Genomic DNA, 60,948 nt, shown 5'->3' on the forward strand with positions numbered 1-60,948 from the left:
CTGGTTCACACAGCGGCTTGGCTGAGCAAGTCAGAGGAATAAACAAATCAAAACAAAAAAAGCAGGTTAAACCTTTATTCCTTTGTTCAATTGCATCGGATAGAAGAAAGCCGCACATTTGCTGCACTTGAATTGTGCAAGTTAATTGAGGGAGGCATGTTATCAGTTATGTGAAGTTTTAAATCAACATTGCAATCCTTCATGGCCTCTGTGAAAGGAGGCTGATCAGTGTCCTTAGTTTACAACCCCCCTGTGCTTAGTTCTTATAGCAAACTGTCAATCATCTTGCTCAAGACTTCATCAGGATAATAGTTGTCTTTCTTGGATAATCAATGGAGTTCAAACCTGAAGGACAGCTACACCTTAAATTTTAGATAAGAGGAAGGAATACACTGAAAAATAAAATCAATTTTGTTTCAATTACAGACACGTTTGCATTATCCTAATTTCAGTCTATGTATTTTGTTTTTAAATCAAATATTACTTAAGGCGTTATTTATTTTGCTCACTTTAGGTACATTTTTCTTTTTGTACTAAAATTATTCTCAATTTTTTAGATAAATAATATTTAAAATCCGTAAATAATCTTCTAGCGGATCAAGATCATTTTATTTGAAATTATGATTATTTAACTTTTTTCCTTCAAATTTTTAACACTACTTTTTGAAGTGTAGGCCTGAGTTCTATCGCAAATCAATTCATTCTTATTTCATTGGCAGAAGATTAAGCTTTTATTCAGTATATTTTTTCATATTTTAATATTGTTACGAGAATAAAATTATATCCAAAATTTGTTTTTGTTTGTTCACTATCCAAATTGACAGTCAATCATTTTTAAAAGGTTGTTAAAAGAAAAATCATCTGCTGAATCTGTCAACATTAAATAAAGTGTCTTTCGTGTAAAAAAAAATACCTCTCAAAATCATCTATTAGGAACCATTAGTACTTTTTTCATGCTCCTGAATAAGATTTTTTTTTCACATGACAGAAACCATATTTAACATTTTTTTTCTTTAAATGAAATAGATAAAATTAAACTTTGAGTACAACTATCATCTGTTATGTAAGATTATGTGGATTAATGTTGCAATTATTTAGAGAGATTGTTCTAAGAATATTAGAAGAAAATACTTAAAATGATCTAAATCACCTCCCACCTGCCGGTTGTGATGATGTTGATTATTTTAGGTATGATAAGATATAGTATCTTAAAATTAGAAAAACAACAATTAAAACAAGCAAGATTTTCTGCAGTTGGGGCAAGATTCTTTTTTTTTTTAAATCTGAAATGTATTACAGGGCTGTTTGTGTGCGGGCATTGCAAATAGAAGTTTACCTTTTGTGGGTTAGGGATATATATTGTTGGCATTTCAAAACCACATTTGTTAAGACCTGGCCGTCGGCAGAGTTCCTGGACAATCTGCATCATCACTCGCTGCAACAATAAAAAATGAGCATAAGTGAGCCATGTTAAGTTGATTTTTTAAGCAATCAGATATTATCGTCAACTCGAGTACCTGTCGATCTGTTTCCCTGCCGGCTTCATCAGCTTTGCTGAGATAAAAAAACAGCTTGTCGCCGCATTTCTCACTTAGCTTTTCCACAATATTCAGTGTGCGCTTGCACAGGGCCTGACCCATCGGGTCAAAGAAAACAAATATCAGATCCGACTGTTCACCTATACGGAAATATCAAAGGGAAACAATGTTACCCCAATCCTAAACAAATGGTGGTTCCATGGAGCTGTGTAAAGATAAAGTGAAACCTAAATCTCTATTCTGAGTATAAATAGCAAGTAATTCCCAACAAATATTCAACAGTTGTTTCTCTAAAGAGCAGACACTCATCATCTCAGGGGAATCTATAACTTTATGGTCCAATATTCTGGTACATAGAAAAGTCATTGAGCCATTTATGGAAAGATTTACAAAATGACTTTAAAAATGCCCCTTTTTTAAATCTTTTTTTTTTTTTTTAAATCATATACCAATTGCATTTTCCATATACTTAATAAGAATATATCAAGAGTTTCTTTGGATATTACTGTAAATGTTATAGGAGGCCCTAGCAAAGTTTGAAATCTAATTTTCCTCTGTGGGGTAAGGTGCTCTTTTCTTGTTTCAATTTTGAATATGTCCTCCTGCAAGAAATGCAATGGAATTGGGTAGGCACTTAAAAGCTTCGGCTTACTCTCTATTGGCACATGTTTATGTATTGTTTCATTGATTTGTACAGCAGGTTTGTGTGCAAAATGTTTCTTTTCCTTTTGTTATCGAATTATTTAGTGTTTTTTTAGCGCTGTGCCCAAAATAGCCATAAACAAACAAACAGAGTTACCCAACCACGTGATGGCGCTGTTGACATTAAAAGGGTAAATCATGTCGCCGTCCACCAAACCAGGAGTGTCCAGAAAGGTCACAAGGCTGAACTTCTTCTGCTTGGATGTGGAGATCTCTGCATACAAGTAGTCCATAACCCCTGGAATATATATATGATATAAAATGTTCAATTACCATTCTAAATACATATTTTTAGAAGACAATTTCCGTGTGCTTTGTACTTGAACTTGCTCAAAGGTTTAACACATTCTGCAACAAAAATTTACAAAGTCATTTTTTTGGCCATATATTCACCCTGTGGAGAACTCTGTTGTCATGGTTACACACAACAGCTCTTCAACTGGCAGCTTTAGCATAGGGCGTGGTACATAAAGCTAGCCAGTGAAGAACGACTGTGAGGCAACGCAATGAGATTTCAACCCACCCATCAGAACAGGACCACCATTGAGATGGACCCACAACACACACACGACTCTATTGACACTTCAATTTGACACAAACACACACAAACTGGGAGAAGCAGGTGCTAGGAGGCTACACAAATTACATCCTTGAGCTGCCAGGGGCACATTAGCAATTTCTCTGCATTGATCACATCAGTATGGCCGCCGTATCAATACGTTAATCAATTAACACAAAAGCGAATTTGCTTATTCTGCATGCATAATATCGGTACGTGACATGGCACATTGCTAATTATGTTAGGTCTCCAACGAACATCATGTGAAGATCACTTGACAAATTTAAAAGAGCAAGATCATCCCACTATAGCAGGGCTCAGGAACCTTTTGGGCTCGCAGAGCCATGAATTCATTTACCTTCAGCTATGTGACGTGGTCTAAGGTTCTAACCTTGAGAATCCAGTGTCCATTATTAGTCTTCCGTTCCGTTTTACAGATGAGAATCCAATAACACTCATCTAAAAAGTCCACACGAGCCTTGTTGATCATTCACCATTTTTCAGAACTTGTTCAAACTATACACTTGAAAAAGTATCCAGAAAGTGCTAAAAGGTGGATGTCAGTCTCGCATTCATATTTTGATCCAACTGATTAGCTAAAAACACGAATATAATCCTGATAACATTTTTTCTTACTAGCCTTAAAGGTCGTGCTAGTGATAGAAATGCAGTACTACATTCCCGCCCTAAAGGGGTTAAAATTGTGAATTTTATCTCAGAACCACATGTACATAAAAAGAACCCCGCCTGAGTGACTAGCCATACATTCCTTACCCTCCTCTACAGTATCCGTTTAATTCAAACAGAAACAAGCACAGCATCAGCAATAGCTCCTCCTTTTATGAAGATCTGAAAGTGATGAAGTTCCACCGCAGATCCTGCAAAAATGCTAAGAAACTTCTTGGATGACAGGTGCAGCAAGACACTTTACCCAATAATAATGAAATCAATTCCTGTACTTGACGAAACATGATTTCGAAGAATACGGTATCTCTGATAAAATAACCAGCAGCTTCTCCCATGAGAAGCTGTACTGCATTTTTGATGAGTCATCCTCTGTTGCTCTGCAACATATGCCCGCTATAGGGTGTTTCCGAGCGACACCAGTAAAAAAGGCGTGCTTGTATTCCACAGGAAATCTGTCGGCGTGGCCAAGTTCCGAATCAGGGAGCGGTGCTGTGCCTTCTCTGAGGCTCGGGCATTTCTCAGACGCTCGTCAAGACTGTCCCCACTGCCTTCCTTTCTCCAGCACCCAGTGAAGCTTCAATCCCACCGCAGGGACATTCATCACTTCCCCCACCTTCCTTTAACCTCCACACCCATGCATGCCAACTACGTCACTCCCTGACACGATCGCCTCTTCGGCTCTGGACAACGATTGTTTTCATTTATTTACAATTGAACCAGTTTTGTTAACCACCTGTAAATTCTATTTAGTATATGAGAACACTCGAAAAAAGCTTACCTTTGAACTCAAGGAGTGGTCGAAAATGGGGGTAGAGATGTAATGTTGCATTCCCCTGTGATTAAAAAAGTCAGTGAGTAAAAAACAAAGACGGATTTGATCTTCTAGTAGTTTTCTGAGCAGTTGGCTTTCTCTGCTGTAAGTGCCCGCACTGCTAATTATTCGTTTTAATGTAAACCGCAGTAGGAGAATGTGTGCAGAGAGGGAAGGTGCTTGCTTAGTAAATAGGCTGTTCTAAGACTGCTAGAAATGTGCCTAAAAGATAAGCAATTAGTCCCATTGTCAAGATCACTTCTTTTCTTTACATCCCTTTATTCAAAAAAATTAAAAAACAAATCAAGCGTTGCTTAAAGCAGGGATGTCAAACTCAGTTTGGCTTGGGGACTGAATCCAGACTGTTATCAGGGGGGCAGTATCAGTGAAAGAATGTAAACTCCCAAATTTTAACTTTGTATTTCAATATTATGTTTTATCATTCAGCCTACATTAGTAACCTTTGCTGCATATTATAATCACAGATGACAAGGATTCTTTTAACACATTTGTTCACAAACAACAAGGAAAAAAATATTTTAATATTTGTCATTGAATGTGTTAATTGGTTTATTTTAACCGTTGAGTGAACGTAGTTTTACACCTAAAGCAAACCCTCATGCTATACAATATGCAAACTCAACACTGCTCTCCATTGGCCAGTGAGAGTATTTGGTTTGCATTTATTTATAAAATTATAGCTTTTAATAGAAATGACCAAGTGAATAGCTTAATATATTGACCTGCTCAGAAATTTATGGGTGGCCAAATTAAATCATCAAACAGGCTGGCCCGCATGTTTGACATGCCTGGTTTGAAGGAATCATACAAAATTTGTATCTCTACGATTTTTGTAAGACAATTCCAGATTGGCTACTTCAGTGATAAAACAACTGTATAGCACCTAAAATATCTAATGGTGGACTTCAATGTTTGATCTGATTTATTATGCAGTTAGCATGTTTGAGTAGATTTAAGTTGTGTTGTTTGTTATACAAGCATAGCTTGGCTTCATGGAGGTAAAACTAAATATTACAGTGAATATTTTGACAAGTACATACCAGACATGGAAATAATTCAAATAAGAATTGGAATGATGAGGCAACAAAAAATAAAAAATAAATCAGCAAAAATGACCAAAGACAGGGATTAACAGTGTGGTTGTGCACTTAGAACATGAACGTTGGTGTTTGTCATTGACTAAAGTCCATTGTCAGTATATTAATTCAATCATCCTCAAATCTATTTATTCTGACTTCACAATATTTCGTATCAAATTAATATATAATGTTTACTAAGGATTATTTTGGATTTTAAGAAAAATAATACTTGAATAAAAGTACATTTGTTTTTACATAAATAAGTAAGATTAGCAAATGTACTTTTGGTTTAATTAAATAAAATAAATTAATTGTGCATTTTTTTCAATTCTATAAATGTTAAGAAATGTTCTAAAATAGAATGGTAAATGGTCTGCATTTATATAGCGCTTTTCAAGTCAATGAAGACCTCCCAAAGCACTTTACAATGTGCTTCACACTTACCCATTCACTTACACACCAATAGGGAGTCAACCATGCAAGGCGCCTACCTGCTTATTGGGGGAATTAGGGATACTAAGTTTTAAATATTGTATTTTGTTTTGTGAAAAAAATTGAAATATTGTAAAATAATAATTTTAATTACACTAGAAAAATCTTTTCTTAATCAAATTTGAAAATATAATAAAATAGTAAAGTAACAATGTATATTAAGGGAAAATATGCGTGTACAGTGGTGGTTAGCGCATGTGCGGCACAGTTCAAGTCATAGGAACCTCCTGCGTGGGTTCAAATCCAGCTCCAGACTTCCTGTGCGGAGTTTGTATGTTCTCCTCGTGCTTGCGTGGGTTTACTCCGGGCACTCCGGTTTCCTCCCAAATTCCAAAAACATGCATTTCAGGTGAATTGGCCGGTCCAAATTGTCCCTAGGTGTGAATGGGCGAGTGAGTTGTCTGTGCCCGTGTGCCCTGCGATTGGCTGGCAACCATTTCAGGGTGTCCCCTGCCCACTGCCCGATGATTGCTGGGATGGGCTCCAGCACCCCCGCGACCCTACTGAGGATAAGCGGTGTAGCTAATGAGATGAGATGTGTGTACAATGTCAGTGATTTTGATTGGTAACAGGGGTGTGGGGTCTCTTAACCACTAGGGTCTTAGGGGGAGCGTTACCTGTGGTGTGTCTTGGGCAAGTACAGCCTGATGGTGCCTATCCCTCCAGGCCAACAATTGTTTAACCTCGGTCTCGAACCCGGGACCTTTTTAGAGCTAATTTCCTAAAGCTAATATAACATAAAATTTTTGCTCTATAATACCTTCATCATACAAAAATACAATCAGTCAATCATCTGAATTGTTCATATTTTTTGTATTTTTGGTCAAGTTCGAATGACCATTGAAAACAAACATTATTTTTCAGACAAATTCTCATTTAGGGAATTCTCGTCATGTTTCTAATACAGGCAAATAAAAGATTGCTTCATCAGCAATCACAAACAAATGTCACAAAAACAAGCTGGATAGAAGAATTTCTTTATGCCATCTGTGGCACTTCTTACCGTCAATGATTCTCTCTTACGCCCACTTGTGACAAACGTGAAGCCCTGCGTTTCGATGGCAACGCCAGTTTTTTGGATGTGCTCTTCTATATACCTGAAAATATGGTTAATAGTTATGAATATTCACTGTTTTATTGATTTTAACAATGCTTTTTATACGTGGCAGACTAAACAAAACACAGTATTTAATATGAGGAATGGGGGAGAGCCAATACTACATTTTGCATCAGTACTTGCAATGCCATTTAACCACTAACTCATTTCATCAACATTATAAAAGGATTCTTATCGCCTTGGCCGCCACCTCTTTAATCATTTGCCCTTTAGTAGGGGAAATGGGTCCCTTAATATAAGAACCTGAGTTTCTTCTCAGGGCCATCACCACCCTAAAAAAGAGCTTGAAACTGAGAAATATACATCTTTCCAGTTGCAATGAAAACTAGGTACTCATCATAGCGAATTTGTGACTTATTTTGGAATTGTTGTTGCTGCTAAATGTTTTGCACAATTTTTATTGCACTATTGTTATGATGCACTATTGCTCTTTTATCTTCTGTTTCTCTTTGAAGCCTTTATTACATGTTTATATTTTCTATGCTGGAGTGACATGTCTAATCTCCTTGCAAACAATGTTCACTGCGTTGTTATCAATGACAATAAAGACAATTCAATTCCATACCAGTTAATGAAGGAGCTTTTTCCTGCAGAGTGGTTCCCCATGATCATTATGATGATCTTCTTTCTGGGGGGCAAGAGACGCACTCCAAGGCTGCTGGCTATTTGGACCAGACCTGCAAGTTCATTATACAAAATAAGTTTGAGTCAAAAGACAATCGAATTCAACTCAATTTTTTTACTGCAGTGGTGGTATTTTAGTCTCGATATAGTTCGGTAGAGGAGCTGTACTGAACTTTTTACTCGCCGCTCCGTCTCCTGGCTTGTCATTGTTGGAACGTTAAACTTGAATAAACTCTCCTTTATAGAATCTTTTCTAAGGTTTGGGTTGGTGTTTGGACTTTACTTTAGGCAAGCTTTTCTTAATTTCACAAAATGACACATAAAGAAAAAAAAAAACCCTGCGGGAGCAAGCATGGCGTTCCTCTCCAGCACTCCCCATGCACCTAACATATATGTTCTGCTCCGAACAGCTTTGCTAAAAGTAAGATAAAAGCAGATGTGGGATACAAAGCATATTTTTCTCGTCACTTTTAACAGCAATTAAGCATATTCACAATTTCGTTATATCTAACAATATGACGTTTGAACAATTTTTTTCCGACATTATTAACAGCAATTAAACACATTTGGCATTGTTAACACATACATAATAGAGAAAATATTTGACTTTCAACTATTTTAAGGACACCTTAAACGGCGGACACTACCTTTAAAAAGCAACGCCACAAACGCGTTTATTTTCTGTATATGCACTCTGACGCTAAAAGAATGGCTTAGCATATGCGTTTTTAATGCCGTTGGTCAATATATTTTAAAGGGGTTATTGTAAAGACCTCACCGTATTCGCAGGAGTCAAAGTGCAAAACGTGTGACAGACACTTGACATTAAACTACCAGCCGTGAGTGTCCAATGACAACTTTCACATGCTAGTACGAATGGAATGGGGAACATGTCTCTTTATTCTTCGTATAAGCAGAATAAACTGTCAAATTAGGCAGCGGGAAGTTTGAGCAGATGTGTTATATCGTTTAATAAACAGCGACCTGTTTCTATTTATTGCACAAAGTTAGCTGAAAAATCAAGCTCGGCCATTTTAATCATTTACCGTTTTCGCTGTCGACATACAAGTTGTGACATTCTTTCAGTATCCTCTCACTCGGTGAAGTGATAGCGGGCTCTAAAGGGTTGGCCACCGAGCGGGGCTTTCTAGCCGCCATAACGAGCCGTTTCACGGCCAAGCAGCTTGTTAATGCGGGACTCCGCCCACCACTGACAGGGGAATAATTTGGGTGTTGCACCACCACAAGCTGATTTCGCTCAAGAAAGCACGCCTTCTGCGGTTTTATATTGGCATTACATTTGCAAGGCAAAATGAAATTACAGTGCCTGCAATGTTCTAATTGTTTGATTTTTTTTTGTCACAAAATCTTAATGTTAACAAAAATTATGAAATTACAGCGTGTACATCAGGAATGTCCAAAGTGGTGCCCGCGGGCACCAGGGTGCCCCTGAAGGACAGCTGAGTTGGCCGTGGAAGTGTTCTGAAAACTGCCCACCAGTGCTGGGTCATTGTGATTTTCAAATAAACTTATTTTTTTAGTGATTGACTCAGTCCATTTAACCCTACTTTAATCTATAACCTGGTGGTAACATGTTAACAACATAGTAAAAACATATAGGTTGTTATTTAAGAAATGCATACCCAACTGGATGCCCTTTGCGCTAATCTGTAACAAAAAGTAGCTCTCGGCTTGAAAAAGGTTGGCGATCCCAGGTGTAAATTATCACATAAAATAAGTGAACTTTTTTTGAGGTGTGACAGTAGGATGCTTGCAGTATTTCTGTAGTAGTATTCTGCATTATAGTATTACTGTGGAAGTATTTCCGTAGAATTTTATTTTTCTTCTCAGAATTATAGTGAAGTTATATAATAAGTCTCTGTGTTTCTGCACTAAACTATATATTAAGTTTAGTCGTACATCTTTGGATTTTTGTACTATTTCAGTAGTAGGATTCTGTATTATAGTATTACTGTAGTAGAATTTTAATAGGATTTCCTTCTTCTCAGAATTAAATAAAGTATTATATTAGGTCCCTGATTTTATACAATAACATTTATATTCGCGTTTTGTAGTACATTGTTAGTATTTTTGCAATGTTTCTTAGTAGTATTTTGTATTATAGTATTTTGGCAATATTTCCTCTCTCTCTCTCTCTCTCTCTTTATATGCATATATATATATATATATATATATATATATATATATATGTGTGTGTGTGTGTGTGTGTGTGTCCAAACTGGACTAATTTTCAATTTTCTTCTCATTTTTTCCCCATCCTTTCAAAGCCTCCTCAAGGAAAGCCTCATGTTATATAATAATAATAATAATAATTTCCTTGTATTGTCATTCTGTGTAACAATGTACACAGAACGAAATGTCGATTGCACCTGACCCGTTGTAGCGAGCCGATGGAGCCACAGCCAACAGAGGGCGCCGCCGACCACTTTTTAAGTCTTAGGAATGACTCGGCCGGGGCGCGAACCACCGACCTCCCAGTCTCAAAGCGGGCGCCTTACCATCTAGGCTACTGAGCTAGTATATAGAATAAATACAACATTTTCGACCTATGAGGTTTTATTAAAAAAAAAACACGTATTTATATCATAGTTTATGTATTTTTGCATATTATTCAAACCATTTTTATTTTTTAAATGACTTAGGGATTTTCTTTACCATGAGGAGTTGCCAAGTGATACACACTGTCACTTTAAAATCCATGAGGAAGTAGGAAAATAACTTTGCCTAAAAAAAACCCACAACCTTAAACTACACTAAGACAACTAGTACAAAGTGTTTTCTGTACAAGCACATTCATTTCCAGAATATGTAACTCATGTCTACACAAAAGCCAGTATCGAAATCTAAAACTAAATTTCAGATTTGCTGGGTAAATGTGCTACTTCAATATTCAAAATTCCTTTTTATATCACTATGGAAAACAGGAAACCGTTATGACCATGTTAATAGACCAAAATTATTGTTAAAAAAAAACACATTAACATTGGAAGCAGCTTAATGGGGGATGGTTGTCACATGCACACATTCTATTGAAATTTGTTGAAACGTCTTGTGATTCTTAGTTCTTGTCTTCCTGCAATGTTTCTTGACAGTTGTGAGCTTTTGTTTGATTTCACAGTGCTGGCAATGCTGTCTTTCATCACGAGTTTTTCAGTTTGGTCTACTGATCGGCCTCAAGGTCTGTTAAACAATTATGGTTGGAGGATGGACCCATGTGGAGGAGGTAGGAACTGAAGGGAGTGGTGCTCAAAACAAGAACGGTACTTATTGACAAAACCAGGACCAAAGTACCAAACCAACAAGTGGGAACAAAGTGGCTAACAAAATGCCGGAACAAAAAAAAAACAAATTTGAAGAATTCAAGGAGAAAAGTGACCAAAAAAAAAACCAAACAAAACAAACCTGGCATGGTGGTAAAAGAGAAAAAGAGACAAGACAAAGAGACAAATGAAAATGAAAACCAGGATGACAACGGCAAAATAAATGAAAATGGTGTCCAAACAGTCGTTTACAACGGGCTAGGATGATCAGGAACAGGTTTTTTGGAGATTTGATACACCTGTGCCGAGGTCTGAATCTGAGGCCCTCTGGTGGAAAGGGACTTACTAGATCCAACAGAAACAACACAGTCTTGTATTGTTTTGGATTGATTTGGTGATTTAAAAGGAAATTATTGAATCCCATACATTTAGTTACACGATAACTGTTTGTCTCAATTACCTTACAAAATTATTTGTCTGTTAGATAAAGAATAACAAACCCATCAAACTATAAATCTTTTTTTTTTATCCCATTAACTGAAGTGATGACATCAGTTTCTCCTTCGTTTCACAGAGCATCACTCATTCAGTGCCAAAGAAGTATTTTCACGTCATTTGTTTTTTCAAACAGTCAACAAAAAAATTAAATGCTTGGAGGGACAATATCTTCCACCAAGATAAGAAATAAGTAAATAAGCAAAATAATATAAAATTGCTGAGGGGAAAACTTCTTTTTAAGTAAAGATTCATATATTTGAGTAAAAAATATCTTTAAAAAAAACAAAAAAAAAGCTTCATTTTTTTGACAATGAAGCAAGATTTTCTTCCTTAAAAGACTATGTCACAAACCAGAAACGGAGACAGGACCCAGTTGCGTTCGTTTACTCCGTTTTTATTGATAGAGGGAGAGCAGGGCTTGCTTCCACGATCCCGTGATCGTCGGTCACGGGTAACAGATCGCTTGGAACGCGGAAGTGGCACTTCCGTGTTGAGCGAGGATGATCGTAGATTTGCAGGAAGACTAGTCGTTAGCCGGGACGGAAGAGCAAGGGCGGTATCGACTTCGGAAACGAGGTCGGCAACAGATGTCAGGCAGGTAGCGGGGCAAAACAGGTGGGATGTCGGGATGGCTGAACAGGGCAGAATCAGGTCTAGAATCAGGTCCAGAATGGGGTTCGGCAACGGGTCAGGCAACGGGTGTCAGGCAACGGGTATCAGGCAGAGGAATACAGGGCAGGAAAAATGTCGGACGGAATGCCTTTGCCTAGCTGGGACCATAGGGTCGCAACGATCTGACGGAGTCCTCTTGAAAGCCGGGGGTTTGAAAAGAGTCTCTTAGCCAATCGGCTCTCAGGGCTGTTGGCGCCAATTGGCAGTCACAGGTGCCTTGAATCGGCAATCATGACAATAAATTAGCTATAGATTTAAGTAAAAATTTAATAAAATTAGAAAAAAAAACTAAAATAAGTGACATTTTGTGATGATGGGGTTAGCTGATAATATTTTTTGTGATTACAGTATACTTTTGTTTTGAATTTCAGTAAAATGATTGTAAAATTTGAATAAAATAATAAGAATTCTTTTCTTGCAATGTGAGTGTAATCGAACAAGGAAAAAAACAAAATAGATGATATTTCCTTATAACGGGGTAGATTATTATTTTTTTGTAATGAGGGAATAATTCAGCTATATATTCAAATATCATAAATATCATATAATCTCATCTCATCTTATCTCATTAGCTGCACCGCTTATCCTCAGTAGGGTCGCGGGGGTGCAGGAGCCCATCCTAGCAATCATCGGGCAGTGGGCAGGGGACACCCTGAACTGGTTGCCAGCCAATCGCAGGGCACACAGGGACAGACAACTCACTCGCTCATTCACACCTAGGGACAATTTGGACCGGCCAATTCACCTGAAATGCATGTCTTTGGAATGTGGGAGGAAACCGGAGTGCCTGGAGGAAACCCATGCAAGCACGGGGAGAACATACAAACTCCGCACAGGAAGTCCGGTAGCTCAATTTGAACCCACACAGGAGGTTCCCAAGACCTTAGAACTGTGCCTGCACACGCGCTAACCACTGCGCCGCCGTGCTGCCCATATCATATAATCATGGAGGAATAAAATAAGTGACCTTTTCTGGGAGTAAGACTTTATTTTGAAAATGACGTGAAAATACGTCTATGGCACTGAATGAGTCAATGCGTTTGATGAGGCTTAAGGTTTCCTTCAATATTTTTCAAGAGTTCACATGAGTTCATCTCGTGACGCCCTTTACCAACCCCCATTTAAAATCCCGTGCAGAGCTGGGTGTAACCTCCCTAAGGATTATGGGGATTATTGGGAAACCGGACTGCCTTGCAAAATGTTGTTAATGTGGCCCAGATGATATTTATGGATTTCATCTGTGCTGAAGACAGTTTGCGTAATTTACATTTCTTATCAAACTTCACTTTTGTATTTGTCTTTTAGTCATGTTTTTATTTTACAACTTAGTTTTGTAAATGTTAAGTGCACTGATAACTGACCATTATTTGTTTGTTATCAGACTGTTCCCCATGAATTGTCCTTGTGATTTGAATTGAATCAAATTGAATTGTCTTACTGTCACTTATTTCAACGTTGTGAAGCATAGTCAAGTCAAGTCATGTTCATTTATATAGCCCTTAATCACAAGAAGTCTCAAAGGGCTGTATAGACTACAGACAACTAGTACACCATCCCCTAATCTAAAACCTACACAAAGGCAAAGAAAAACTCAAAAACCTCAATGTGAGGAAATGAGGGGCTGCAACATGAGAACACTCTCGAATCTGCGGATTTCTTCTTGGCTCTTGGGATTACTTGTAGAATGCAACAAGATTAAACATGGCATTTATGGGTAAACATGAAATAAAGGGAAAAACTGAAAAACAACACAGCCAAGATAAACAGGCAAAAAATATTTGCATCATAGTGCTTAGAGATCTAGGTTAGGATGATAGTGCGTTGAAATAGAGCAGTGCATCAGAACAATAGTTCAATGAAAATAAGTGCAATAAACCTTTGCAGCAACAACATCCCCCAAAAGGTTACAAGGTATATATTTTTCATAGTATTGTGCAATTAAATTTAGCAGCAAAAAAGGGAAAAGAAAAAAAAAGACACAAGATATGTGTTTTTACAATTTTGGGCTCTTGTTTAGGGTGGTGATGGCCCTAGGGAAGAAGCTGTCCACCTATGAAGTCCCCCTCTTCCTTTTTTGTAGATTCCTTGTCTTAAAATACATGAACTGAGCATGGAATACTATTTTTTGAGTAAAGATGTTAAATGTTTTCAACAGTTGATTAATATGTCCCTGAATTGTAATTTTATATTTTTGCATCTGGGTCACAAGCCTCCTTGCCAAAAATCACGAGTCTCAACCCTAAGAATGCATCTTGAGGGGATACAGAACCACTCCCCCCTTTCACTGGCAAATCATATGCTACACCTTGCGGCAGAATTCCGTTATGCAACCTTTGGGTCTAAAGAATAACATTCATTATCCATCTTCAATTCAAACATAATTTCAGCTTTGGTGCTTCTGTCATGGAGCTTCGTGAGGGACCACCTGTTGAATCAATGAAAAGGGTAAGTCAAAATTTTCAAAGAGTAGAACCAGTTAAGTTTATCATATGTCAGACATACATTTTTGTTTTGATGAAATGCTTTGGGTTTCTATATGTAGCCCTTCATTTCATTGCATTATTGTTACGATGCACTATTTTTCATTCTCAAAATGTGTACTGTTATGATAACTCAGGCTAGTCTCTACTACAACGTTCTATATAGGTTTTTCTTCCTTTCATCCTGAGTAGTCTTTGATATATTTTTCTTTTTAAAGTTTTTATAACGTGCTTACCCTGGAGTGCCATGTCCAATCTTGTTGAATTAAATGTTTCAAAATGTTGACAACAATAAAGACAATTCAATTCAACATTAGAATTTGAATTGTCTTTATTGTAACAGTTGAACATTGTCATTCATTTAAGCAGTATCTTCAAATCAAATAAAAATCAGTTTGTATAGCAGTTTTCAGACGTCAGCTGGAATTCATTTGACTGAATGTAAAATCCAGATATTACAACAAAACATATCAACGATAGCACACACGTCCAAAAGACTGTGTCTACATTTACAAATCATGGAATGGAATGTATAGTGTATAAATATGTACTGTACAGATATATCAGCCACACTGCAGCTGGGTGTGTTGCCCATCCATGGCGCAGTTCTGAGGTCATGGTTTCAAATCCAGCTATCAGCTTTCCTTTGCGGAGTTCACATGTTCTCTCTGTGCTTGCGTGGGTTTCCCCCTGGCACTTTGGTTTACTCCCACATTCCAAAAACATGCATGTTGGGTTAATTGGCCGGTCCAAATTGTCCCTAGGTGCGAATGAGCGAGTGAGTTTTCTGTCTCTGGTTGGCAACCAGTTCAGGGTGTCCCCTGCCCACTACCCGAAGACAGCTCGGATGGGCTCCCACACCCCCGCGACCATACTGAGGGTAAGCGGTGCAGATGATGGATGGATGAAATATGTACAGTATATCCATTTGAAGTCAATGAACAATAAATTTAATCAATGTCAGATAAACCTTTTGTAAAATGTCAAGTAAGGTCATATTTATTTGTGACGCCCTTAATCACAAGGCGTCTCAAAGGGCTGCACAGGCTATTGCAAACCACAGGCTATTATTACACCATCCCCTGATCTAAAACCTACATGAGGGCAAGTAAAAACTCAAAACCTAAACATGAGGACAATGAAGATACCTTGAGAAGGGAGCGCACATGAGGTCATCCCCTTTCCAGGGTGACCAGGCTGATTTTGATGTTGCAATACCTAAAAGTATTTGAGATAAAGCAAGTACCGGTACTTTTAAACAGTGTTGTTACCAAAATCCTCGCAAGTCAAAAATCAACTATTTAGACCAGGGGTCGGCAACCTATGACACCCGTGCCAGCAGTGGCACGCGAGGGGTTAACCAGTGGCACGCGACCGAACAGCAAAGTAATAATGATTTTTTTTTTAACGCATTTACCTGAAATTTAGACATTTTCAGTTGCGCACCGTGTTATTTAGAAGCTTTACTTGAAAAGCGCTATATAAATGCAGACCATTTACCATTTACCATTTACGTTAGCGCCCCTCCGTGTGTCAGCGCGTGTTTGCACGGCGCCACGCAAAGGAGAGCTCCGTGTCTTAACCCAGCCAACAAAACACGTGCACGAAATGAATGAATCGTGACGGCTCTTCGAGCAATAACATCTCATTCTTTCCAGCCAGCGTGGACAGAGTACTGGAGCTTTGTGCAAAAAATGACCGTGCTGTCTTGTGCATTATGCCTCGAGAGCGTTGTACCTCGTGCGTGTTAAACGTCATTTCGAGACGAAACATGAACATGAATTCAAGGTGGAGACATTAAAACGCGCAGTGTCCAGGTAGCAAACAAACACAGACCCTAAAAACCTTTGTTGCTGCTAAAAACACCACCACTGAAGCTATCTAACAAATTGCTCACTGAATAGCAAAGCACGGAAAACCCTTGACTGATGGCGAATATTTTAAAGAAGCGTGTGTGTGCGTGCGTGCGCGCGCATGTGCGCGCGCGTGCCTTCTGCATTGCTGCTGTTATTTCAAGTTTTGATATTTTCTGCAACAAGATATCATTGATGAATGGTATAGTAGCTGACCATATTACTTGTTTTCTGATTGTAGTTTATAGTTGATGAAGAATGGTTGATTCTGGTTAATTCTTGTGGTAAAAAGTTGAAGTCAGAATGGCTACATACCTTTCCACATGTTGTTCACATTCATATTTTAGTTAATTGATGAACAAGAATAGTGGAAGATAAATAGGTCAGTTATACCAATGTTTTTCAACCAGTGTGCCGGGGCACACTATTGTGCCGTGAGACCTTGTCTAGTGTGCCGCTGGAATTTTTTCTTTCCAAAAAATCAGGCCATCATTCAGTATTTTTGCACTCTTCAGACGAGGAATTGTAATAGCCATCCATATCAGTAGGTGGCAGTAGATTTTTATATACTTTTTATGTACTTGTTATCTGCTCTTGAGGTAGCACAGTACATTTAATGACTTAATTTGTTTTAAAAAGCGGTTTAAGATTGCACTGTAAAAAACAAAAACATAAAGAACATCATTCTTTTTTTATTTTAAGTATTATTTTCTTCTTTTTATGTACTAATTATGTGCTAATGAGGTAGTACAGTAAAATATTTGACAAAACTTAATTTTCAAACATTTCAAACACATCGACGGACGGTGTGCCACGGAACTTTTTTATAAATAAAAGTGAACCGTGGTTCAAAAAGGCTTGAAAAACACTGAGTTATACGATTAAAATATCTATCCATGTTGTATATTTGGACTGGTGTAAAATGACAGCTCTGTTGGATATTAAAAAAATGTTGTGCCAGTCATTAATCTTGGTGTGGCACACTGATTTACAAGGAAATTTGAAAGTGGCACTCCGCACCGAAAAGGTTGCTGACCCCTGATTTAGACATTAGTTGAATTTCAGGCAGTGGGCAGGGGACACTTTGGACTGGTTGCTAGCCATTCGCAAGGCACACAGATATAGAGACAATTTAGACGAGACAAAATAAATGAATCTTTCACTTTCCCGTGCATGTTTTTGGGATACAAGAGAAAATTAGAGTGCTCGAAACGAAATCCACCTGAGCACGGGGAGAACATACTACTGTAATTCCTTACAGAGAGCTAGTAGCTGGAATTGAACACAGAATCTCTAAACTGTGAAGCAGATGTGCTAACCAGCCAATCCACCATCCTGCAACTATTTACACATATCTTTTTAAATATAATTTAAGTCATGCTATTTGTATGGAGAAAAATCTGGAATGTGTTAGGCCAACATTTATTTTAAGTGGTAAAATGACGAATGATTTAAAATGACTTACCAATTGGTATTGTTGGTGGGAAGTAATCTAAAACTAATTTTTTTTTCAAAATATTTACTTTAATTAGGCAACAATCATTAACATATATCAGAAATATGATTCCAGAGTATAATTTGTCTGGTTCTCATATAGTTGTGGGCTTCAGTGTAAAACATTTGAAGGTACACAATATGTTTTCTTTCCCTTCTTTGTAAAGATCTGATGACATGCTTGTAGGCCTACTGTGCTTTTTTACTATTATTTTTTTAAACTCGAGAATATTTCAGTTTTGTTTTTTTTACGTAAAAAAAATGGACATCCTGGGTAGTCTTTGATATATTTTTCTTTTTAAAGTTTGGACGTTTATACTCACAGCTACTATCATCAGTTTCAAACTCATGCAGGATGCTCGGCAATCCACGCTCCACCCTCCCTCAGAAAATTAAGATGTCCATTCATCATCATTTGCTTGAGCCTATCCTAGCTATCTTCGGGCAGTGGGCAGGGGACACCCTGAACTGGTTGCCAGCCAGTCGCAGGGCACACAGGGACAGACAATTCGCTCGCTCATTCACACCTAGGGACAATTTGGACCGGCCAATTCACCTGACATGCATATTTTTGGAATGTGGGAGGAAACCGGAGTGCCCGGAGGAAACCCACGCAAGCACAAGGAGAACATGCAAACTCCACACAGGAGGTTGTATCTCATGACCTCAGAAATGTGTCGCACACACGCTAACCAGTGCTCCGCCGTGCTGCCCCAAAAGCAAGATGTATTCAACCAAAAAAACTCTTAATGAAAGTGTGAGTCTAAACATTAAGGCACGGTAACAATTAAAAAGTCAGTGTTCCTTGTACTCTTCTGGCCATTGGTTTCATCGCAAAATGTTGTTTACATGATTGTTTGAGAGTATTGAAAGATGAGGCTTGATTGTAATATCAGCAACTAATCTTTCTTGAAGAACATTGCTATACCTTTGAAAAGGTCTGCAAACATTGTCATTTGGACCTACTGAGATTAATTTCAAAATGGTATTCGAAAAACGTTTTTTTTGCGTAATGAGTGTGTGCAAGGTTGTAAGTTTAGCGTGGCCAAATGAGTATTTGTATCATTCCCTCATACAAATTGTAGGAGTAGCTAAATGATATTTAATAACAAGTCATTTTAAATAAGCCCTGAAAATCTGTTTGTTTTTCAATCGTGTTTTCCCAGACTCCGACCAGATAATCTATACAAATCTGATGTAGGATTTCAGATTTAATTTCCTTGAAAATTGTTACATTTTATTTGTCACCTATGGCGGTCACAAACAACAAATTCAAAGATCAATTATATTGGCCGTAACCACTAGGGTAGTAGGGGCACTATTTTCTGTGTTTTGTCTTGGGCAAGTATCGCATCGTGGTGCCCATTCCTCTCCAGGCCAAAATATGTTATTCCATATTTGATTGAATGCGAAACATTCAAATGAAATTTATAATTGTCTAATCTAAATTTAACATTAGTAATCACTTATCACTTATTCTTGAAGATAACATTTCCTGTCTTACAGTCAGAAGGGAGAAATATACAGTTTAGAGCAAACACTGGTACATTTAATGGGGTACTCAATGCTTAACTTCCAGATTTTTGAAATGCCTTTAAATGAGAAAAATTGCTTGTAAATGATTACTATTTAAAGTTATTCACAAGCAGTTTCCAATGGCTTGTAAATTTTGAAAAACCTTTGAACTAATGCAGTTAAACATACAGCCCGCGGGCTGGACCCAGCCCTTTGGATGATTTCATTCGGCCCACCACAAATTTCTTAGTATGTCAGAAGCGAGTCTGCTTGACATTTCCATCAAAAGTTATTATTTTCAACATAATTCTAACCAATGGGCAGCACAGCGGCGCAGTGGTTAGCGCGTGTGCGGCACAGTTCTTAGGTCGTGGGAACCTCCTGCCTGGGTTCAAATCCAGCTACCGGCCTTACTGTGCGGAGTTTGTATGTTCTCCCCGTGCTTGCGTGGGTTTCCTCCGGGCACTCCGGTTTCCTCCCACATTCCAAAGACATGCATTTCAGGTGAATCGGCCGGTCCAAATTGTCCCTAGGTGTGACTGAGCGAGTGAGTTGTCTGTCCCCGTGTGCCCTGCGATTGGCTGGCAACCAGTTCAGGGTGTCCCCTGCCTACTGCCCGGAGATGGCTGGGATGGGCTCCAGCCCCCCGCGACCCTAATAAGGATAAGCGGTACAGCTGATGAGATGAGATGAGATGAGATCCAAACCATATGCTTCCTCTGGCCACAAGAGGACCATAAAGGGTATACTCTCAGTTTTAGTAGGCTCGGCCCTTGTTATTTTGCATTTCTTTCTTATTCATATCAAACCAGTACGGCAATTAAGGCAAAAATCATATATTTTTTTAATCGCTCCCCACTTGAGTTTGGTGAGTGTATTGAGTTGTAAAACTGCATTACCTCAACTGTTAAAATAAACCAGTTAACGCAATCAATGTCAAACATGAAAATCATTTTTATCCATTGTTTGTGAATAAACATGTTACTCTTAGAAAATATATTTCTCATCCATGATTATATAGTATGCAGGGTAGGGTCCTAAAGTAGGCTGAATGATAAAGCATCATACTGAAAAACTATGGTAAGTTGATATTTTTACTGATCCGACCCTGCTTGAGAACAGAAAGTTTGGATCCGGCCAAACTAAATTTGACATCCCTGACCTAATAACCGTTACAAATTGAAATTCTGAAATTATTTTCTTCTAAATGTATACATCATTCTTGGCATTCAAGAATGGTCTTATGACAAGCCAATTGGGTCGGCTGGAGTAACAACTGAGGAATTTTTCTGAAAATGTGACTCCCATCAAGTGCAAACGTAAATCCAAAGAAATTTGAAGAGGCTTTTTTTGGAGGGAAATGCTGCTTTCTTGGTTCATTGGGGTATCACTGTAAATATCACTTTGAATTTATGGTTTATGGGAGTTACATATACAAAAAAAAAGCTTGTATGTTAAAACAACTTCTCCCTCTCTTTCAGAATTTGCAATAGTGCAGACTGCTGTGAGGCAAATACAAAAAAATGCTTGTTGCACTGTAAAATCAATCATTTTTGTGCTGAGTGAATTACTAATTAAGCACGGATTTTCGAGGAAATACACTTGGGATGGCCTCATGCGAGAAGATAAGTCAATTGTTCACACACTACAGTCGCATTAGGCACAAGATCACTATGTTGTTGCAGGATATAAGCAGCCTCTTGCAACAGTCGACCTCTACTTGAGGAGTACCTCACACAACAGACACTTTGGATATTCCTACTGGCACAAAGCAGCAGCGCACGCAAACATGTCAAAAGAAAATTGGGAAAATAACTATGAATATACCCCTTTGTTAATTAAAGAGCATGAAGAAACAAAGCCCGCATTGAAGGTATGTGAACTATTTTGTTAAGTTGTGTCAGAATGACATATTTTCTTTGTGCATTTCTGCTTTTGTGCAGATCCCAAATAAAAGGCTTCTCCTGGCTACATTCGCTGCTTGTATCGGAGGGACCTTCCAGTATGGATATAATGTCTCAGTGATTAATGCGCCAACCAAGGTAATTCAGTTTGTTTATTTCTTTTTCTTTTTTTTTTCAATACTGAACTTGTAGTGTGGAGCTGCAGATATTGAGGAGAACATATAGTAAAATAAAAACAGAACTATTTGTCGATTTGACCCTAAGCTGTCCTTTCAGTTACTCGCTAAGAATATTACTGGAACAGCTTTTTTCCATCTTTACATCATTGCAAAAATTCACTTATGAAGGATAGTGACCTCAGGAAGCTGTTAAGTGGACATTCTTTCATTATCTCTATTTCATGTTGATGATATCTGGGTATTGTCTGCACAGCCCTTTGAGACACCTTGTGATTAAGGGCTATACTAATAAACACAAGTTGACTTGACTTAACTAGGAATGTGTTAAAACTAGATGATTCATATTTCAAACAGAGCAAGACAATTGAAAACGTTTTGTTTTTCACATTTTAGCATATTTTAGTTTCATTCATTGAGAATTACAGTAAATGAGAAAAAAGTGAAATAATTAAGAAAATACTTTCATGGGCTTTTTTGGTTTAAAACAGGAGATTTAGTTTCATTTGGGAAAAAAAATTAAATTTTGTCATTACTAATTACTAACTTATATTTTTTCTTATTTCTTTTTATGCACTTTTTTTCTTTTTTTTTTACTATGTAGTTCTACTTTATTGACACAATATTTTTGTGATTTCTTGAACTGGACATTTGATGGTGCTTTTTGTGATGTGGATTATGATTTTCCTTAATTTTCTTATTTTTTTCTTTTTTTTACTCATTTGCAGTGTGCATGATACGAAAAACACACTGAGGTTAATCATGTCCACCTCGCTCCCCGGTTTTTATATACTGCAGGAGTCACCCAAAACATATATATATATATATATATATATATATATATATATATATATATATATATATATATATATTTTTTTTTTTTTTTTTTTAACTCTTTTGTCCCTTCTCATGTTTATAGTATATACAAAGTTTCATCAACCAAACATGGACAGAACGTTACCAAAGCAACATTGGATCTGGTGTTCTCACTTTAATGTGGTCTACTATTGTGTCTATATTTACCCTTGGAGGACTAATAGGAGTGTCACTCGGAGGAACACTGTCTATGAAGCTCGGAAGGTATGTTGTTGTTTTTTGTTGCTGTTGTAGTTTCTTTAACATTAAATAATGAAACACGTGTGCTTAATACAGTAACTCTGTGAAACCAACAACATTATAGCAGGGTTTATGGTGCTTTGTAAGCCTGGCAGGCAAACGGGCTTTTCTCAATCAACAGTAGGCTGAAAGCCGACCGCTTTCTGAACTCTATTCCTTCATTGCTATCTGTATAATAAAGTGCGTTTCCACTCAAAATAGTGATTTTAACATTTGTTGATTGTGTGTGTGTGTCACTGGCGGGCTGTGCATTTCACACCTCAGCCTTCAGTAGTGCTACTTTTTGAGTAAGCCAACTTCCCATAACTATAAAACATTTACTGCAGATAAAGATGCAACATATATAAAAAACATTAATAATAACCTCATAAAATTGCATTATTCAGAAATTTAGTCTCATTTTACTCACTGAAAAATCTTTTTTATTTGTGCACAGAATCGATCCTCCTTTCTTTCCCCAAGAAGAGTTCAATTACCGGTACTCTGTAGCACAGATTGTTTGTGTGTTTTAGTTCCAACAAGAACTTCTTTTCTATTACTATTTTTATCCCAACACATTTTTATTATCTTATTTTTCTTTTTTAAGTCATTAGTACGTGTTAATCCTGGAATGTTTTGTCTAATCTTTGTTGTTATCAGTGACACAATACAATTTGATTTAATTCAAAACAATGTTTCGGGGGAAAATAGTTACGCCTGATGTGAAGATAAAGCAAAGAGTAAGAATTAATGTTTTATTCAATACTATAAAAAGAAAAAATACCAGAGTGCTTAGTTATCATCGAAACCTAAGCAATAGGGATGAGCGATACTGGGAAATTTGGTAGCAATCTAATCAATGCAAATACCGGGTAGTAACAATCGATACCTATCTGAACCAATACTTTTTGTTTATATTTACAGTAAATACAGTACAAAGATTTAAGGCACTAATATTGTTTTATGTTTTAATTAACTAACTACAATGCTAAATTGAACAGTATGAAAATAATTAAAATATTCTTACTATGTTTTACAACAAAAAAAGCACCAATGTAACCAAAAATGACTACGATACAGTACCTTTCATTGCAAATACTGTAAATAATACAATGCAAAAAAAATAGCAATACAAAATACTCCTGCCACAACAACTATTTAAGAGAGCTAAACCCAAAATAGCAGTAATGTAACAAAATTACAAATACTGTATACCAATGTCAGAAAGACAATTAAAATACTTTCCATTGTACAATGTTATAACACTTAAGTCTGTAGTGCAATTCAAGTGTGAACAAAATTAGATTGTATTTGAAAGTTATAGTGTATGTATAATCCTAAAAACCACCCAACAACATTATTATGATAGTTAAAATGTGAAGACAGTATTGATCTCAAAAGAAAAGTTGTCGATCCTTTTCAAGTACGCTCTCAGTATCAATGAATTCTATATCTGGATCAATTCAACCACCCTTACACCAAGTAGTGAATAAATGAGCTTTGGGTACAACAAGAAAGCTATTGGCCAAGGAAATAAATATTTTTTGTCTTCTGGAAGACACATGAAGAAAACGACTAGTCAGAATCAGCAGTAATACGACAAATGAAGAATTTGGTGACAAAAAGATTAGCAAAATCAACAACAAAAAATTTAATCATTTTATTTTGGAACATTATTTTTTTCCAATGCAAGGCTGTAGGTTGTTATTTCATGAAACGGCTTCTCTGACAAATAGCATATGCCATAAAAATATTGTATCACTATATAGGCGTTTTAATAACAATGTCATTACAACTGTTCATAGGATTATTTGATGCAAGCATGTGATACAGGCCATGTGTTTGTCTAATGCAGAAAAGGAACATTGTTGCTCAATAATGTTGTGGCCATTTTGGCAGCCCTGATGATGGGTTTGAGCTACCCGACAAAATCCTTTGAACTTATCATCCTTGGACGACTTCTCATCGGAGTGAATGCTGGTACTTAGTGTTTAATCTAATTTTGAAATTGAATAAATCACATTTGTGCTCAGGGAGTTTTCAATTCATTTCACCTGGGTGTCTTTTGCACAGGTATTGGTCTGTGTGTTCAACCCTTGTACTTGGTAGAAATTGCTCCAACATCCATCCGTGGCATCATGGGAATGGGAACGTCTGTTTTTGTGACAGGGGGCATACTCACAGGACAAGTGATCGGCCTTAAGTAAGAGTATTTCTTTTTTATCCTCTCGCTATTTTGACATTGTATTTATTGTGTTTTAAACATGGCCACATAGTAATCCAATGGTGATTTACATAAAGTGCTAAATTTTTCAGCAACATTCAAGTCATAATACCATGTTAACATGAATGAAAATACTATTTATTTTTTCAAGGCTTCTAAATGGATTTAAAAATAAATGATGCATGATGCACAGATATTTATCAGACAGATAATGGCAAAAACTGATATCACAGTTCAGTCAAATAACTACATTGAAAATGCACTTTACAAATGTTTTAAATGTAAAAAAAAAATCAGAGAAACTTAATAACAATAACAATTTGTTTGGACTACAATAATTTCTTGTTTAAATTGTAGAAAGCTTTGCTTATTTTGCTCACATTTTTCTTGTTTCTTGAGTAAAATAAGGTAAATAATCCCCCAAATTGGCTAAACTATCTAGGACGGTCAATTACTAGCATCATGAAAACAATACCTAATATGAGCATAATTATCATCAGCATTCTGTCATATCAAACAATTTTGCTCATTATAATAATGTTTTTCCGATTTTTATTTTCAGTCAGAAGAAGAAATTAAAATATATATAACATGAAATCAGGCGGCACGGTGGCTGAATGGATAGCGCGCAGCCCCACGGTGCAGGGTCCAGGGTCCCATTCCAGCAACCGCAGCCTCCGTATGCGGAGTTTACATGTTCTCCCTGTGTTTGCATGGGTATCCCCAGGGCACTCCGGTTTCCTCCCACATTTCATAGACATATATGACAGGTTGATTGGCCGGTCCAATTGTCCCTAGGTGTTAATGACCAATGCTTCTCTTTGGACGAATAATGAGAATTTCAGTTACTCAAATCTCAAGGCACTTCTGTATGTGTAAATTAGGTTGATGCTCTGACATTTGTGTGCTTGATCAGAGAGCTCTTGGGTAAAGAAGAGCACTGGCCCATTCTGCTTGCTACCACGTGCATCCCGGCAGTCATGCAACTCATGATTCTTCCCTGCTTTCCGGAGAGTCCGCGCTTCCTGCTCATTGACAGAGGAGATTACGAGGGCTGCAGAAAAGGTGAATTGAGTTCTATACAATACATGCTTTGTTTGCTTCTTTTTGTGTCTCTAAACTTTTTATCCAGTGCACGACGGTGGTTGAATACGGTCTGTGTTCAAAATCACTCGAGGCAAGAGAAATGTCTTTAGATTATCAGTGTTTGCTGTGATCACATTTAGTTTAGTGATTCATATGCGGCCCCTTCTCAAGGTTTCCTTATTCTCCTTATGCTGAGGTTTTTAATTTTTTCCTTGCCCTTATGGAGGTTGTAGATCAGGTGATGGTGTAATAATAGTCTGTAGTCTGTAGCCCTTTGAGATTCCTTGTGATTAAGGGCCAACAAATAAACATGACTTGTCTTGAACCTAGATCCGGGTTCAGCAACCTGCGGCACTTGAGCCATATGTTTTTTTAGTGCCACCCTGGTGGCTCTTCGGAGTTTTTATATATGTGTTGCCTGCCACATCATTGTATGCGGCAGAATTGAAAGAAAAAGAAAAAATGAGCCACAGTGACTTGCAGTTTTAAATAAGTCCACTGGGTATTGCTGTAATGGCTGACTACTATTAATCAACCAAAGAACATTGAGGAAACCCAACCCTTTGTCATTTTACTTAAAATAAAAGTCACAGACGTGTTGTTCAAGGCAATACAAAAAACACAAAATCTTTAAAAGATAGCACCTGGCTGTCTTTGCAGAAGTTAAAAGAAGTCAAGTCATTTTTATTTGTATGGCCCTTAATCACAAAGAGTCTCAAAGGGCTGCATAGGTTATTGCAAACCACAGACTATTATTACAGACTATTATTACACCATTCCCTGGTCTAAAACCGACACGAGGGCAAGGAAAAACTCAAAATCCCTAGCATGAGGAAAATGAAGAAACCTTGAGAAGGGACCCAACATGTGGTAATCCCCCTTCCAGGATGACCAGGCTGCAATGGAGGTTGCAATAACAAATAAAACACAGATATTGTCAACATGAAATACAGGTTATTCATATGCTATAGAGTAGAAGTGTGTTTTGAGCTTAGATTTAAACATTTCCACTGAGGTTGCAGATCGGATTTAGCTCCTTTCTTTAATAGATATGAAATCAAACAGCAACATTCCCATATTCATGAAAAAAAATCAGAAAAAAACTTTTGAACCATTACATCAATTATTTCAATTAGTGTTTGATTTTTTGGTCACTTTCCAGCCTGCGTGAGTTTCTTGAGTTAAATAAACTGTCGGGGAAATTAATTACATTTTTATCCTGCTTTTTTTTTTACAAATGCACAGATGATAAACACTACAAGGCATCTAATCTTAGTAAAAAAAACATATTGAAGAAAAATACCCACAATAATCCCTTTATAATCAAAACTTACATCAGTGAATCATAGTTTACTGGTGAGACTCCAAAAAGAACCCCAGCCTTCCGGGTAAGGCACACTTTTCATGCCATTCATTTACTAGTCTGGCCCCCGTAAGAATGTTTTTTCAACCATTTGGCCCCCCGAGTTAAATTAGTTTGACAACACTGTTGTAGGACACACACAGATCAAATATTCTTAATCTTTTTAAGGCTGTAAAAATCTTTTAAAAAATACAGAATGAGTAACTTTTATATAAAAATCCCTTTTTTATTTTGATTCTATAAAAGGCTTAAACAAGGCATTTTTTGCGGCTACAGGAGTTATAGTTTTTTTTTAGTCTGTTATGGCTCTTTCAATATTTTCAGTTGCTGACCCCTGACCTAGATTTATAATGAACAGCAATCACGATAAGCATCATCTGGTTGCATACAGCCCTCAGGCAGCTTCACGGTGCAGCTGACTGCGATAAAGAAATAGAAGACATTGAGAAGGAAAAGAACAAGACGGAAGGAATCAAGGCCAAGAACCCCTGGGAACTCTTAGCGGACCGCAGTCTACGATGGCAGCTTCTCTCCATCATTCTTCTCAATTCAGCTCAGCAACTGAACGGAATCAATGCAGTATGTAATGCGTTGTCTGTTTCGCAACACAGGGCTCATGAATGACTCTCAATGTCCATGTCTTGAACATCAGGGGCCCTAGAACCCACATTTGAGAACCACTAACCTACTTAAATTACCGTTATGGTAACTCTAAGAATTTAATTGGGTGTTCTGGTTTATTATTTTGCAGATATACTTCTATGCAGACTATGTATTTACGCAAGCAGGAATTCCCAGTGAGCGAATACCTTATGTCGCAGTTGGCACCGGTGCCTGTGAATGCATCACAGCTCTTACCTGTGTAGGTATTTTCTTCATTTCACACTTTTTGAGTTTGAGCCTCGATTATAATAGATTTGACATGTTTGTTGTACTTATTTGAAGACATGGTTTCATGTCGCTTTCATTTATTCATCATTGAATTTAGTTGAATTGAATTATATTTATTGTCATTGATTTCAATGTTCTGAAACATTGTACGCAAAGAGAATAGTCAAGGCACTCAAGGGTAAACATGCAATAAAGACTTTAAAGAGAAAATGAGAAGATAAAAGACTGTCTGGATGAATAGGGAAAAATTACAATGTAGTGCTTAAACACTGACCCAAGTTATAACAGTAGTACAATGTTTAGGAATAAAAAAGAATATTGAATCGTAACAATAGTTCAATGAAAAGTACAAAAACAATGAGTAGCAAAAAAAATCCCAGAAATAAGTCGCAAGGTATATGTTTTCACAGTTTCGTGCAATAACATTTAGCAGCTACTGATAAAGACAAAGTTAAGTTGTTAATGTAACATCAATTGCAACCTGGTCATCCTTCAAAGGGGGATTACCTTAAGTGCGGCCCCTTCTCGAGGTTGCTTCATTCTCCTCATGTTAAGGATTTTGAGTTTTTCCTTGCCCTCGTGTAGGTCTTAGATCAGGGGCTGTACAAATGATCCTGACTTGACTTGTCCAGGCCTCAATTGACAACCATACACGAGTTCCCTGTTTTCTCAAGAAGAGCTATACTGTAATTGGCCATGAGGTCTGGCAGTGACCAATAGCAGTGACACAGAGTGATTGGACAAGTCACAATACGACATTTGACATGATAATGATCCAACAAATATTAAGATAAAAAACAGGAACTAAATACACGCAGAAAAACGAGACAAATGAGAATAATTTACATTTGACTACAGAGTAAATAATTTTTGGCTTTTGGTGAGATGTGTCCCAAAAGTTCGTTACATCGAGAACGAGGATTCTCTTTGGACGAATAATGAGAATTTCAGTTACTCAAATCACAGAGGGTCTGATAAAAAATGGGCTAATAGCTGTGGGCCAGAAGAATCTAATGCTGGAAGATTTTAAAAGTGAACCTAATTGAACCTACTGAAAACTAAATACCTAGTAAGCTATATTCATATATAATCAGATAAAAAAGCAATATTTTCTTCTGACTCTCTCTGTAATCTTTGATTTTCAACAGGCAATAAAGATGCATTTATTTTGTATAAAATGCTTCATAACATGAAAATGAAATGAAAGAAGCTGGTACTATTCAGGCACCATCAGTAGCCTTAAGTTTTTGTCTTAGCCAATTTGGTTAGAAATGCAATAAAGATCAAAATGTAGTCACCAAAGATAACTCTTTCTTGAGAGTGAAATAACCGAGAAAAAATATACCCAACGGCATAATACATTAGTAAGTCAAAATGGTCTTAGGGGCCTTGATATATGCGATCAGGTAGGTCACAAAGCATTTTTATGGACAAAACTGCTGATATTTTGAATTATATCATCACATTCATAACCAAATGAATCACATTATTTTAATAATAGGCTTTAAATCAATTTTCTGGCAAACAGAGAGCAATTGTCTCAATCTTTTCACTCATCATTTGTGGTATGATCTTGTTCTGTAATGTTTTCATCCGTGATTTTATCAAATTAAATGGAACTATTTGCAGGTGTCATGAACCAGAACAGGACGAGAACCCAAATGCGTGACGTTTCTCACACAAGCATTTTATTTCACGAAAAATGTGGAGTCATGCACGTTAGGCAGCTGTCTGGCATGGAATGACAGGATTGATATCGAAACAGGATATCAAAATTAAGCAGGACAGAAAATAGACGGGAACGATACCGGACAGGAAATGCATGCAGGAAACCGGACAGAGTCAAAACCCACGTCTTGCAGGGCAGAGGTTCGTTGATGGACTGACATAGGGAGATGAGAGCACTGAGTTTAAATAGAAAAGAAGCCAATCTGTCAACGAGCCGCAGCTGGCGCCACACGGGCAGGGCCAATTGGGCACCATGGCAACCGTGACAGCAGATGCTTTTTGGTTGATATGCAAGACATTACATTTCATAGACATTATATGTATTGTTTAAATTGTCATGAATGTTTTGTGTTCATTAGTTTTCAACTGTCAAAGTTAACACAATAGAAGTTACTTGGGAGTGTTATATTTCTAGGATGTCTTTACATGATCAATTTTTCATTCTTTATTATTTTCATCCTGGAAGGGGGAATCCTACTTGTGAGGCCCCTTGTCAATGTTTCTTATTTTCCTGGTGCGGAGGTTTTGAGTTTGCCCTTGCCCGCATGCTGGTTTCAGATCAGGGGATGGTGTCATTGTAACTTGTGCAGTCTTTTGAGACATTTTGTGATTATTATTAAAATAAAAAAATCTTCTTTTTTTAAGGATTTTATTTTGCTTGATTGAGCACGGCGGCGCAGTGGTTAGCGCGTGTGCGGCACAGTTATAAGGTCTTGGGAACCTCCTGCGTGGGTTCAAATCCAGCTACTGGACGTACTGTGCGGAGTTTGTATGTTCTCCACATGCTTGCGTGGGTTTCCTCCGGGCACTCCGGTTTACTTCCACATTACAAAGACATGCATTTCAGTTGGATTGGTCGGTCCAAATTGCCCCTAGGTGTGAATGAGCGAGCGAGTTGTCTGTCCCTGTGTGCCCTGCGATTGGCTGGCAACCAGTTCAGGATGTCCCCTCCCCACTGCCCGATGATTGCTGGGATGGGCTCCAGCACCCCCACGACCCTACTGAGGATAAGCGGTGCAGCTAATGAGATGAGATTTTGCTTAATTGAGCCTTTTTTCAGCCCTCTATTACTCAGAATAATTTAAAAGTAATGACCTGGTAAGAGTTATTTCGGGAATGCATATCAAACTAATCGACATTTGCGCTAAAAAAAAAACAATGAACAGAGTAGTTCTGAGCTTCCCCCCCAAACATTGCGATCCCCAGTGTAAACTCTTTTTTTAGAGAAAATACCAAGCCAAATTTAGCAAACAAGTTGAAAAAAAAGCAAATGCTTCCATAATGAACAGTAAAATTCATCAATCAATTTGTCTTTTTAATCAACTTAATACTGGTTGCAGAGGAATTTATTGTTTTCTGTTTTGATTTACACTCCATCGGAATTTCATGGAATTTCATTATGTTTGGTAAAGTTCTGATGAATATAGCTTCATTTAATATAAGAGTTTGACCTGGCTGTTGCACTGATATGAGAGATGGTAAAGTTATATGGCACATTTCCGCTCTATAGTATAAAAGAACAGAATGAATGGATCAAGGTCACGGAACGCCCTGGAAGAAAAGGCTTTCTATTCACACAATGTTTTCAACCCCGTCATGTGCTTCATGTGTCACAGGGTCTGCTTATCGATAATCTTGGCCGGAAAATGCTCATTACCGGAGGATACACGCTCATGAGTATCTGCTGCATTTTGTTCACTTTGGCCATTACTTTTCAGGTACCGTGTTGCACGTATCAATCGTGTAAACGAAACCGATTAGCATGTCATTCGTCAGTTTGTGACCTCTTGTCTTCTTTCAGGAAATCAGTCCAATTTTCCCCTACCTCAGCATGGGATGTGTTTTCGCCTTTATTTTGAGTTTTGGATTAGGGCCAGGTAACCATTTTCATTTGTGTCATTTTAATGATTACGGTAATTCGGTGGATACATAATCCCATTTGTGCGTCTTTGTTGTCTCCAAAGGCGGTGTGACTAACATCTTGACCATGGAAATGTTCACACAAAATGCCCGGCCTGCAGCCTACATGATTGCGGGCTCCATCAACTGGATCAGCTTTTTTTTCGTCAGCATGGTCTTCCCTTTTATTGTGGTAATTATCAAATGGGATGCTAAACTGAATAAATGATCCACAGCTGAAGCTCAGATGTTATATACAGGGTAAACCACTGTCAGGAGGACATATTTGGCTAATGTTAACATATGATGAGCACATGGTGGATACTCCCCTAATTAGCAACGAGATTGGATTACTTTCGTTAAATTAATATGACTAGCAAATATATCTTTACTATCTCTGATTGCATTACAGTACATTATTAAGAGATGGGACAAGCTGGGTAGTAAAGATATCGTTATTATTCAAACTTAGGCAGAAACCTTATTGTGCTCTACAAATGATTCTGAGCCCCCTTGCTGTGGTCTGTTTTTTCTTTTCACCCTTTTAAATTTAAAAACTTTATGCATTGAGAATGAAATTTTACTTTGTGTTGATGAATGTTAGGTTTAAGTCCCCAACATTTATGATAAAACGCTCTGAAATAAAAGACAAAGAGAATCTGATTAGTTAGAATCTTGCAAGGAGAGGATCGGAGAATGTGTACCGCCAATCACCCAAATCACTCTGAAGAAATCTCCGATCTCTCCCTTCTTTTTATTAAGGTTTCGCCCTGTCGTACATGAGTCTCAATTTTCTGAAGGGAGGGGTTCTATCTAACTAATTGAGACCGCATTCTAACTGTTGCTACGCAGAGTTAATTAATCTTCTTTCGCACGCCTTGCTTTCCGCCCGATGATCACAGCTGGTTTCTGTCTGGACACTTCCTTTCTTCTTTCAAGGCTTTCGGTGAAAAACAACTTGAGTTATTGCATGCCAGGTCAAGTTGTTTCTCATTGGTATGTAAGATGAAAAGAGACAGACTGTACAAAGACCAACTCATGGCTTTGAGGAACAGTTTACGGCTGAAAACTCTACAAAAAGGGCTGAGAACACTTATAACATATTAATGCCAACTGTAGGATAAATATATGTATATAATTCCAACAATGAATATATGTGTGACTATGCTTTGTGTTTCCACAGCTCAGTCTGAAGCAGTACTGTTTCCTGGTATTTATGGCTATCTGCACCCTGGTGGCGCTTTACATCTTCATCATCATCCCAGAAACTAAGAACAAAACGTTTCTGGAAATCCAGAATGAGTTTAATATTGGCAAAAAAACTAAGCGTCAGGAGAATGATGGTTCTGGTACAACACTGTTGGCAACCTCAATGTAACATTCACTGCAGCTCAGGACTCTTGAGTGAATACAGTACTGTATTTGTTGTTTGTTTGTTTCCCCATTGAACTGTAATATAAATTAAAGGTTTTGTTATTGGAATGTATTGATTTTTATCCGCAGTTGTTTTAAACGGACTTTGACTTCGTGATTAAGTACTCTTCTTCAAAACTACAAACCATCAGAACTATGTATCGGAACTAGTAAAAGACACATGAATCTTGTTTATGTGGTTGGTGATTGGGAAGGGAAACAAACTACAGTATTTACACTAAATATGAACCTCAATCAAAACAAAGCATCAGTTAATACTGCATTACACAATGACGTCCTTAATATGAGTATCAGTTATTAATATATTTTATGTATTTATTTAATCTGTTGTTTTTCATAATTTCACAATAATAATTATCATGAATAATCAATAATGTATTTATCATTCTTCAAATGACCTACTGTGCACTGAGATTTGTTGAGTATTATTTGACCATTAGATGTCACTGTATGGTGTAGTGCAACTGAAAACTTCCTTTGCACGCCCATGGAAGGAGTCAAGACGCCATCTTGCGGGGAGACGTGGGCCGAGAGGAAAAAGGCTGGAGGACTAGTGAGGAGGCTGGTCAGAGACTCGAGCGACACTAATTCGGCTAATTCGGCCATATCCGATGGAGTTCACTTAGTTAAATTGTTTATGAAATTAAATCTGCCCCGGTGTGAAAATGTCGGCTATTTTTATTCATCTTTTCCATCAAGAAATGAGCACGCATTGCTGGGTGAATGTAGTTTGTGTTTGGTTAATGGAGTCAGATAACTAATTCGAAAAATTTGGTAAACGATACATTTTAATACTAAATTCCCAACAAGGTGTATATGATGGTTAATGTATGTTTGTGTATTATTCATTATTCATCTTGTTTTTGTCAATGAATTACGTTTTTTAACCACTAGTTGGCGGTAAATAGTAAACAATTTCCCTTTTGACGGTGTGTAATATGTAACCTCTAAATGTCGCCGTATAGTATAATGCAACTGAAAAATGAGTGCTATAAAGCACGAGGATGAAATGAAATGAAATGAAATGAAATGAAATGAAATGAAATGATCTGCATTTATATAGCGCTTTTCAAGTCAATGACTTCCCAAAGCGCTTTACAATGTGCTCCACATTTCCCAATAGCGGCCTTGCAGCCATGTAAGGCGCTAACCTGCTTATTGGGGGTATTAGGGGTTCAGTGTCTTACCCAAGGACACTTCGACATGTAACACGGACGAGCCGGGATTCGAACTAGGATTCCTTAATCCCAAGACGAGCGCTCTACCTCCTGAGCTACTGCCGCCCCCAAAACACAAACTATGAGGATTCAAAGGGAACAAGCCTCATCTCATTTTATCTCAGCCATTTGTGAACAACAAAGAGAACAAAAATAGAAAAAGAAGAAAGCAACAAGAAAGAGAGAAAAACGAGGAAAAAACTAAAAAAATGGGATGAATAAAGAACACAAAATAAGGAAAAAAAATGAAACATAAAAAAAGGATGAAAGAAGGGAAAAGAAGAGGAAAATAGCATATAGAAAGAAAAGGCAGAAAAAGGACGCATTAGAAACTGAAAAAGTAGAGAACGATCTGAGAAAAAAAGAGAAAAAGCAGAAAAAATATAAAAAAGCAAAAATGAAGGAACAGCAGAAAAAGAAAAAGAAGCAAACGAAAGGGTAAAAAAAATAAAGGAAAACTGAAGGGGGAAATAAGAAAAAAGAAGAAATATAAAAGTAAGGAAAAAAAGAAAGAAAAAGATAAGAAAAAAGTCAAGACAAGTCACGTTTATTTGTATAGCCCTCAATAACAAAGAGTCTCAAAGGGCTGCACAGACCACAGATTATTGCAAACCACAGACTATCAAAAACCTCAATATGAGGAAATGAAGAAACCTTGAGAAGGGACTGCACATGAGGTCATCCCCCTCCCAAGGATTACAAGTCTTTTTTGCAAATATTTTTAAATATCACTAAATAAATGAGTAAGAAAATGACGTTGAACCAGAAAAAAAACTTTTCTACTTGTGTTTTTGGGCTGAAAAATAATAAAAAGTAAAAAGAATAAAGAGAGAAAACGAATAAAAAAGAAAAGAGAAAAAAGAATTAGGAAGGAAAATAGACTTCTCGATAAGCCAGATGTTTAATCAAACAAATGTAAATTCCTCCACCTACGGCCATTAAAATTAGCATTATTATTATAATATGATTTTTCATGTATTTTTGCTAATTATTTGTATCAAAACGTTTATTTTTCTTGTATTGAATGTTTTTTTTACCTTATGACGTGCTAAATAATACACACTTCCCTTTATTTTGATTCCACTATGACAGGGGTCGGAAACCTATGACACGCGTGCCACTGCTGGGTTAACCAGTGGCACGCGAGCGCACGGCAAAGTAATAATGATTATATTTTAAAAATGCGCATTTTTACCAAAAATTTGGACATTTTCAGTTGCGCGCTGTGTTTACGGTTGCGCCCCTTCTCTTCAACGTGTACGAGTGCGTGTCTGTGCCGCGCCTCGCAGAAGAGGAGGGATCCATGTTTTAACCCAGCCAAAGAAACACCGGCGCGCAATAAATGAACGAATAATGACGGCTCCTCGGCGAAAACATCTTGTTCTTTCCAGCCAGCGTGGACAGACGAATGAGGCTTTGTGCAAAAAATGACCCTGCTGTTTTGTGCATTATGCCTCGAGAGCGTTGTACCTCGCACGCCAAGTGTTAAACGTCATTACGAGACGAATCATGAACATGAATTTAAGGATGAGTCCAACAAGGCGGAGACATTTAAACGTGCTGTGTCCAGGTACGGCAAACAAACACAAACCCTAAAAACCTTTTGACACTGCTAAAAACACATTACTCGCTGCATAGCAGAGCACAGAAAACCATTTACTGATGGCGAATATTTTAAAGAAGCGTGTGTGTGCGTGTGTGCGCACGCGCGTGCCTTCCGCATTGCTGCTGTTATTTCATATTTTTTTGATTTTGATATTCTCTGTAACAAGATATTATTGATGAAGGGCATGGTAGCTGTCCATAGCACTTGTTTTTTAAATGTAGTTCATTGTTGAAGAACGGTTGAGTATGGTTGATTCTTGTGGCAAAAAGTTGAAGTCATGGATGGCTACAGGCCTTTCCACTTGTTATTCACATTCATCTTTTAGTTGATTGATGAACAAGAATAGTGGAAGATAAATTGGTCAGTTATACCAGTGTTATTCAACCAGTGTGCTGGGGCACACAAGCGTGACGTTAGACCTTGTCTAGTGTGCTGCTGGAATTTGCCCAATTTTATCTTTCCAAAAAATCAGGCCATTATTCAGTATTTTTGCAATCTACAGACGAGGAACCGTAATAGTCATCCATATCAGTTGGTGGCAGTCGATTTTTATATACTTTTATGTACTTATTATCTGCTCTTGAGGTAGCACAGTACATTTAATGACTTAATTTGTTTTAAAAAGCGGTTTAAGATTGCACTGTAAAAAAGAAAAACATAAAGAACATCATTCTTTTTTTATTTTAAGTATTATTTTCTTCTTTTTATGTACTAATTATGTGCTAATGAGTTAGTACAGTGAAATGTTTGACATAACTTCATTTTCAAACATTTTCGACGGACGGGGTTCCACTGAACTTTTTTATAAATAAAAGTGAACCTTGGTTCAAAAAGGCTTGAAAAACACTGAGTTATACGATTAAAATGTGTATCCATGTTGTATATTCGGACCAGTGTAAAATTACAGCTCAAAAAAAATTTGTGCGAGTCATTGATCTTGGTGTGGCACACTGATTTACAAGGAAATTTGAAAGTGGCACTCCGCACCGAAAAGGTTGCTGACCCCTGCACTATGACTTGGTCGGTATTTGAAATTACGCTGAACTGCGGAGGGGTGGCGCACTTTGCAACGTCAACCAGAGAAGGCGTCGAAGAAGATCATTTCAACATGGCGACCATTGCACTTTCCACGTTACTTTGTTGACAATTATAGAACATCTAACTTTTCGCGTCTTTTGGGAGTTGGCGGCGTCAAAATATGTCGAGGCTCATCGTGAAAAACCTCCCAAATGGGGTAAGTGACAAACTTAGAATTAAAACATGCACTAAAGCGCTAGATAGGGTACCAATAGATTTGAACGTGTAAACCTGTACCTAGATGAAGGAGGAACGGTTCCGAGGGATGTTTGCAGCCTTTGGGACCGTGACTGACTGCACACTCAAGTTTACGAAGGATGGCAAATTCCGAAAGTTTGGATTTGTTGGGTTCAAAAGCGAGGATGACGCGAATATAGCATTGAAGCATTTTAACAACAGCTTCTTGGATACATCCAAAGTAACGGTATGTTCTTGTAAAGCTGTTTTCATCGTCACAATATATTTCTCAATGGCCATTGATGTGTTTGACTTTTTTGCACCATTTCAGGTGGAGCTGTGTAAAGCATTTGGAGATCCTACTAAAGCAAAAGCGTGGAGCAAACACACTCAGGGCTCTGAACCTGACAAACCTGCCACACCAACTAAAAATGCTAATGCAAAGGTTGACAATCTACAATGTTTATTCATAAAAATAATGGATATAATCCGATTTATTTTAAAACAAAAGTTTGTGTGTTATGCTTTTAGGAGAAGGGGAAAAAGGAACATCTCAGTGCACTGAAAAATGTGAGTTGTGTTTCATTATTATTTTGTATATAAACTGCATTTAGATTAGGCTATGGTACTGTTGCTCATCAATTCCAGCTAAAGTGTTCTTTTTATTGTCATGGTTATGTTTCAGACTGTAAAATAAATTGTCTAGGCCTGGTTATGAAGGACAACAATTTTATTACATCCCTTGTATTGTATCAGATCTCACAGCTTACCTGTGAACCCGTTGAGGATAAGGATGTAAAAAGTTACACATAATGTTTTGTCCATAGGGAAAGTTCCGACTGTAAGCTAAATGAATTTCAAGCAAGTCGTCAGAAGACACCTATCCTTTATTTTCAAACATAACCTGCATATAAATGTGATGTTCATCAGTTAGAGCAGGATGCCGCTTTCAAGGAGTTCCTGTCAGTGCATCAGAATCGTAAACAAGCACCAACATGGGTGAATGACACTTTGCAACAAGCGGTCGAGCCAGACCTTGTCAAGGCAAAGAGCACGAAGAAGCCAGCTACTGATGATTACCTCAACTTTGACTCTGACCAATCGGATGATGAAAATGAGGAAGAAGAAAAACAAGATGAAGAAGATGAAGAGCAGGAGAAAGACAGCAAAAAATACTGTAAGTAAATGTGGGAATTGTTAACACAGACATCCTGTCTAAATAAGTAGAAGTTGTTTAATGTTTTGTGAAGTAGTTTTATAGTAAGCAAAATACTAGTTGGTAAAGCAAACACGATGCTATTTCTAGGCCCTGCTAAAGAAGCTCTTAAGTCCAGCTTGTCAGATATGGAGTATCTTCGCTCAAAGATGGTAAATATGGAGGATGCCATGGATGATAGTGACGAACACAGGGACACCATGGATGACAGTGACGAGCAGGAGGAGAAAAAGCGGCCGGCTAAAGAAGACGGTGGTCCTGCACAGCTCAACGACAGCGCCTACGAAAGTGGAGACCGAGAGAACTCACTCAAGATGAAAACTTCTGATTCTACTGAGGACATGAATCGGAGAAAAGCTAAGAAAAATGCTATTCAAGAGGTGATAATCCGTCTGAATTATGTTGTTCAATTAACCATTTCATTTGACAGTTATCTGTTATTGTTCCAGATGAAACCAGCAACTGCTTTCACAGTTAAGCTGAGAGGAGTCCCATTCACTGTAAACGAGGTGAAAAGACTTCTAATTTTTGTAGTAGCTTTTGTTCTGAGAACAAAATCAAATATGACTCTTTGAAATGAATGTTATCATATTGTTTTCTGATGAAAAACAGAAACAGATTCGAGAATTCATGCTGCCACAGAAGCCTGCCGCGATCAGAATTGGAAGAAATGAAAGTGGTAACAGAACAGGTAGGTTATGCAAATCGCATTGTGTAATCTAATGTTGTAAATAATCTAGAATGTAGTTGATAACTTCAAAGAAAATTGTTGGATGAGTCCAAAATGTATATATTTCTCATAACTATGTTTTAGGTTATGTCTATGTTGATCTAAACTCAGCAAAAGATGTGGAAAATGCCTTGAAGAAGAATAAAGACTATTTAGGTGAGAAATATATTGCATAGTATGATTTGATAACATTGAAAGTTATTTAAAAAATTCTGATGTATTTTACTTTTTATGCTCATGTTTGTCTTAGGAGATCGCTACATTGAGGTATTCCGCGTTGAGGCATCTGGATGGAACAAAACTGACCAAAAAGACAAATCTATCGACAGAAACTTCACCAGGAAACTTAAAGAAGACGAGGAAGAAGAGGACCTTGCCGAATCAGGGCGTCTTTTTGTCCGAAACCTTCCTTACGCATGCACAGAGGAGGAAATCCAAGAACTATTTTCCAAACATGGCAAGTTGGATATTCACGACGGGAATACATATATTCTATTGGAAGTGGGATTTAAATTTTAAAGCTCCTTTGTGTTTTTTATTATTATAGGTCCCTTATCCGAGGTGCTCTTCCCCATTGACAATTTAACAAAGAGACCAAAGGGTTTTGCTTTTGTTACCTATATGATTCCAGAGAATGCCGTTGCAGCTTTATCCCAGCTGGATGGGCACATTTTTCAGGTATGTTGGACATGTGACTTGTATGTTGGGGGTGTCATTTGAAGTCACAAAGACAAATCAGCGGAACTTACAATTCTTCTCTAAAAACAATGTGGTGTTTTGCTCCAATCACCCGTCTAAGAGAATTCACACACATTGTTGAGCTCCAAAGAGTGCCCCCTTCCATTTTGTCTAAACTGCTTTGGGGAATTTTGTATGAAATGAAGCTCATTTGAAAAACCGTTCAAAACTAGTACTAGGACGTAAAATATACAATATGAGCAAACGGGTCTTTTTTTAATATTATTTTGTTATTTTGAAAGTTCTAACTGTGTGTCTGGTCTTTCAAGCTGGTGCTGAACGCCAGTGGGTCCTTGGTATACAAATTCTCCTCCAAATACAAGAAAAGTAATTGTTTGCCTATTCGGTCTACATGTGTTTTGTGGACTTGGAGAAGGCATTCTACCGTGTTCCTTGGGAGGCCCTGTGGGGGGTGCTTCGGGAGTATGGGGTACCGCATACTTATCCGGGCTGTGCGGTTCCTGTATGCCCGGGGCCAGAGTCGGATTCGTTTCCGGTGAGAGTTGGACTCCGTCAGGGCTGCCCTTTGTCATCGATTCTGTTCATAACTTTTATGTACAGAATCTAGGTGCAGCCTTGGTGGGAAAGAAGTCCAGTTTGGGGTCCTCAGCATTGAATCACTGCTTTTTGCAGATGATGTGGTGCTGTTTGCTTCTTAGACCGTGATCGCCAGCTTTTACTGGAGCGATTCGCAGCAGAGTTTAAAGCGGCCGGGATGAGGATCAGCACCTTTAAGTCCGAGACCATGGTACTCAGCCAGAAAAAGGTGGCATGCCCCTTCCTTGTTGGGGATGAGATCTTGGCCCAAGTGAAGGAGTTCAAGTATCTTGTTCAGGAGTGAGGGTATGATGGAACGAGAGATCGACAGACGGGTCGTGTAGCGTCTGCTGTCATTCGTACCGTGTACCGGTCAGTCGTGGTGAAGAGGGAGCTGAGCCGAAAGGTAAAGCTCTCGATCTACCGGTCGATCTATGTTCCTACCGTCACTTATGGTCATGAACTGTGGGTTATGGCCGAAAGAACACGATCACGGGTACAAGTGGTTGAAATGAGTTTCCTCCGCAGGGTGGCTGGGCTATCCCTTAGACAGGGATCAGAATTTTCCGCGGATCCGCGGATTTCCGCTGTTTTTGAACCCCAAAGGCATTCCGACTTTTTCACTTTTTCTCTTGCGTAGCAAACAAATTCAAAATCCGACTGTCTCACTCTTTCCTTTATTGCTCTGGCGCACCCTGGCGGCCGTTAGAAAAATTGGCTGCATTGTTGGGGGGGTCTGGGGGGGCTCCGCCCTGCTTTATTCCTGGACGCTGGCTATTTCAGCTGAAAATGAAAATCTCCATTCTGATCCCTGCTTAGAGATAAAGTAAAAAGGTCAGTCATCCGGTAGGGACTCTATGTAGAGCCACTGCTCCTCCGCATTGAGAGGAGCCAGTTCCGGCCCGGGCATCTGATATGGATTTATCCTGGACGCCTCCCTCGGGAGGTGTTCCGGGAATGTCCCACCAGCAGGAGGCCCCGGGGGCGACCCAGGACACGCCCGAGAGACCATGTCTCTAGACTGGCCTGGGAACGCCTTGGGATCCTGTCGGATGAGCTGGAGGAAGTGGCTGGGGATAGGGATGTCTGAGCTTCCCTGTTAAGGCTGCTGTGGCCGCGACCCGACCCCGGATAAGCGGAAGACGATGGATGGATGGATATTTGCAGTTGTGCTCATAAATTTAGAACTGTACCCGTTTTTTTAGGGTCGGATGCTTCACCTGCTCCCATCCACACTTAAGAAGGAAAAAAGTGAATCTTCAGAAGTGGGTGGTCCCGGCTCTTCGTCTTATAAACGTCAAAAGGATGCAAAAAACAAAGCGTCAAGCTCCAGGTAGGCACATTTTTATCAATGATATTCTGTTCTTTAGTTTTTCTTTTTTTAAATGTAACTATACGATTTCAGTTCACACAACTGGAATACACTTTTTCTGGGCACAAATGCAGTGGCTGATGCAATTGCGGAAAAATACAACACTACAAAAAGCAAAGTCTTGGACCATGTATGACATATTTTTCCTAAAATTATTTAGAGTACTAAACTTTTGAACATGATGTGTTTTATTTCTTCCCCCCGTTGTCGTTTTTGCTACAGGAGACAAGGGAAAGTATCGCAGTGCGAATTGCTCTTGGAGAGACTCAGATCGTCCAAGAAACTCGCCAGTTTTTAATTGACAATGGTGTTAGTTTGGATTCATTTAGTCAGGTATGACTGAAGAAAACGTTTATTAGTGGTCACATTTCTTTAACCATTGATTTTTTTATTTTACATAGGCTGCTGCAGAGAGAAGTAAAACTGTGATCTTGGTAAAAAACCTCACTGCTGGAGTGACTGAGTCTGAGCTGGAGGAACTCTTTTCCACTCACGGCTCTTTGGGGCGTGTTGTACTGCCGCCGTCCGGGCTCACAGCTATTGTGGAGTTTCTAGAACCCACAGAAGCCAAGCGAGCTTTTACCCGACTGGCCTTCAGTAAGGTGCGTTGAACTTGTGTTTTCGTTTGTCTGTAATGGAGGTGACTAAAACACACTGGTTTGTCTAAAACGCAGTTCAATCATGTCCCGCTGTATTTGGAGTGGGCGCCCATGGGAGTGTTTGTTGCAGGAAAGCCACCACCAGGTGTGGTATCAGACACACTCCATTAAGACACTTACTTGTACATTTTTAAATTGCTATATAAATATATGTTTTTTTTTCACCTAGTCAAAGCAGCTGTTATGAAAGAAGAGAAAAAGCAAAAGGAGGAAGGTAATAATGACGAGGAAGAAGAAGAGGAGGAGGAGGATGAATCTGTTCCAGGCTCCACACTTTTCATCAAGAATATAAATTTCAGCACAACAGAGGAAACTCTCCAGAAGGTGCCATTATGTTAATCTGATTAATAGACCCCTCTCCGTTTTTATAAACAAATGTGACATTGCCAAGCTGCAAGCGCATTGTTTGGGCAGAATGGCAGAATTCAATTTCGGTTTATACCAGCCTAATGATACAAAAAGATTCTAGATGTTCACATCTCAAATGAGCACAAAGCATGTGCAAGCAGCAAGATGGTTAAATGTTGACCAGACGACCAGTTCATATTTACAGTAGCTTAGTTCACTCATTCATTCAACTTAAAAAAAACACTTTACCACCCACAATAAATACGTAATTGGTGTTAATGGGATCAATAATACTAATAATAAAAATGAGTTTTATTATTAACAATATACTCATGTATTATTACATATAATATAAAATGTAATGTTATTTTTATGATTGGTCTTATAAAAGAGCTACTGGCTAGCACCAGTAGTAGCAAATTTACAGTCAATAGTAGACAACACAATTCTACAAAACAGATCCTACTTACAATTACTAAGGTATTCTGCATTCAAGTAAATCCAAACCAAATAGTAGCAACAACTTTTATCTATCTACCTTGGTCATATCCCTCAAGAGGGGTGACCAACAGCAAGACAAACACAACAACAAAGAAAATAAAAAAGGGAAAAAATAGCAAAAAACACACACAAACATTTTTGGACCATGGCCAACACTAATGCCCAAACAAGTTAGGCACCTCGCACCTAAGTTGGTCATGCTTTCGTCCCTCCAGGTGAAAGGGAGGGATAATTTACCAGATGTGAAATGGGGACCGCAAACGCAGACATTCCTAATGATATCCTCGGGTCCAGTCAGTTCTTTTAATGGCTTGCAGGGAAAGGCTCTTACGGTGCTTTTGACAAATCATGTTCCTTAAAATTGCAATTTGTGGAACTGTACACACAACAGCTGTGCGTATTGTTTTTGTTAATTGTGATTCTTAAAAACGCAACTCAACATACAAATCGTCCTTAGCTCTATTTAAACTTGTCCTCCTTCTCATGCTTTTGGGTCAACAATCCGCATGCATCCTATGGTTATCTGGTGATAATGGTGGCTGGAAAGGCGTCTAAAGGGAAAATATATTCAGTGTTTTTAATTGCACCCTTGTTGTTGTCTTCTGACAGGCCTTCTCAAAATGTGGCAAGGTGAAGTCATGCACCATTGCTAAGAAAAAAGACAAAGCAGGTATTTGCCCCAAAAAATGGTACAAAAGGCATTTTTAGTCAAGTATTTGAAGTTCTGTTTTAAAGACACGAGTTGCTTTTTCTTGCAGGCAAAATGTTGTCAATGGGCTATGGCTTTGTCCAGTATCATACCGCTCAGTCAGCACAGAAAGCCTTGCGACAACTCCAGGTATTTGGATTTCTTTCGTTCCTGTGTAAAGCTTACCATTACGTTGTCTATAGTTCACACATGACGGCCTTTTCTTTCATATTTCCTCCAGCGCTGCAGTGTGGATGAACACAGTTTAGAGCTGAAGATTTCAGAGAGGGCTACAAGGTAAAAAATTTTATGTCAATGTAGGAACTTGGGCTTCCTTAAGTGAGAACTGTATTTTCTGGACTATAAGTTTCTCCAGAGTACAAGTTTCGCCAGCATGGATAATTAAGAAGGAAGACATTTGTTTGATAAAGTCCAACACCAATACATGTCATTTTGAAAGGCAGTTTAAAATAAAAAGTAAAATAAAACAGAACAGAAGGCTAAATACGTCTGTACGGTATATGAACGTCACATAATTGATATGCCTGTTAATTTTGTAACAATGTAACATATTAAGAGTGGTTACTTAACTATCATTTTCAATCAAAATCACTGAATCCAATCACATTTTCATCCTCTGTGTCAATGTAACTGTAAAATATCCAACCCCTTCCGCCTTTTCACTTCTAAGTTTCTTACATCTTTTATTTTTCCAGGACTGCTGATGTTTCACGCAAGAAAAAGCAAGTTGAGAAGAAGCAAACAGGAACAAAGATCCTCGTGCGAAATGTCCCTTTCCAAGCCAGTGTCAAGGAAATTCGAGAACTCTTTTGGTAGTTCCTGTGGACACACAGCTGCTTTTTTAACACCATTTGTTAATTATCAATGGACTCATCTACAATTCTTTCTTTATTTTTCACAGTACATTTGGAGAACTGAAGACCGTTCGTCTTCCGAAAAAAGTGGCAGGTACGGGGAGTCACAGAGGTTTTGGCTTCGTCGACTTTATAACCAAGCAGGATGCCAAGGTTTGGGCAAACCATAAATGTTTTGGATTAAAATCTTTTCCGTCATGGTCTCCACTTTTATATTTCCTATGTATAGCCAATGTGAATAATGTTGTGTGTCCTACCCCCCAGAAAGCATTTGCTGCCTTGTGCCATAGCACCCATCTTTATGGGAGACGCCTTGTGCTAGAATGGGCTGATACAGAGGAAACAGTGGAAACCCTCAGACGGAAAACTGCTGAACATTTTCACGGTAAATGCTTTTAAATACCGTTCTTGTAAAGTGTGATGAATATAATACACGCAACCATGCTTATAACCCATCTTATTTATTGTTTTTAGTGGTCAACAAAAAGCAACGAAAGGCAGAGGTGCTGGGCGAAATTTTGGAAACAATGGAAACTCCAAATGATTCAGACGACTGAAATTCTCTTGAAGCCGGACTGAGTTAGTTTTTAAAAATGTACCATTATTCAATCAGAAGGTGCAATTTGTTTCTATGGAACCTAACATCATTTTATGGCATCCCTGAGCCAGATACTGCAGTTCTTCTGACTTCTGTATGATGAAGACATTTGAGTCCAGTAACATCACACCAGGCTGTTCTTGCCCGCCACAGGAAATGGTGCTCCTACGGGCCTAGTTGATTAAGGGATCTAACCAACCAACCAACACGATGCACACTTCCATTATTTATCATGTTAGCAGGGATGAACTAATGTGCTGTCAAAGCTTTCATTGTCTAGAAATGTTTGAATACACTTTGAAAACCGTTAATTTAGTGTGAAATACACAAACATTTTCAACTGTTGTTTTTGATTGTTTTCTCATTTTACGGATGTTTTTTTTTTATATAGAATGATTTGAGATGTTTGTTTTAAATGAAATGTGTAATATTTGGTCCTTTGTTGTGGTGTGTCCAACGTGAAAGTCAAGATTTGCTTTATTTTCAGAGTATTCCTACTTGCCCAACAATCATTTTAATATCAATTGAGCTGTCAGTTATTTTGTCAATAAAGATAATACAATATATTATTTGATCCCTGCACATCAGGCTTTGCCAACATTTTTAAACCCGAAAAGCTATTTTTTTTACTGATTTTGTGACAAGCCACCAGTTTGAAATGCATAAAAAATAGCAACTTATTTCATTACGTTGTTGTTACAATATCATTGTTATTACTCAGTTGTTTTGATTAAAAATGGTAAAAAATAAGCGCAGTCAACCATTTAAACATTTTTTTAAAGACACTGATCACGTTAAAGAATTTCTAATTCCAGTTAGAAATTACATTTCCTAGAAAATCACTAAGACCCATCATTGGTGAGTTATTTTCAAAACCAGTCTGTGGGCTACTTAGGTGCTCTTTGGGGGCCACCTGGTGCCTGCTTTTACCACATTGGAGATCCCCGCTGTACTAGACAAGTCAAGCTTTATGCTGTACAGACTATTATTACACATCCTCTGATCTAAAACTCAAAATCTCAGCATGAGGAATTAAACCATGAATTTTAAAACAAATTTATTTTCCACTAATTTAAATATCAATTTAGGTACATGTTTGGCCAATGTGTCAGGAAACGTGCAACTTGATTTAAAATGGACAGTGTGTAATATTTAGTGCTTCCTAGTGGTAAAAAAACATTCATTTTAATACTTGGGAAAAATACCTAAACTCATACCCATGTTAATTTCTATTACATAAAATCGAGAAGTTTATATTTCTTTTACACAATGGAATCCCTACCTAAACTCACCATAATGTTTGTCTGGCAACTTGCCGCTTTGCTGTGCCCTGTGGCACTGGTTTTCGTTCGCAATTATTACACACAGGGGCTTTGTATAATAAACAAACACTGCAACATGTATCCAAAAACTACGAAACAATCAGCAAAAAAAAAAAAACGGGAAAAATGGTCCCTTTGAGTTTCAGCACTTGTTTTCGGTTGCACGACGCAGTATACCAACATCTTTTGACCAAATAATACACACTGTCCCTTTAATATTTTAAGTTAAAAAAGTTAAGCACTAGTTCTGGAGTGTAAACCTTTTACTTCCAAAGTAGACCCCCGAACAACCTACTGTATGTAATTGCATGCCAAAGTGTAGACCAGGGGTGTCAAACTCATTTTGACTCCGAATTTTTGACCAGAAAGACTCTCCAAGGCCATAATAACATTGAATATCTACACCATCCTCTACGGCAGGGGTGTCAAACTCATTTTAACTCGGGGGGCCACACGATAGCACAAACATTCTGTCGGGGGCCGGACTAGTAGAATAAAGAGAAAGAAAAAGAGACAAAGAAATAAGAGAAAGAGGGAGGGAAAAGGAGAGAGGGCGGGGCAATGAAAGAAAAAGAGAGAGGGAGAGAGCGTGGGAAACAAAAGATAAAAAGTTGTGAGAGAGGGGAAAAAGAAAGGGAAAGGAAGAAAGAAATTCAAAGAGAAATAGAAAGACAGAAGGAGAGAAAAGAGAAAAGAAAGTGCGAAGGGTATGAAGAGAGAAAGAGAAAAGAGGAAAAAAGGAAGTTAGAGCAAAAGAGGTTAAAAGACACAGAGAGAGACAGAGACAAAGAGCAACAAAGGAAGAGAAAAAGAGAGTCACAGAGAGTGAAAGAGACAGAGTGGGAGAAAAAGGGTGTAAAGGAAAGAAAGAGAGAGAGAGAGAAATAAATACAAGTACAGTAGCTTTGGCAACATCACGTTGACCTGTTTCAACCTGCAGCTTGTTTTTCTCTCGCGCTTCTCTGAGTGTTGTCTCGCGGGCCGGATTCAATCCCTTAGCAGGCCTGATTTGGCCCGCGGTCCGCCTGTTTGACACATGTGGTGTAGACCTATATTTATATTTGATAATGTGTAGGATTTACCGTATACTGTACTGTGATGTGGAAACATGTTTTATTTTGTTGTAGCACAGACGATCAGAATTGAATTACTGTGTAGGGTTGCTCGGTGGGTCGGTTGGACGGGGGGACGGACGGCTCCCTCAACCAGTAGGGTCACAGGGGCACCGTTTTCTGTGGTGTCTCTTGGGCAAGTGCAGCCTGGTGGCGCCCATCCATCCCTGGCCAACATAACTTTACTCCTGAGAAGTTCAAATTCGGACTAATTAATTGATCTTGAAAGTAGATGTTGGTTAATTCATACCTGTCAACCTCCACGGCTCCATGCCCTTACAAAATTTATTTACAAAATAATCTGACACCATATATTTTATTTATTTATTCATTAACCGGTAGTTTAACATGTTATATTGTACATGTGTTTTGTTATATCATATATATTGTTAATGATCTGCATTTATATAGTGCTTTTCAAGTCAATGAAGACTTCCCAAAGCGCTTTACAATGTGCTTCACATTTACCCATTCACACACACACACCAATCTTGGGGTTGTCCATCGATTCGATGATGACCATCTTCTTTTAATTGTGAGTCTGCTGATGTTTGAACAGTCCGATCCTGGATAGTTGTTTTCGACCGCGTAGTGGAATGTCCCGACAGGCGCGTTTTCCTGTCCGGGTACTGTGCTGAGTGGGCAATCTTTAGGCCACCTTTTCTAGGCCTTTCCCCAATTGGGGTGAGCAGTGCGGCCACTAAATAGTGCTGCTCAGACGCACAGGGGTCTGCCGGAAACAGCTGCCACTCAATCCCATCTGCTAACGACCCTTGCCCTGTGCCGCTGACGTGCAGAGGTCCAGCTAAGAGCTTCCAGCTCATTCAAACCTGCTCCCGTCACTGGATACTCCATCGCCGCCAGACTTTTGTGGTCGGAGACTCAGGTAAAAGAGGATACCTGCGCAATGATGGTTTTTAAAGTGGCGTAAGGGGTGCGCTTTCCCCAACGCCACTATCTTGATTGTAAAGAAGATGGTTCCAGTGGCAAGGGAGACCCTAGACGACCGGCATCTTCCTACAACTGCAGGCGGCTGCCGGGATCCAGGACTGTGGGAAACCGCCTCAAAGCGTGTCGCCACCAGCTTTGGGGATCACTCTTAGCCTGGACTCTACCCTTCGACCTGTTCGGCTTGGGTAACCCTGCCAGGAGTACGAGACTCCCGCCGACATAGCTCTAGGGGTCATGGAGACGCACAAAGTGCCCCACCATGATAAGGTGGTGATCCGTCGGGACACAACACACACCAATAGCGGCCGTGCAGCCACGCAAGGCGCCAACCAATTAACATTTTGTTGTGAGATACTGAGTTGCTCGACATGGATGAGGTTTATTATAAAAAAAAGTTCAAAAATTAATTAGCCTGGACGTTCACTAGAGAAGGAAAAAATACATGCAAATATAATTAAGTAGAATAATACATTTTCTTATTCAAATTATGAATTCATTTTCTGCATTAAATCATTGTTGGTAATATACTGATTGAAGGGATAACCACAAACCTGTCTTTTTACGTTTTCTCCTTTTATACTTCCTTTTTTTCTTAACTTCTTTATACAACAACAATGATTCGTAATATAATGCATCAAAGCAAGTGGAGCCGTTTGAGAAACGGCTCTCTGTAATGAGTTGAGCCAAAAAAGCCGGTTCTCTAAAAAGAGACGGACTTCCTTTCACTACATAACTACCACACGAAGTCCGAGGCGGCGGATGCATGCGCACAGTAGCATCAAACCGCTCGCTTCGTTTGCAACGGAAAAAAAACGATACCGAGATAGAGGCTACCGCGGCAAACTCGTTTGACTTGATTGATTTGCCGTTTCGTCATAGTCGGTGTATACCGGATTGTACCCATAATTGACAAATTTGCGTTTTTCCGTAGATTTTCTTGTACGTCGTAAACGTCTTTAAATGCATAATAAACGTACTTTGTATGGCAAAAACGTACAGGTTGATTGGTATGTTAATTAAATGATCAACAGCTAACGATTGGAAGTTGTTGCACCTCCTTTGAAATTGGTCTTTTCTGTGTTTGTTGCGGGCAGCGCGGCGGAGCAGTGATTAGCGCATGTCAGCAGAGTTCTGAGGTAATGAGATGGAACATTCCTGTGTGGAGTTTGCATGTTCTCCCCGTACTTGCGTGGGTTTCCTCCGGGCTCTCCGGTTTTCTCTCACATTCCAAAAACATGCAGGTAAGGTTAATTGGCTGGTCCAAATTGCCTCAAATTGTGAATGAGCGAGCAAATTGTCTGTCCCTGTATGCCCTGCGACTGGCTGGCAGAGTGTTCCCCTGCCCACGGCCTGAACATAGCTGGGATGGGCTCCCGCACCCCCGCGACCCTACTGAGGATAAGCGGTGCAGAGAATGAATGAATGAGTGAATGAATGAATGAATGAATGAATGAATGAATGAATGAATTTGTTACCGTCTCAAAATTTGCCACATACAAAATGGCGAAGCCGTAGTTTGTGAGAGGAGTGTATGTAGTATGTTTATGACTAGAAGCTGCCCTAGCGGTTTCATATCGGACCTTGGTTGTTGTCAGGTGACTGCTTCCTCAGAATATCATGTGACATTATCGCGACAACATGGCCAACCCTTCAGCTGGAGCGTCAATCTTATTTAAGTTTTTCTTCGTTTTTATGCTTACTTATGTGTTTTTCAGTAACTTGGTTACAGCTGAAGTGCAATCGGCGTACATTGACAAAAACACGGGGCAGCTGCTTCTCAAGGAAGGTTATATCGAAGATTTTGTTGCGTGGGCTAATTTTACCGACAGCATTCATACGACAGGGTAAGCACCGCTAAATCTTCACATACATTTATGACATATTTATTCCTACACTCACTAAGTCTGATTGTATACAATTTAGTTGGTCTTTTCTGGAGGTGACCACTAGCAATCAATACAATGACAGTATCCAGTCTTATGCTGCGGGAGCTGTGGAAGCTGCTGTGACATCACAGGTCATTTTCTAAAAAAAAAAAAAAAAAAAAAAAAAACATGTTAAAGTTCTATATTTGCTTGCTTTCGCTAAAGTTGTTTTGCTGTTGGGTGTTTCTGTGTGCAGCTTATCTACAAACATTGGATGAACACTCTAATGGGTTACTGTGGACCGTTCTCAAAAGATTCTGGTTATTGTGATCGTCTCAATAATTACATCACTATTAATCTGCAGTGGATTCAGGAACAAATTGAAAAGGAGCCAAATTCACCTTACTGGTACCAGGTTAGTTGGATATTCTTTAAGTACATAAATGCAACGCCAGTTTGTGTTGCTTGCCAATAGAAAACATGTTAATTAGCTTCAAAAGTTATCTAAATCGAATTACATTTAAAGTGATTGGCATTGAGTGGCATTGTCTTGTAACCGCCTTACTGTCTACACTACAATGTATACAATCTGTTGTTTTATCTTCCATTGCAGATTCGACTAGCTCTTCTTCAACTCAAAGGTCTAGAGGACAGTTACAATGAAGACTTGTCATTTCCTACTGGCCCGATATCCTTTAACCCTTTTGGTTTTATGTAAGTATATACCTTTGTTTGATTCACACAGTAAACTTCATGCCCACCAAGTAAAATGGTTTTATAATCAAAATCAGACTCTTCCAAATGGGTGGCGATCTGGAGGACTTGGAATCGGCTTTAAATAAATCCAGCCTGACTCAACCAGTAGGATCTGGCTCATGCTCCGCTCTCATTAAGTTGCTGCCAAACAACAAAGATCTTCTGGTCTCACATGACACCTGGGGGACCTACCAGTCAATGTTGCGCATCATGAAGAAATACTCTTTCGCTTTCAAAGTTTCCCCTTCTGGTATTTTCTTGTGCAGTATCATGTGGTTGGATGCAGTATTTACTCATGTTAATCCTTTCCATTTTTAACAGATGTCAACTCTACATTATTATTTCGTTTGGGATACTATTTGTGATATCTATTTTCTTCCCAGATAATCTTATACTTCCTGGAAGGATCCAGGCATTCTCATCCTACCCTGGTTCAATATTTTCTGGCGATGACTTTTATATCCTTAGTAGTGGCTTGGTAAGAAATTGTATTCGTAACTGTTTGTGGTCACGATTAAAAACGTTCATGAAGAACTGGATCCGTGTTTTTTTCCCATTTTGTTATACTTTTCCATCATGTTTCCACAGGTTACCCTGGAAACGACTATTGGAAACAGCAACCCAGCTTTGTGGAAGTTTGTTCAGCCCTCAGGCACGGTCATGGAATGGCTAAGAAATATTGTGGCTAATCGTATGGCAGTTACTGCAAAAGCCTGGGCAGAGTTATTCAGCAAGTACAACAGTGGCACGTATGTTTCAAATCAAGTCACGTTTATTTTTTATATCCCTTTATCCCAAAACTGGACTGCACAGGTTACAATTACAGTGTTTTGGCATCTTAAATACTCTTAAATCTAAGAATAAGCTCCTCTTTAATCTGGAAATAAGTTTTAAATAAAGATGTATTCCAATATAGACTGTACATATTTTTTTAGGTACAACAACCAGTGGATGATTGTGGATTATAACAACTTCAATCCAGGCAAAACCAACATGAAAGACCTGTTTGTCGTGCTGGAACAGATTCCGTGAGTGTATTAAACTTTAATTAAGGGATTGGTTTGTTTGTTAAAAATAAGCTTTTGATATCCTTTTAACATTGCAGAGGTCAAACTGTTTTTACTGATAAAACAGAAGAATTACTTCAAAAAGGATACTGGGCAAGTTATAACATACCGTAAGTATCGATTCATAATGTAGGGTGTTCCAAAAATCTTGGGCACAGTTTGACATTGAATATCTCAGAAACTATTAAGGATATAAAACACCTCTGGTCAATTTAGAAAGCTTGTAATCCCAATTTATGCATGAAATGTTCAATGTAAGCACTATTGGTCACACGACATATCAAGCTAAGAGTTAAATTCTTGCCAAACATGTCCCAGAATTGTATTGACAATGGTTGCAACGGCTTCTGTTATTCCTGCCTTCATCTCATCCACGTTTCTAGGAATAGGCGGCACCTAGACCAATCCTTTAACAAATCCCCATGAAAAGAAATTGCATGGTTTGAGTGCAAAGGTTTTGGGTGGCCAGGACATGAAATACTGATCTCTCGCCCGGACCACCCATTCCATCTGTCTGGCAGTGTTGTGTTCAGAAACGTGTGCTGTTTATGTGGAATATTTTCCTTTAGCTCTTGGACTAACTGGCTTGTAAGACGCCATTTGCAGTCGTCTTCTTAAGACACGGCGAACAGTTTGTGTAGGACACTGAAGTTCCCACTTGCTCTTCTGATGCTTTCTTAACGGGGGAAAGCAGTTTGAACGTGTTCAATCACATCTGAAATTGAGGGGCGTCCTGTTTTTTTTTAGCTGGGCATAAGCACCCATATGCGATAAATTTACCATTCCATCTCACAACAGACTTCCTCTTTGGTGGCTCCTTACCAAATTTTCTGCAAAATGCATGTTTAACAACTGTCCGTGATTTTGTTTTTGCAAATTCAAGCACACCTAAAACACTTTGCTGGTTGAATGATGACCATTAATTGATCTGAAAAGAAAGAATGGTCTGCATTTTTATTTAGCGCTTTCAAGTCAATGAAGACTTCCCAAAGAAGAAAATAAATACCTCACAAAAAACGTAATGTAATTAGCTTTAAAATGGCACAACTTTTGTCGTACTATCGCTTATAGTTAAGGAGATATAAGGACTTCAAATGTGCCCAAGACTTTTGGAACACCCTGTATATACAATTTTTTGAGCGAGACAAAACTCCTAATTCATCTTTTAACTTTGTAGGTACTATCAGGACATCTTTAATGCGAGTGGCTGCAATGAGCTGGTAAAGAAGTTTGGTTCTTGGTTCTCCCTGGACCTCAATCCCCGAGCTCAAATATTCAAAAGGGACCAGAAAACTGTTACAGACCTAGCGTCCATGATGCGCCTCATGAGGTTACGATAATGAAACAAGATAACTTTTTTGTGCATCCAAATAAGACATAATTATGACACTTGTGTTTTACATGTTTAGATACAACAACTTTAAAAAAGACCCCTTGTCACGTTGCCAAGACTGCAATCCACCCGAGAATGGAGAGAATGCTATATCAGCTCGCTCAGACCTAAATCCGGCAAATGGCACTTATCCATTTGGCGCCCTACATCAGAGGTCTCATGGAGGAACAGACATGAAGGTGTTTTTTTTTTTTTTTTACATTCTACAAAAGTATAGGGATTGCCTAAAACATCGTGATGCTTTTTTTTTTGATAAAGGTGACCTCCTATGGAATGTTTCGGCACTATGAGATGCTGGCTGTAAGTGGGCCAACTTGGGACCAGGTGCCTGCCTTCAAATGGAGCACTTCTCCATACAAAGACTTGCTGCACATGGGCCAACCGGATATTTGGGCATTTAAGCCTGTCAAAGTTACCTGGACATCCTAATTCCAAAAATATCTCATATAAAGATGCTGGACTACAAACTCAAATATTGGGGATTATTTGCACTGATTATGCAATAATGGCACATAAGGGAGATTTGCCTGTGAAGGGATATGAAAAATAACCTTTTTTTATGGGTTGCATATGAAATAAATTTGTTACGTGTGTTTGCATTTGATTGAGTCTTGATTTTTTTTGTAATTTGAATAAATATTCACACCTTTTGGCAGGCATTGTTAAAGTAATTGTTATATTCTTATATTTTTTGAATAAATGTTTTGCTTTCTGACATAAGTTTCACAATTTTTCTAAAGAACATTCTAAACCAATAAGACTCAACAATAGCAGAAACAAGTAAAGAAAAAAGAGGAAGGGAAAAAATAAGGAACTAAAGGAATAATAAAAGAAGGATGAAAGTACATTGAAAAATAAAGAAAGGTGGGGGGAGAAAAGAAAAAGGGCAAAAAAACAAGTCATGTTTATTTGTATAGCCCTTTGTACAAGGAGTCTCAAAGGGCTGCAAGGACCAAAGAATATTGATAACAGCAGACAAAAATAAAAACAAAGAAGGGGAAAAAAGACAGATTTTTGGGAGACAGTCATTTCTGCTCCCTCTAGGTGTGATTTTAAGGTTCTTGCATGAGGTTGCTCCCTCATATGTTTCAGATTTAATTTCCCCCTATGTTCCGGTCCGAAGCCTTCGCTCTGAAAATGCTGGTCTCCTGGTGATCCCAAGAGCCAAGAAGAGATCCGCAGGTTCGAGAGCGTTCTCCATTCGGGCCCCGGTGCTGTGGAATGCTCTTCCCCCTGAGATTCGATCTGCAACCTCGGTGGAAAAGTTTAAATCCAAGCTTAAAACACACTTCTATTCTTTAGCATATGAATAGCCTATATTTTATGTTGACAATATCTGTGTATTATTTGCCCTCATGTGGGTTTTAGATCAGGGGATGGTGTCATAATAGTCTGTGGTTTGCAATAATCTGTGGTCTGTGCAGCCCTTTGAGACTCTTTGTGATTAAGGGCTATACAAATAAACATGACTTGACTAGGTGAGCGTCATATTAAATACAAATTTTTCTGCGAGTTTTTTTTTAATGCATGTAAATGATAGTTATTGGACATTTATTTATTAATTAAATAAATCACTGTTTTATTTAATTATATAAGTTTATATTCAGCACTAGAAGGCTCTAAATACTACACTCTGTCCCTTTAAATGCCATTGGCATACTATACCCGTTTATTTGTTTTTAATGCTTTATCGAATCAACGAACACTCTGTACTTGTTGCTCCTGATTGCACACGCAACTGAGTGACGTCACTGATAAATTACCGTATCGCTAATCACGTGGTTTTCCTGGTCCAAACAGTTTACAGTCGTAAAGCGGTAAAGTGTCGTAGAGATAACACTTGTGCTGCTATCAACCGAGCGCATGAACTCCCCTCACACTTTATCTAAGTAAAAAAAATGTGTTTGATAAAGAACACCTTTTTCCCACAAAAATAACGATGTCGTGAGCTTGGCCCTGATTAGAGGTATGTCATTTATTTGTTGCTTATGCAGCATTACTAGGCTGCAACAGGGTTATGCTGATGTAGTATCTACATTGTAGTGCAACAAGGAAAAACAAACTTGTAGCATGATTGTTTTCTAACATGCAATTTGCTAACACGGACGCTGGAGTATAACTGCTCATTTACGTGTGCTTTTGTCTAAGTACCTCTACCGTAGTATAAACTTGAGCACAATCCTATTTAACTTGATGCACGTGTCTTTTCTGCGTTTGCTTCATTTTAGGGTTAGTTGTGTTCAATGATGGCACCTTGGCAGCCGGTTAGCAACTTAAGAGATTACGTGTCCCACAACCCTCCAGCGGTGACATTTTTCTTGTGTCTCCTGACACTAGCTATTTCCTTTGTCTGCCTCGGTTCTTACAGCAATTATCAGATCTTGCCCAATCCCGACACGGCAAAGGTAAGGTCTGCTTATTTATTTTGCTAACTTTGGCGTATTTAGAGTTCTATATCGTAAATAAGTCTAAGTACAATACAAAGGAATTCTGTACATTGTGACACTTTATGGACTTTCTGTCTTCTGCAATTAGAACAATAAATAATTGCGTAGTCTGAAGCAAATTTGGCCCTTATGTTGTTAGGCAGAGGGCAGAAAAGTTACTGGACTAGTTTGGTGAGTATTAAAATTAATAGAGAGAATTCCAGAGTCAAAATTAATTTGAACAAAAGCCAGCCATGTAATAATAGACAATGGACCTCATTTAATAAAGCCATCCATTATCCGCACCGCTTGTCCTCAGTATGGTCGTGGAGGTGCTGGACCACATTCCAGCTATCCCCGGGCAGTGGGTAGGGGACACCCTGAACTGGTTGCCAGACAGTCACAGGGCACACAGAGACGGAGAACTCACTCGCTCGTCACACCTAGAGACAATTCGGACAATTTTGGAATGTGAAAGGAAACCGGAGTGCCCGGAGGAAACCCCTGCAAGCACAAGGAGAACATGCAAACTCCACACAGGAGGATTTGATCCCATGACCTCAGAACTGTGCCTAATCACTCATCAACCGTGCCACCTACATTTAACACAAATTAGAGTAAAATAACACACTCATTTGGTTTGAGACAGTGGTGCACAAAAATTTCAGAAAACAGGCCAGAGTTGGTAAGCTGTAAATATGTGGGGGATGACTATTCAGCCTGGCATTCTTTGAACATTTTTTTAATAAATTGCAGTGGTCGGCGATCAGCTTCACCACCTTGTTATTCTCCTTTGTTGCATTTTCATTTGATTCGCAGGGTGTCATTAAAAAGCGCTGCTGTGCTGTTAAAACAGCTTCCAGTTGCTTCAACTTTTGTTTTGTATTCTATGAAAAAAACCCCACACAATTAGGCAGACACGGGGAGAACTCCTCAATGGGAGACTGCCGTTGCTGGAATTGAACTCTGGACATCCGCACCATGGGGCTTAGCGCTAACCACCTATCCACTACCAAATTATTGTTTGCTAACTAAATTAATTTATTTCATTTGATAACCTATATCGCCAAATATTTACTACAATGGGCAGCACGGCGGCGCAGTGGTTAGGGCATGTGCGGCACAGTTCATGTCTTGGGAACCTCCTGCGTGGGTTCAAATCCAGCTCCAGACTTCCTGTGCGGAGTTTGTATGTTCTCCCCGTGCTTGCGTGGGTTTCCTCCCACATTCCAAAAACATGCATTTCAGGTGAATTGAACGGTCCAAATTGTCCCTAGGTGTGAATGAGCGAGTGAGTTGTCTGTCCCCGTGTGCCCTGCGATTGGCTGGCAACCAGTTCAGGGTGTCCCCTGCCCACTGCCCGATGATTGCTGGGATGGGCTCCAGCACCCCCGCGACCCTACTGAGGATAAGCGGTGTAGCTAATGAGATGAGAGATGAGATTTACTACAATGTGTAATCTGTCAAATGTTAATATTTTATTTAAATATTGAATTAAGTGAAGTCTTGCACATTTCATTAGGTGCTACATTTAATAACTTATTTTGTTTGATGAAGCTGTTTAAGATTACTCTGGAAAAAAATGTCTATTAGATCAAAAATCTTGCATTATATTAACTAAAAATATGAAGGAACATAGTTTTTAAAAAATGGTAGTTCCACCCTCAGATTATTTTGCTCATCTAAGTATCATTCTTATTATTTTCTAGATGAAAATAATATAGTAAAACCTGTAAACAAGGTTAAAAATATAGAAAAAAACTATAACCAAAATGATTAACCCGTATCACTTCATCACTTCCTGAGGCATGGTAACCACAAAGGATGACAAAAACGTTATACTGTCAATTCAGGCCAGATGATAAATTAAACTTTTTTTAAAAATGAAAATTACGTTTTAATTTTTTCTTTTTGTATAGACTATATGCCTCTAGATTTTGAAAGAAAAAAAGTGTGGCTTGGGTTAAAAAAGTTTGGGAAACACTTCTCTTGAGCTTGACTTGTTAAAAATAAGAATTGCAGTATAAGAAAAAAAATAGATGATTTTAATAAGACAGTTGTTCACATTTTGGTGGCACATGTACCTTGAATGGAATATGGGTGAATGCCATGCCTAATGACACGATGTGATTTATTCTTCTTATTGATCATAAATGTGTTGTTTTGTTTCTCAGGACTGGAACCATCTTCTGTCTGCACTAGCGCACTTCCATCTGTGCGTAAAATCCAACCGGAGTTTAGATGAACTTGTGTTCCCAGGCCCATCTCAGGTCACAAAAGCGAAAACGGATAGCGATGCTTTACTTGACTCATCATCACAATCCTCTCGAGTCACAAGTTTGCATCTCAAGGTGCCTCTGGCGGTTACAGCCAGTCATGGCCTTTCTGAAAACCTTCTCCTCTTCACAACATTGACAGCTAGCCAGCTGCATCTTGGGGGTGGGTTTTGTATCAAAACAATTACTTTAAATAATTAATATTGCATATCCTATTGTTTTCTTCGTCTTATTCAGTCATTCTTTCATCTTCCAACCCACTTATCCACACTACATTTGTGGTTTTTATCGTTTTTTTTTTTTCTTAAAAATGCTAAAAATATATTCTGGATTTTAAGGCGCACCCTAAAGGCAAAATTTTGCTATAGTTACTTATACTTTACTATACTACTAATACTGGTACTTTCAAAGGACTCCTTATATACCGGAAAATATTGTAAATCAAATTAGAAATGCATTTTTACAATTAAATGCTACTACTTATAGTAACCATTTATGAGTGAATTAATTGTTTTATTTTATCGGTGAAACCAGTTTTGTTTAAACATCTTTGAAAGGGGGTTTTATTACATTAACCTTTTGCTTTATCGCGGTTTACTTATTACGATTTTGGTACTTGGCGGATTTTCGTTGTGCATTGTGTTCTGCATTTTGGTTGGCTAAACAGAGGAAGATGTTTTCTATTGCCAAAAAAGTTGGACTTCTCCACCCGCTAAACTTGCTCTGGAGCCACATGCAGGTATTTGTCACTCCTTAGTGGCTCCCTGAAGCTTTTTCAAAGATTTTGATCATGGAAAAAATGTATGATTTCTGTAGGACAGAACTGAAAGGTAAATGCCGTTTTCCATGACGTCCACATAATGGTAGCACAGTATCAATTAAAGTAAAGTGGATCGGGTTCTTGATCCTAACAGTTGTTTAAAACACATAGATTATTTTTTGAATTATAATTTGACAGTGAAGAGGTTTTTTTGTAAAAGAAATGTCTATGAAATACAGTACTTTTATTTATTGAACAAATAATTGAAGGTGCACCTTGTATTTTAGAAAATACAGTACATGTTTATCCAGGATTATTATGTCTAATATCATTGTAAAACACGTTTTTATCAATAACAATGATGACGATTCTAATTGTAATGATTGTAAACCAAAATATAATGCATTAATATTGTGTTGTTGTGTGTTTTTCCTTTAGGCAACGAGATTGTAAACATCAATATTTATTCCAAAAACAACACCTACAGCTGCCTCACCTTAAAAGCACCAAGTGCTCTCTTTCCTATGAGCCGGTGAGTTTGATTCCGTCGAAGTGTCTGTTGTAACTCAGGACTTTTAAGATGCCACAGATCAATGTGTGTTTCCTCATTAACTTATTGATTCCATGTTTTTTATGTAGACTTCCCCCTGAGTGTCAGGGATCAGAAAACAACCATTCACCTGTCTACGTGGAAGCAATAGACCAACCACCACAAGCCTCACAAACTTGCTATGGTCTGATTTCTAGGAATGATCCCGCTTTCACTATAATGCTAACAAAGGTACCTCATGATTTGAAAAATTGTGTACTTTTGCAAAAATATGCTAAAGTGCATTTTGTTTTCATTCACTTTAGGAGGAGCAGTGGGTGGCAGTACGGCATCTGATAGAAGTTAGTGTTTGTTTGATAGGAGTTTGTTTAATACTTTGTTTAATTGCTAGCCTATCACGTTCAAAAATGCGCAATCACTACAGGAAGGAGTTGGACATTCAAAATGTAAATATCATTTATATTTTATTGAATAATTGTGAATCACGTCCAACTTTGTTTAGATTATTTACACAAATATTGTTTTGTTATTTTTTTTCATTTCAGGAACCTTTGCTTGACACTTGAGCTTTTTCGTCAACTCCATGTTGAAGGTTCCAGTAAAAGGCAGAGGGAAAAACAACATTCTATCCAGTGGACTCTTAATAAAAGAAAAAATATTTACTTATAAACCAGTTTTCTGCTTACTATTTGCCAGTTACACAAATATTTATATGGTTAATGTGTTTGCCTAATTCAAATCGAAGTTGTGAAACCCCATTAGTTATTTTGCTTTTTAAATGTACTTGATTGTATCTACTTAAGAAATAAGATCGCTGTCAAAAGGGCGTACCTGGAAAAAGACACTAAAGGAAAACTCGTATCTGTAAAAATGCTCCTTGTGTGCGAATCATCCATCCATTCATTATC

The 60,948-nt window shown here is 38.3% G+C and overlaps 5 protein-coding genes across 8 annotated transcripts in view; 4 read left to right on the top strand and 1 right to left on the bottom strand.

Moving 5' to 3' along the window:
• The window catches only part of LOC148365554 (uncharacterized), a 14,380-nt gene extending 5,515 nt beyond the window's left edge, over window positions 1-8,865 (bottom strand). For both annotated transcript variants that reach the window (XM_088335931.1, XM_088335929.1), the window contains exons 1-8: window positions 8,677-8,865; window positions 7,572-7,683; window positions 6,893-6,986; window positions 4,265-4,319; window positions 2,338-2,478; window positions 1,518-1,678; window positions 1,337-1,435; window positions 1-21 (exon numbers count right to left, since the gene is read on the bottom strand). The exon at window positions 1-21 is cut by the window's left edge and continues 125 nt beyond it. In XM_088335931.1, coding sequence (XP_088192057.1) covers window positions 1-21; window positions 1,337-1,435; window positions 1,518-1,678; window positions 2,338-2,478; window positions 4,265-4,319; window positions 6,893-6,986; window positions 7,572-7,683; window positions 8,677-8,788 — 795 coding nt within the window. In that variant the 5' untranslated portion in view covers window positions 8,789-8,865. The remainder of the gene's footprint in view (window positions 22-1,336; window positions 1,436-1,517; window positions 1,679-2,337; window positions 2,479-4,264; window positions 4,320-6,892; window positions 6,987-7,571; window positions 7,684-8,676) is intronic.
• Window positions 8,866-14,382: 5,517 nt separating this feature from the next.
• slc2a11b (solute carrier family 2 member 11b) lies at window positions 14,383-33,491 on the top strand. 3 transcript variants are annotated; one of them, XM_088335045.1, is made up of 13 exons: window positions 14,392-14,526; window positions 20,905-21,296; window positions 21,367-21,465; window positions 22,423-22,583; window positions 24,454-24,578; window positions 24,672-24,801; window positions 25,739-25,887; window positions 27,663-27,850; window positions 28,023-28,133; window positions 31,507-31,608; window positions 31,692-31,767; window positions 31,855-31,982; window positions 32,973-33,491. In XM_088335045.1, exons 2-13 carry the CDS (start codon window positions 21,213-21,215, stop codon window positions 33,165-33,167), a joined length of 1,548 nt encoding a protein of 515 aa, XP_088191171.1. In that variant the 5' UTR covers window positions 14,392-14,526; window positions 20,905-21,212; the 3' UTR covers window positions 33,168-33,491. The 3 variants fall into 3 exon arrangements, with proteins under 3 accessions (XP_088191174.1, XP_088191171.1, XP_088191173.1); XM_088335047.1 differs by having other exon boundaries at window positions 14,453-14,526; window positions 21,109-21,296; XM_088335048.1 differs by lacking the exon at window positions 20,905-21,296 and having other exon boundaries at window positions 14,383-14,526.
• Window positions 33,492-37,112: 3,621 nt separating this feature from the next.
• On the top strand, window positions 37,113-46,128 carry rbm19 (RNA binding motif protein 19). The gene is made up of 24 exons (XM_088335932.1): window positions 37,113-37,280; window positions 37,365-37,547; window positions 37,632-37,745; window positions 37,832-37,870; window positions 38,231-38,477; window positions 38,607-38,896; window positions 38,966-39,025; window positions 39,129-39,207; window positions 39,331-39,402; window positions 39,497-39,703; window positions 39,794-39,924; window positions 41,727-41,854; window positions 41,927-42,023; window positions 42,116-42,226; window positions 42,295-42,495; window positions 42,568-42,637; window positions 42,722-42,876; window positions 44,011-44,071; window positions 44,160-44,239; window positions 44,331-44,386; window positions 44,806-44,922; window positions 45,012-45,117; window positions 45,229-45,349; window positions 45,439-46,128. Exons 1-24 carry the CDS (start codon window positions 37,245-37,247, stop codon window positions 45,519-45,521), a joined length of 2,844 nt encoding a protein of 947 aa, XP_088192058.1. The 5' UTR covers window positions 37,113-37,244; the 3' UTR covers window positions 45,522-46,128.
• A 4,413-nt stretch (window positions 46,129-50,541) lies between these two features.
• plbd2 (phospholipase B domain containing 2) lies at window positions 50,542-54,632 on the top strand. The gene is made up of 12 exons (XM_088335049.1): window positions 50,542-50,791; window positions 50,871-50,964; window positions 51,069-51,227; window positions 51,426-51,526; window positions 51,604-51,818; window positions 51,952-52,046; window positions 52,157-52,317; window positions 52,504-52,596; window positions 52,674-52,745; window positions 53,813-53,965; window positions 54,045-54,207; window positions 54,287-54,632. Exons 1-12 carry the CDS (start codon window positions 50,586-50,588, stop codon window positions 54,455-54,457), a joined length of 1,683 nt encoding a protein of 560 aa, XP_088191175.1. The 5' UTR covers window positions 50,542-50,585; the 3' UTR covers window positions 54,458-54,632.
• Window positions 54,633-55,828: 1,196 nt separating this feature from the next.
• Window positions 55,829-60,710, top strand: LOC148365558 (transmembrane protein 248). Its single transcript, XM_088335933.1, has 7 exons — window positions 55,829-55,994; window positions 56,257-56,433; window positions 58,629-58,893; window positions 59,929-60,022; window positions 60,130-60,271; window positions 60,346-60,486; window positions 60,586-60,710. Exons 2-7 carry the CDS (start codon window positions 56,272-56,274, stop codon window positions 60,604-60,606), a joined length of 825 nt encoding a protein of 274 aa, XP_088192059.1. The 5' UTR covers window positions 55,829-55,994; window positions 56,257-56,271; the 3' UTR covers window positions 60,607-60,710.
• Window positions 60,711-60,948: the final 238 nt, after the last annotated feature.

Source organism: Urocampus carinirostris, chromosome 5 (genome assembly GCF_059441175.1).
Source record: "Urocampus carinirostris isolate Australia breed hairy pipefish chromosome 5, RoL_Ucar_1.0, whole genome shotgun sequence".
In the NCBI taxonomy this organism is placed as follows: Eukaryota; Metazoa; Chordata; class Actinopteri; order Syngnathiformes; family Syngnathidae; genus Urocampus; species Urocampus carinirostris.

What these genes read in the sequence shown, in the direction of transcription:
- rbm19 (XM_088335932.1), top strand. Translation starts at nt 37,245, where the DNA reads ATGTCGAGGCTCATCGTGAAAAACCTCCCAAATGGG. An exon ending in TGGATACATCCAAAGTAACG is followed by an intron (nt 37,548 to 37,631) that starts GTATGTTCTTGT and finishes GCACCATTTCAG; the next exon opens with GTGGAGCTGTGTAAAGCATT. An exon ending in GAAGAATAAAGACTATTTAG is followed by an intron (nt 39,403 to 39,496) that starts GTGAGAAATATA and finishes TGTTTGTCTTAG; the next exon opens with GAGATCGCTACATTGAGGTA.
- LOC148365558 (XM_088335933.1), top strand. Translation starts at nt 56,272, where the DNA reads ATGATGGCACCTTGGCAGCCGGTTAGCAACTTAAGAGATTACGTGTCC. An exon ending in CCAATCCCGACACGGCAAAG is followed by an intron (nt 56,434 to 58,628) that starts GTAAGGTCTGCT and finishes TTTGTTTCTCAG; the next exon opens with GACTGGAACCATCTTCTGTC. An exon ending in AGGAGTTGGACATTCAAAAT is followed by an intron (nt 60,487 to 60,585) that starts GTAAATATCATT and finishes TTTTCATTTCAG; the next exon opens with GAACCTTTGCTTGACACTTG.
- slc2a11b (XM_088335045.1), top strand. Translation starts at nt 21,213, where the DNA reads ATGTCAAAAGAAAATTGGGAAAATAACTATGAATATACCCCTTTGTTA. An exon ending in AAACAAAGCCCGCATTGAAG is followed by an intron (nt 21,297 to 21,366) that starts GTATGTGAACTA and finishes GCTTTTGTGCAG; the next exon opens with ATCCCAAATAAAAGGCTTCT. An exon ending in TCTCATCGGAGTGAATGCTG is followed by an intron (nt 24,579 to 24,671) that starts GTACTTAGTGTT and finishes TCTTTTGCACAG; the next exon opens with GTATTGGTCTGTGTGTTCAA.
- plbd2 (XM_088335049.1), top strand. Translation starts at nt 50,586, where the DNA reads ATGGCCAACCCTTCAGCTGGAGCGTCAATCTTATTTAAGTTTTTCTTC. An exon ending in TTTCAAAGTTTCCCCTTCTG is followed by an intron (nt 51,819 to 51,951) that starts GTATTTTCTTGT and finishes TTTTCTTCCCAG; the next exon opens with ATAATCTTATACTTCCTGGA. An exon ending in GTCGTGCTGGAACAGATTCC is followed by an intron (nt 52,597 to 52,673) that starts GTGAGTGTATTA and finishes TTAACATTGCAG; the next exon opens with AGGTCAAACTGTTTTTACTG.